Genomic DNA, 72,089 nt, shown 5'->3' on the forward strand with positions numbered 1-72,089 from the left:
GTCCAAACAGACTCTCAAGGCCAGACTCCATTAGTCAGTATCCTAATTAGGATATTTCACCGATATATATCGAGAGAGGAGAAGAAAACACACAGACACGCTGATATGTTCAAAATGCTCCTCTGAAGGATTTATTACCAAACTCAAACTGTTAAACTGAAATTCAGAAGGGGTGTAGGCTTGAGGTTAACCAATCAGAGACAATGTAACAATATTTGTTATTCAGTAAAAAGCATACAATAAAATACATCCCAGATACATCATTATAATTCTTCACACATTAGGTTTTGCAGGTGTCTAATCTCTTTTGGACAGAATGTCCTCGTGGAGATGGGGGAGACCTTCCCTCACGCATACTTGCCACCCTCCCATCTCCCTCCTGTCCAACTTCGCATGGGAACCAAGGTCAAAGATAAAACATACGAAATCAACATTACTTGTATTAAAGGAACAATGACTTTTCTATTCACTACAATAAAACCAAGATGGGAACTCCAGACAAGATGGCTACTGCACGAAACTAAATCATTTAAACATTATCATCACTTTCACATAATACATATCTTAGTAATTCGGCATCCTGCTTGATAATTCACAATGTAATTTCATACAGAGAATATAAGCAAATAAATCATCCTTCACAAACCCCCCTTTTTCTCATATTAAATTACAGAAATTATATATTATGATTATGAAACTCAAGCAATATCTCAATAGGGCCACAACTAATATGATGCCATCACCAATGTCCGGTTAGGGTATGGGGTCCCACCAGTGTATTGACAAGTCATGTACATCATCGTCCTCTTCTTCTCCTGTCTTCTGATTAAAACACTTGATACTGCTGACGGATTCCCTCAGGTCTTTACTTTGAACTTTGCTGATGTCATCAGGACTTGGTTTGGTCCTTCTCATCTTTCAGACCCCGTCTCTTTTAGTTTACATCACCGGGCTGTACACAACACCTCATGCTGGGGTGAGATCCCACGTAGGCGGATTAGTGGAGTGTTATTATGACCACCACAAACCCTCCGCTCATCTGTCTTCTTCCTCCGGTAAGTTACTTGTCTGGGCGGCTGCTTGGAATTGTGACACTGCCGTCAGTTCATGACAAACGCGTTGTACTGGCTCTGGCTGCGCCTGCCGCACCTCAGTGATGGAGTTCATCATATTAAAAATCTTTTAGTTCATGTTTACTGGCCCTTGCTGGGGACCCCCAACCCTTGTCAATTGTTAAAATAAATACTAGACTTCCGGTTCCGGCGCTGGGGATGCAGGACGCGAGTGACTGAGCTCCCGCTCCCGTCCAGCCTGTAAGCTCGCAATAGTCGCTACGGCGACGATAATCAACGGGGAAGTCACCAGCCTTGCACACGGCAACATCATCGGTGGTGCCTGTATGGACAGGTACCTCCTCAGAAGCGCGCAGAAGCCAGCCATGGAGGAATCAGCCGCGGCCGTGGTAAAGGGAGGTAAGATGGCGGCGCTTCCCGCCACTGCGACCCTGCTATACACACAGGAAGATGAGCTGCAGCACCATCAGTCCCAGCTTTCAAGCCCGGCAGAGCATGTACTGTCCGCTCTTCCAGTAGCCATTGACTATGTAACCCTGGCCCGTGAAGTAGCCAAACAGATAGCGCCAGACCTGCAAAAGGCGCTGGAAAAAACGGTGCAAGATTCTCTAAACCGCGTGCATGCGGAGCTGGCACAAGTCACTATCAGAGCTGATGAGTTAGAACAGCGTATGACGCTGCTGGAGGATGAAAATGAACGCCTGCAATCCAAACTCAAAGGGGTGCTGTCTGTTACTGCGCAGTTGGGGGACAAGGTGGAGGATTTGGAAAACCGCTCCAGGAGGAGCGACTGGTGGGGCTGAAAGAAGCGGTGATATCTGCTGATTTGCAGCGAGTGTGTGAGAGGACATTGCCGGAAGCCTTAGGTCTCCCCCGTCCCTGCCGGGTGGAGAGGGCGCATAGAGTGGGGCCGGACCCCAGAAACCTCCCAGCAACAGCTGACCACAATTCACATCGTCCCAGACAAGTGATCTTTAAACTGTTGGATTACAATGACAAGGTGGCACTCATGAAAGCTTTCCGCAGCAGATCGCGTCCTTTGGAAATAATGGGCATGAAAGTGCTACTATTTGAGGATTTCTCGGCGGAGGTTGCAAAACGAAGGCGGGCTTTCAGCAAGATCTGCACCGCGCTGTTCCAAGCGAGAATACGCTTTAGCCTGCAGTACCCAGCCACCCTGCGGGTGTTTCAAGAGAACGGGCGGAACAAGGTTCTGGCATAACAGAAAAAAGTGAAGTCACATACACCAGTGGGTATTAAGGGACTGCTAACCCTTGCCGCAGGTGATTTTATGATTTTGTTAGGTAAGGGATGGTTGGCCTTGTTGGTTCTGGCTTACAAGCCAGGGTTTGGTTATGATGTTAATGATAATGTTAATGTTTGTACATGGCTCTTGGGAAAAGACGGATCTGACTCCCTGGACTCCACACGACTTTTAGGCACTTTAGCTCATCTTAAATACGGTCCAATAACATGAAAATAGTTTCTTGGAACGTTAAAGGGCTGAGATCCCCACAGAAACGGACCAAACTTTTAAGGCACATGAAACTATTGCATCCTGATGTGGCCCTATTGCAGGAAACTCACCTAACCGAGCCGGAGTTTAAGTATTTGCAAAAGTTCTGGGTGGGTCAGGTTTTTGGCTCGTCGGCAAGGGAGGGTAAGGCGGGAGTTATAATTCTGGTACATAAAAACTTTGCGTTTACGCTGGTGTCCCAGGAGCGGGATGACGAGGGCCGTTGGATCCATCTAGTGATGGAGCATGCAGGGGAAACCATCAGTATTCATAATGTGTATGGCCCAAATACGGTTAACACTGTTTTTTTTGGTCACTTGGAAACCCAACTCCAGCAGGATCGCACTAGGTTTTTGATTTTAGGGGGAGACCTTAACACTGTAAGGTCTTCAAAGGAGGATAGGAGCGCAGGGACTAGTTCGCAGAGAAATAGAGATAAGATCTTGCCCGACTTTTTAAGACACACGGCCCTAATAGATGCGTGGAGGAGTCTACACCCAGATGCGCGGGAATATACACATTTCTCTCCTGTTCTTCAGTCATGGTCGCGTATTGATTATTTGTTAGTTAGTGACGCAATGGCGCGACGTTTACGTGAAGCGGCAATTGAAGATTTAGTTATTTCGGACCATGCTCCGGTTACCATTACATTGGCTGACACAGTAGCTAGAGGAACGGATTTTATCTGGAGGTTTCCCGCTTTTCTGGCAAAGGATGAGGGCTTTACACAGAAGCTTAAGGGGTGGTGGATGGAATTCGATGGGGATAATGTAGCGCATCGCTCGGAACCGTCATTGTATTGGCGTACAGCCAAGGCGGTAATAAGAGGGAAAATCATGCAGTATATGTCTAATCTTAAATGTAAGACCACCGAAGGATACAAGGCAGCGAGCGACAGATTACGGCGTGCGTACACAGCATTCCTACATTCGCCATCACTGCTATTGGGGGAGGAATGGAAGGAAGCCAAGCGACAGTTTGATCAATGGTTAGACAAAAGAGAGAGTATTTACCGGTCCCAATTTGATGCTGATTTAATGCGTTTCGGCAATAAGGCGGGCAAATTATTAGCGCGGTTAGCAAAGGGGAGGTATGCACCGGCACATATTTCAACACTTAAAGAATCAAACGGAACTCCTACCTCGGACCCAAAAAAAATCAATACCATATTAAGTAAATATTACCAAGCCCTTTACGCAGAAACACCCATAGATCTCCAAAAAGGGAGGGAATTTTTGGAGAAGGTGAAGTTGCCAGGGCTTACCCAGGAGCAGAATGGCCATTTGAGCGCGGAGATTACACTAGAGGAAGTTTGGAGCGCCATTAAAACATTATCTAACGGAAAGGCCCCGGGTCCGGATGGATTCACAGGGGAGTTTTTCAAATCTCTGAGAGAAGAAATCAGCCCTACCTTGGTGGCATATTATAATACTTTACTAGGAACGGGAGCTTTACCAGTAGAGGCCAAGGTAGCGCATATAAAGGTGTTACCCAAGAAGGGGAAGAATCCTCTTGACCCGGGGTCGTACCGCCCCATCTCGCTGATAGATCAAGATCAGAAATTGCTCACAAAAATTTTGGCCAATCGACTGGCTATGTATCTACCCATACTGGTGGGAAAATCTCAGGTAGGCTTTGTAAAGGGCAGGGCTGCAGTGACAAATTTACGCAAGGTATTGACGGTGCTAGAAACAGTCAGGCACGATCCCCAGCCAGGTACCAGGCCGGCACTTTTAGCGTTAGACGCAGAGAAAGCCTTTGATAACATACAATGGGAATGGCTGGGGATGGTGCTAGACAAAATGAACATTCAGGGAGATTTCCGGGTCTTCCTGAAGGGAGTCTACACTAGCCCGCAAGCACGCGTTCACTCCTCGGGGTTCCTATAAGATCCCTTCCAATTACATAAAGGAACACGACAGGGTTGCCCCTTGTCGCCCCTGCTATTCAATCTAGCACTGGAACCTATGGCCAGATTCTTGGAGGAATCGGATATGTTCAGAGGCATTCAAGTGGGATCTTGTGCAGTGAAATTAGCCCTGTTCGCTGATGATGTCATACTTTTTATGTCAAACCCTCAGGAGCATTTAGGGAAGGTTTTTCAATTTTTGCAGGAATTTGGGCAATGCTCGGGATACAAAGTCAATATAGCTAAGAGCGAACTGCTGGAGTTGGGTAGGCCATTGCTAAAGACCTTTTGCCAATCCTTGGGTTGCGGGATATCACCGGTGGAACACTGCATTACCTATCTGGGTATCAAAATAGGGAGGGTACCAGACACTCTGTATGGCTTAAATTATCCCCCGTTAATTAAAAAAATACAAGCGGAACTCACTAGATGGGGCCAATTGCCGTTGTCCCTCTTGGGAAGATGTCATCTGATCAAGATGGTTAGTTTTCCTAGATTGCTATACCCCTTTCAAACGCTACCTCTCTTATTGAAGCATGTGGATGTCTCGAAATTGACGGCTTCATTCACTAAATTTATATGGGCAGGAAAAAGGCCGCGCATAGCACTCACCAAGTTCATGATGGGCAAACAAGAAGGGGGTGTGAACTTTCCGAATGTCAGGGGTTATAACGTGGTCTGTCTTATGCCTCATGTAGTAGATTGGCTTCATGAAACAAGTAATTATTCCAATTTAGATCTGGAAGGGGAGTATGCCTCACCTTGGAACCTGAAAGCTTTGTTACATTGTAGAATCGCTTCTCTTCCGTGCCGTCTCAAAACCTCCATTGTATTGAGAGATACAGTTCTAGCTTGGAAAGTGGTACGTAAGCAGTTTGGGTTACCCCACCTGTTATCGAAGTATATGCCGTTGAGCGGTCATCCGGAGTTTTTACCGGGAATGGACAAAGGGGACGGAATTGCCTCATGGGGGAGGGTAGGCATTGGTAGCGCAGGGGATCTTATGCATACAGAGGAAAAGAGGTGGTTAACTGGGGAGGAAATCACCGCTAAACTCAGACCCATAGTAGATAGAGTCAATTTTTTGCAAGTACTTCAGGTACGAACATTTTGTACCTCCAGGCTCAGGGATTTGAGTAAGGAAGCTACTACGCACACTCTGGATGAGGTCATAGGTCCAACAACTGGGCGGGCGACCATTTCAGGAATGTATAGAGCATTGAGAGAGGGTTTTGTTCGTCCGCAATTAAGGATTAGTTTTAAAAGCTGGGAACGGTGGACTCAGGATCCAGATATAGGAGAGACCATACTGGGAGGTTGGGAGACGGTACGGAAGAGTGTGATAAATGAGAGCTGGAGGGAAACCTATTTCAAGCTGATGCATACAGCTATATATGGCTTTAATATCTTGCCCTCACAATCTTTCCCTGATCGCATTACAAGTTGTCCCAAGTGCAATACACCACTGACGAATTTGTGGCATGGAGTGTGGGGGTGTGTACATACGAAACGATTTTGGGGGATGGTACAGAAATATATTAAGGACCATTGGAAAACGAATCTCCCAATGACGCCTCAAGCGCTACTATTCCATCAAGCGCGGCCGCCAGAGGAAGAGGGTGCTCGAGGAGTAAGATCACCTCCCGTGTTGGTGCACACGATTCTACTGGTAGCTTTGAGATGCCTCCTGAGTCACTGGCTAGAGGCAGACATGCCGGGGTTATTATTGATTGTGTCACGGCTGAAACAGTTATTGGTTCTTGAGAGGGTGGAGGTGGAAAGGCGGAAGGAAACGGGAACCAAGAAGCTATTTGATAAGTGGCAAGTATTTATAGAAACGCAATGTACAACAGCCGAAATAGCGGAAATTGTTAGGCCTTTCCAGTACACAAAGTGGTACTGCACGCAGCTCTTGGCAGGCGTTTTAGGGAGGATGCAACTGTGAGCCAGCTGGGGGAGAAAGGATGAGTGGAAACTCATTGATGATCTAGGTGGTGTTGGAGTTGGGGGAGTCATGTTTGTTTGGTCCATCTGAAGATCGACAATTATGCCATGTTTCTATGTTGGTGTGTTTATATGTTATGTTGAATTTAATTTAAAAGTTAATCCCATGACAGTAGAGTGCTGCGCACTCATGATGTAACTCTTACGTGAAATGTTTGTAAGAAAATGTGAAAACTGACAATAAAAAGGATATTTAAAAAAAAAATAATAAATACTAATCTGGTGATAACATCTACGTACTATAAAAGTTGTTCTAAGTACATACAATAACAATGTCAGGCCCTTAAACTAAATCAAACAAACACCTTTTATATAAGAAAAACTTCTCTGTTCCAATGGACATGGCACCTAGAAGATGTGTAATTATTGGGTACATTTCATTTGCACTTGGTGTCACGCTTTCCAGCAGGATTTGTACCTTGATCTGAGCGGATTGCCTGGAACATCTCCAGCTCACCAAAATATATACAGATTCCACATGTTTATCTGACAAATGTCGCAAACCAATTTTTCTTACTCTAATTTGTATTGCATGGGAAGGCCTCTCAAGGTCTGTTCTCTTCGTGGGAGGCGGGTATGATAAGGTTGGCACCGGTCTGCCAGGACTGTTCTGTAGGCAAATCAAACAGCTCTAACAGAATTTAGCAGCAACAGCTGTAAAGCCTGGGATATACCAATTAGATCTTACCAAATCGATCCTTGCAGTCTTGGGGCATATGTGAGGTCATACACCATCAATGCAAGTGCCATCAAGAGTGCCTTGGGTGTTACCGGTTCACCTTCCCTTATCAGTCCACATTCTGTTAGAATCTGGTTCTCACGCCTTCCGCTCCCAGTTGGACTCTTCCTGTGGAGAACAAGCTTTTTCATTGTATAAACATTAATTGATCTTAATCAAATAATTAATTTGAAGAAAAGCATTAACAAATAACATCTTTACATCAAACGTTCACATTGAGCAATAACTAGAAGTGATACATGCAAACTAATTTTTCTTCTTTATATATATATATATATATATATATATATATATATACACACACACACAAACACTGCACAGAATTTTCCTTTCACAATAACAACGACAAAAAACAAATAACTAAAAATGTTTTCAAATGGGAATATTCCACTTCTGTACCTTTTATCTGACGCATGACTCTAATAGTCCAATGCTAAGGCTGGTCCAGAACTTTACATGAAACTTAACTTCAGTATTTAATATTCCCACAACACTTCTTAAATACAATTATTAAACAAACTAACTTTGGAATAACATCTGGAGAACTGCTGATATCTTATTGTACAAACATCAGGTCAATACTTGGGATAACATTGTTCCCCTGTCACTTACACACAACGTCTGCAGTGAGGAAAATACAGGCCGGGCTTCAGGCCCCCCTGAGAACAGGTCTACACACACGAGCACATTGTCATAACTTCTACCTCGGGTAGTTGTATGTTCTGCAGTCGCTGGGACTGTTAATCTGGCCGGGCTGCACTTTTCACAGGTACCTTTGCTGTTTTACCTATGTCACGCCGTGCGTACATCATGCCGGCTGCTACAAACCTAGTGGTGGCATTATTGTATCCAGGGACAAGCCAATTTACTGATACCTGGCTGCACATACCCTTATTGTCAGGTCTGTTTTCTCTTGCTCTCTCAATTGGCTTACCCGATGATCCAATAAAGTTCCTACTACCAATGGGCCCATAATTGTGGGCGATGCCAAAAGCGTACCTAGAGTCAGTGTAAATGTCGGCCGTCTTACCTTCTGCCGGGTTACAGCCTCAGCGAGCACCTCCAGCTCCGCTCCTTGAGATGAACAAGAAGGTGAGAGTGGTTTCTGGGTAATTTACCTTGTGCCTCGTATCCTGTTCTACACATACTGTATATAATAAAGTATGTCTACATTACAAATTTACATTGTAAACCCATGTCACATATAGATAGAACATTTCAAAAGGGTGGAGTTTTATTGTTCCACATTCATCTGATGATCCAGAACACTTGTAAATCCCACCCACCAGGTCCTGTAAATACCTGATTAATACAAAAACAAACAAAATATGTTACTGAAATCTGGCATAAAAGAAACAATATTCAAACAATTTTTTTTGTTTTGCCTTCTCCACATCTAAATCTGTAAAGACTCATCTGTGAGTGACGTCACCTCTGCCTCCTGTGTAAATTTGCTGGAGGGGGATGGTCTTTTACACAATACCTCATATTGGGTGGAGACTACAGCACAGCATATCCAGTGCCATATTTACTGTTCTGGAAGGATCTGGAACCATCTACACAGAAAAACCTCAAAATGTAGGTTACTGTCATACACATTTAATCTGGGTTACTCCTTGAAGCTCATACACATTTTGTAGATCTCCTAGAACCAAATTCATTAATTCAAAACAAAATGAAACACAAAACAAAACTACCTGATCAGTCCCTTCAACATTCCCTCCTATTTGGACTCTGCGAAACTACATATCAACATAATAAAATTAGGCACTCTATCGGGGGGGGGGGGGGCACTAGTTTAACCCCCTGTAATACACAACAGCCTGGAACAAAAAAGACTTTCTCCTGACAAAAATACATTTTATCTTTAAAATGACCTGCAACCATTTACCTGTAAAACATCTCACATTTTCAAAAATAACATTTAGGCAGCACCATAGCACGTGCCTCATGTGTGAAAACAAAAAAAACAAGACAGATGTAATTAGTTATTCAATAACACAGAAAATAATATATCTGGTAATATTAATTACTGCAAACCAATAAACTATACATAAAAATAAGGAACAGAGGGGGCACATACATTTTCAAGACCCCGTGTCTCACAATATCTGTAATTTAATACATTTGAATTAACATTAAAACATTCCAACATTAAATCTTATCACATTATAACACATTAATCTGCAGTATAGCTTTTATCTTTTTACAAACAGATCCAGCCGGCTGTAATATTTTTCTCGCTTGGTGCAGTTACAGACGACTGCGCGTGCGCGAAGATAAGACACGTTACATAAAAAAATGAAAAAAAGTGGAACTGATTTTAACCCCATACACAAAACACTAACATTTTTAGACATTACTGCTGTTAAAAATAGGAAACATACAATATAGTTCTGCTTTTATTGTGGCCATTAGTTTCAAACTTCAGACATGTTACATTACACACATCACACAGATGTCTCATCACATCACACATGTTACATTGCACACATCACACAGATGGCTCATCACATCACACATGTATCACACAGATGTCTCATCACACCTGTTCACATTACACTCCCCCCCCCCCCCCCCGTTCTGACCCACGTTAGTCCCTGCAATGTACCCGGCTGCTCCGTTTTCTTCACTCTTCCAATGAAAATTGACACCTGTATTTAAATTGTTCTTTCTCACATCATCTTACTTGTAACCACCTGTAATCACCTGCTTTGTCCTTTTAACTTATGCCTTGTCCTGGCCACTCCACTCCCTTTCTCAACTTTCCACAAACCATTGTCTTTATCACATGCAAACATCCTTCTTACGGCTGCCAGCCTCTTCAACAATTTTTTACAGTGTGTTATTTTGCCTTCACATACTTTACAATTAAAGCCCCAGCTCCTTTTGCTCATTCTAATGTTGGCCGGGACCAGTGCCCCAAAGCATCTTTGTCCAACTTCCTTCTGACCCCATGGTCGGAGAGCAGTAGGGTGATTTCCGGTAAATCCCCGACCTCCAGGCAAACAGGCCACGCCACGTTTGCCGACAGATATCTCAGACCAGTCTACCTCCTAGACTGTCTTACCAATACGATATCAAAAGTCGTTCCTCCAGACATTCTAGCAGTAGGATCCTCTGATCCCTCACTGGATTGAACATCAAGAACAGACAAAATGCTGCCAATCAACAATTACAAGAGCAAATTCTTCAACACAATCGACATTCATGAACCTCCATTGATTCAAGCAGGAGTTGGTAACACTTCACTTATGCAGAACACTTGCTGCCGGGGGATGTCTTTCGGTTCATACAGCCTGTGATGTAGCATATATCCCAAACTCTTTCCTCTAGCACTTTGCAATGGTTTCACATGCAAATTATATTTGGTAACATATATATTATCCTCCCTGCTCAGTCGTTGACTTTGTGGGTTGTAGTTTAGGGGGCTGTTATGTATGTTGGTGATAATTTCTTTACGGGCTATGGGTCTGAGCCAATACCAATGTCCTTCACTGTAATTACTACTACGACACAGGTGGCACCTGGGATAAGTGTCAGGGTCATTCAATGAATACAGGATGTTATATTACAACGGTATTCAATCCAGCGGTCTGATGTTATACTACTACAGACTTAATTACTTGGATGTTATTTTACATCAAAGTGTATATGCCGGATTATCATGTGCTAGAAATCAGTCTGTACTGATTCCCACCTTATGCCAGTCTGGCAATGCATACAACTGGTTTATGGACCCTTACACACAATATCACTGTCTGGCAATAAGTTAGGAAAATATAAATGATTTTCTAATACAGTATTCAAAGTGTTCCCTGTTGCACTGGGTAATGGTATTGAGTGCAAATTCAATATAGACACAATTGCTTCTCCTTGCACTGGATTCTACATTATCAGGACTTAAAGGGGTTGTCCCAAGTTGATAAATGGAGCTATAAAGCTCCCCCATGTAAAAATAAGAAGAATTCTAATTACCTGTCCGTCGTCCAGCGATGTCGTTTTCTTGATATCGTTGATTGAAGTTGCGGTCGGTCCCTCTTTGTATCCTGCTCGTTGCCTAGGTTCCCGGCCACCGCTATTTACCTTTAGCGGTGGCCGCGCATGCGTAATGACATCCTCTGCGTCCCGAGCCGAGGATGTCATTTACTCATGAACGCGCATCTCGGCGCATGCGCAGGAGATGCAGTGGAAGGCACCCGTCACGGGAAGTCTGCGCTCCGCTAAAGGTAAGTGTGTGTGTGTGTGTCTGTGTATATATGGGTGTGTTTGTGTATATGTGTGAGTGTATATATGGGTGTATTTGTGTGTATATGTTTGTGTATATTTTTGTGTTTGTGTATATATTTGTGTGTGTGTGTGTGTATGTATATATGGGTGTGTTTGTGTGTATATGTTTGTGTGTTTTTGTATATGTGTGGGTTTGTGTATGTGTTTGTGTATATATGGGTGTGTTTGTGTACATATGTTTGTGTATATGTTTGTGTATATGTGTGTGTGTTTTTTGGTGTGTTTATGTGTGTGTGTGTTTGTGTATATATGGGTGTGTTGGTGTATATGTGTGTGTGTTTGTGTATATATGGGTGTGTTTGTGTATATGTTTGTGTTTGTATATGTGTATGTTTGTGTATATATGGGTTTGTTTGTGTACATGTGTTTGTGTATATGTTTGTGTGTATATGTGTGTTTGTGTATATGTTTGTGTGTTTATGTGTGTGTTTGTCTATATGTGGGTGTGTTTGTGCATGTTTGTGTGTATATGTTTGTGTGTTTTTGTATATGTATATGTGTGTGTGTATATGTGTGTGTTTGTGTATATATGGGTGTGTTTGTGCATATGTGTATAGGTTTGTGTTTTTGTATACGTGTGTGTTTGTGTATATGTGTGTGTATATATGTGTGTGTGTTTGTGTATATATGGGTGTGTTTGTGTATATATGGGTGTGTTTGTGTATATGTGTTTGTGTATATATGGGTGTGTTTGTGTACATGTTTGTGTGTATGTTTGTGTGTATGTGTGTTTGTGTATATATGGGTGTGTTTGTGTATATGTTTGTGTGTGTGTATATGTGTATGTTTGTGTATATATGGGTTTGTTTGTGTACATGTGTTTATGTTTGTGTGTGTGTTTGTATATGTTTGTGTATATATGGGTTTGTTTGTGTACATGTGTTTGTGTATATGTTTGTGTGTATGTGTGTGTTTGTGTATATGTTTGTGTGTGTGTTTGTGCATATGTTTGTGTGTATATGTTTGTGTGTTTTTGTATATGTATATGTGTGTATATGTGTGTGTTTGTGTATATATAGGTGTGTTTGTGCATATGTGTATAGGTTTGTGTGTGTTTTTGTATGTGTGTGTTTGTGTATATATGTGTGTGTGTGTTTGTGTATATATGGGTGTGTTTGTGTATATATGGGTGTGTTTGTGTATGTGTGTTTGTGTATATATGGGTGTGTTTGTGTACATATGTTTGTGTGTATATGTGTGTGTTTGTGTATATATGGGTGTGTTTGTGCATGTTTGTGTGTATATGTTTGTGTGTTTTTGTATATGTGTGTGTATATGTGTGTTTGTGTATATATTGGTGTGTTTGTGCATATGTGTATAGGTTTGTGTGTATATGTTTGTGTGTGTTTTTGTATACGTGTGTGTTTGTGTATATGTGTGTGTGTGTGTTTGTGTATATATGTGTGTGTGTTTGTGTATATATGGGTGTGTTTGTGTATATATGGGTGTGTTTGTGTATATATGGGTGTGTTTGTGTGTATATGTTTGTGTGTATGTTTGTGTATGTGTTTGTGTATATATGGGTGTTTGTGTACATGTGTTTGTGTATATGTTTGTGTGTATATGTGTGTGTTTGTGTGTGTTTGTTTATATGTTTGTTTGTGTAATATATGGGTGTGTGTTTATATGTGTTTGTGTATATGTTTGTGTGTGTGTGTAGGTGAGTATAAGTATCGGTATTGTTCACATTGATAACTTTTTTTTTATGTTGTTGCAGATTTTGATGTACCAATTGGACTACGTCTTCGATTCGTTGGACTACTGCGTAGATCTACGTTTTTTGAAAATTTTAATAAAATGGTTAACGAGGGTTTTGTTGGGGATTTCTTATTTCAATAAAAAAGAATTGTCTTTGTGTTTTTTTTTCAAACTTTATTAGTGCCTAGATAATGGTAGTTGGCTGATTGACAGCGTCCATTATTAAGGCGGTACTTAGTGTTAGCCGGTGCAGAGGCTAGCACTAACCACCCATTATTACCCCGGTACCCACCACCACCAGGGGTGCCGGGAAGAGCTTGGTACGATCCAGTACCCGACCATCTGTTGTGATGGTCGGGTACTGGGGCGGCCGTAGGCTGGTATTATGAGGCTGGAAAGGGCCAAAAACAGTGGACCTTCTCACCCTTGTAATGCTAGGCTGCTGCTGCTGCTGTGTTGTATCGGGCTGGTTATAAAAATGTGGGGGACCCCCACGTCGTTTTTTTTTTAAATTTAACAATAGACGTTGGATCCCCCACATTTTTAATAACCAGCCATATACAAGGCCGCAGCAGTCTGGCATTACATGGGTGGTAGGGGCCACTGGTTTAGTACATTCCCAGGCTAATAACACTGTGTTGTTTGTGGCTGGTTATGATAAATTGGGTGGAACCCCATGTCTTTTTAATAAAAATAATTTAAAAAAATGACGTGGGGTCCCCCCCATTTTTATAACCAGCCAGATACAACACAGCAGCAGCAGCCTAGCATTACAAGGGTGGGAAGGTCCACTGTTTTTGGCCCTTCCCAGCCTCATAATACCAGCCTGCGGCCGCCCCAGAACCCGACCGTCACTACAGATGGTCGGGTACTGGATCGTACCCAGCTCTTCCCGGCACCCCTGGTGTTGGTGGGTACCGGGGTAATAATGGTGTTTAGTGTTAGCCTCTGTACCGGCTAACACTAAGCCTCCCCTTAGTAATGGACCTTGTCACTCAGACAGCGGCCATTACTAAAGTGATAGTAATAAAACTTGAAAAGAAAAGATATAGATAAAATATTTTATTGAAATAAAGCACCCCCAACACAACCCTCATTAACCATTTTATTGATGAAAAAAAAAGCGTCATCTAAGTAGTCCTCGAAACCGACGTAGTCCAAACACCGTATCATACATGGCCATACAGACATTTATACATACATACATACATGCAAACATACATGCACATATACACATACAAACATGACAACATACATACAAGCAAACATACATACAAGCAAACATACATACAAGCAAACATACATACATACAAGCAAACATACATACAAGCAAACATACATACAAGCAAACATACATACAAGCAAGCAAACATACATACAAGAAAACATACAAGCAAACATACATACAAGCAAACATACATACAAGCAAACATACATACATACATACAAGCAAACATACATACATACATACATACAAGCAAACATACATACATACAAGCAAACATACATACATACAAGCAAACATACATACAAGCAAACATACATACAAGCAAACATACATACATGCAAACATACATACATGCAAACATACATGAACATATACACATACATGCACATATACACATACAAACATAACATACATACAAGAAAACATACATACATGCAAACATACATACATGCAAACATACATGCACATATACACATACATGCACATATACACATACAAACATACAAGCAAACATACATACAAGCAAACATACATACATGCAAACATACATACATATATACACATACATGCACATATACACATACAAACATACAAGCAAACATACATACAAGCAAACATACATACATGCAAACATACATACAAGCAAACATACATGCACATATACACATACATGCACATATACACATACAAACAAACATACATACAAGCAAACATACATACATGCAAACATACATACATGCAAACATACATACATGCAAACATACATACATGCAAACATACATGCACATATACACATACATGCACATATACACATACAAACATGAACACATACATACAAGCAAACATACATACAAGCAAACATACATACAAGCAAACAAACATACATGCATGCAAACATACATACATGCAAACATACATAAATGCAAACATACATGCATACATACATGCAAACATACATACATGCAAACATACATGCACATATACACATACATGCATATACACATACAAACATGACAACATACATACATGAAAACATACATACAAACATACATACATGCAAACATACCTACATGAAAACACATACACACATACAAACATGACAACATACATACAAGAAAACATACATACATGCAAACATACATACATGAAAACATACATACATGCAAACATACATGCACATATACACATACAAACATGACAACATACATACATGAAAACACATACATGAAAACATACAAACATGACAACATACATACAAGAAAACATACATACATGTAAACATACATACATGAAAACATACATACATGCAAACATACATGCACACATACAAACATGACAACATACATACATGAAAACATACATACAAGCAAACATACATACATACAAGCAAACATACATACATGCAAACATACATGAAAACATACATGCACATATACACATACAAACATGACAACATACATACATACAAACATACATACATACATGCATGACAACATACATACAAAAATAAACTCACCTAAGACGTTCCCACGAAGAGCTGAACGGTCCCGTCACTTTTCTTCTCCCATTCACAATAACAGAGCGGTGGGCGCAGGTGACGTAATCACGTGGGCCTGATATGATTACGTCATCTGCGCCACAACGCATTGTTACTATGAATGCGAGCGGCGCCAAGAAGAAGGAAGATGGCAAGTGACGGGATCGTTCAGAGCTCCGTAGGAACGTCTTAGGTGAGTTTATTTTTTTTATATATATTTTTACTTGTTCGCCGGGTGCTGATGCAGCACCGATGCGGCGGATACAAAAATGTAGTGACAGGGAGGGGGTGAGGGAAAAGTGGCTTGCCGAAACGGGGTGAATGTAGTGTAGTGTAATGTACAGTACATTCATACAAGCAAACATACATACATGCAAACATACATACATGCAAACATACATGAACATATACACATACATGCACATATACACATACAAACATAACATACATACAAGAAAACATACATACAAGAAAACATACATACAAGAAAACATACATACATGCAAACATACATGCACATATACATACATGCACATATACACATACAAACATACAAGCAAACATACATACAAGCAAACATACATACATGCAAACATACATACATGCAAACATACATACATACATACATGAAAACATACATACATGCAAACATACATACATACATGCAAACATACATGCACATATACACATACATGCACATATACACATACAAACATGAACACATACATACAAGCAAACATACATACAAGCAAACATACATACAAGCAAACAAACATACATACATGCAAACATACATACATGCAAACATACATGCAAACATACATACATGCAAACATACTTGCATACATACATGCAAACATACATACATGAAAACATACATACATACATGCAAACATACATGCACATATACACATACAAACATGACAACATACATACATGAAAACATACATACAAACATACATACATACCTACATGAAAACACATACACACATACAAACATGACAACATACATACAAGAAAACATACATACATGCAAACATACATACATGAAAACATACATACATGCAAACATACATGCACATATACACATACAAACATGACAACATACATACATGAAAACACATACATGAAAACATACACACATACAAACATGACAACATACATACAAGAAAACATACATACATGGAAACATACATACATGAAAACATACATACATGCAAACATACATGCACACATACAAACATGACAACATATATACATGAAAACATACATACAAGCAAACATACATACAAGCAAACATACATGCAAACATACATACATGCAAACATACATGCACATATACACATACAAACATGACAACATACATACAAACATACATACATACATGCATGATAACATACATACAAAAATAAACTCACCTAAGACGTTCCCACGAAGAGCTGAACGGTCCCGTCACTTTTCTTCTCCCATTCACAATAACAGAGCGGTGGGCGCAGGTGACGTAATCACGTGGGCCTGATATGATTACGTCATCTGCGCCACAACGCATTGTTACTATGAATGCGAGCGGCGCCAAGAAGAAGGAAGATGGCAAGTGACGGGATCGTTAAGAGCTCCGTAGGAACGTCTTAGGTGAGTTTATTTTTTTTAATATATTTTTACTTGTTCGCCGGGTGCTGATGCAGCACCGATGCGGCGGGTACAAAAATGTAGTGACAGGGAGGGGGTGAGGGAAAAGTGGCTTGCCGAAACGGGGTGAATGTAGTGTAGTGTAGTGTAATGTACAGTACATTCACGGTAAGTTCGTCTCAATCGGGCTTACCATGCCCGCTTGAGATGAACATTCTCCCGATGTTGCTAGAACTACAGTATCTAGCAACATCGGGAGCACGCACACTATAGAGCGGAGCGGCTTGATTAACATCGAGCCGCTCACGCCCCTTTTTAGAAAAGATAACCAGCACTTGCTGAGTTATCAAGTGTAAAAAAAAAGGCACTTAGGAAATGAATTTTTAAATTTTTTTAACAGCAAATGTTTTAAAATTCATTTCCTGCTTAGAATGTCTAAAAAAAAAAATTTGAGTCAACTTGGGACAACCCCTTTAACCATTGAAGCCCCTGTGGTACTACAGGATATTACTCACAACTATCCAACTGTCCTCTCACCTACAAACAGTCAATACCTCCCAACGATAATCCCAGACAAACGGGTAACAGATCAACTATTAATCCTCAACAATTTTACACAACTAAGTAACAAATGACACTACAACAAAGCAGCAAGCAGAAGTTTTGTTTTTTCCTCACAGTCCAGACTACAATCTTTTCATTTCAAATACTTCACATGTGAGTTACGACTTCTCTCTGCCATGCGCTACGTCACTGCATTCCAAAGGTAGAAGTCTTACACTTCTCACAATTATCCTGGTTAACAATGTAATTGCTGGCAAAAATTCTCTCATGTCTTTCATATCAACAGTTTAGGATCACGTACACACCTGCAATCCTTCATCACACAAAAAGCTTCAACATACCTTTTTGGATCCATCTTTCAACCCACTTCTGACTAAGGAGCCTTGTCCATAAAGAAGTGACGTCTGACAGCTAGATTCCAAGGCTTACGCAATACATGTGTGAATGGTGTAAGAATAAGCTCCTTACCTACCGCGGTTTTTTGTAATTCACAGATGCAAAGCCAGACCTCTCCAGTGACAGCTTATCAGACGTGCAATCTTCCTGGGTTTTATCGGCACCATTACTGTCGTGGAAATCCATCGCTCAAAATATATTAGACTGAAATTTATACGAGTCCAAACAGACTCTCAAGGCCAGACTCCATTAGTCAGTATCCTAATTAGGATATTTCACCGATATATATCGAGAGAGGAGAAGAAAACACACAGACACGCTGATATGTTCAAAATGCTCCTCTGAAGGATTTATTACCAAACTCAAACTGTTAAACTGAAATTCAGAAGGGGTGTAGGCTTGAGGTTAACCAATCAGAGACAATGTAACAATATTTGTTATTCAGTAAAAAGCATACAATAAAATACATCCCAGATTTATCATTATAATTCTTCACACATTAGGTTTTGCAGGTGTCTAATCTCTTTTGGACAGAATGTCCTCGTGGAGATGGGGGAGACCTTCCCTCACGCATACTTGCCACCCTCCCATCTCCCTCCCTGTCCAACTTCGCATGGGAACCAAGGTCAAAGATAAAACATACGAAATCAACATTACTTGTATTAAAGGAACAATGACTTTTCTATTCACTACAATAAAACCAAGATGGGAACTCCAGACAAGATGGGAACTCCAGACAAGATGGCTGCTGCACGAAACTAAATCATTTAAACATTATCATCACTTTCACATAATACATATCTTAGTAATTCGGCATCCTGCTTGATAATTCACAATGTAATTACATACAGAGAATATAAGCAAATAAATCATCCTTCACAACACGTAGAATCAAAAACGTCTCAAAATACGGATCAGTTTTTCGCGGCGATTTTACCTCCGTTTTTGGAGCTGTTTTCATTGGAGTCTATGAGAAAACGGCTCCAAAAACATCAAAAGTGTCCTGCACTTCTTTGACAAGGCAGTCATTTTATGCGTAAATGACAGGTCGTCTGCACAGTACGTCGGCAAACCCATTCAAATGAATGGGCAGATGTTTGCCGACGTATTGGAGCCGTATTTTCAGGCGTAAATCGAGGCATAATACGCCTCGTCTACGCCTGAAAATAGGTTGTGTGAACCCAGCCTAAGGGCTTATTCAGACTAATGGGATATACGTCCGTGCAACGCACGTGTTTTTCACGCATGTCGCACGGACCTATAATAGTCTATGGGGCCGTGCAGACAGTTGCGTGATTTTCACGCAGCGTGAGTCCGCTGCGAAAAACTCACGACATGTCCGTTCTTTGTGCGTATTTCGCACATCACGCACCCATTGAAGTCAATGGGTGCGTGAAAATCACGTATGCCACACGGAAGCACTTCCGTGGGACGCGCGTGATTCTCGCAACAGCTCTAAAACTATGAATGAAAACAGAAAACCACCACGTGCTTTTCTGTTTACAAACATCCAAACGGAGTGTCATAATGATGGCGGCTGCGCGAAAATCACGCAGCCACGAATCATACGCTGCTGACACACGGAGCTGTTAAGTGCCTTTTGCGCACGCAAAACGTCGCGTTTTTTGCGTGCGCAAAACGCACACGCTCGTGTGAATCCGGCCTAAGAGTGGATTCACATGCGACAGTTTCCGTTTCAGAAATTTCTGCCACTGAAAATTAATTCCATTCAGGCCCCATGAACACGAACGTACAAACGCCCGTAATCACGGGACCATAGACTTCTATTGGCCACGGCTACCTCCCCGTATGCTTAGGCCCCATGCCCACTTCAGTTTTTTTCTTCAGGGTGCTAGACGTTTTTCTGACGGCTAACACAGTGACCCATTCATTTCAATGGGGCCATGCACACTTCAGTTTTTTTGACGGTCCCGTTGCTCCGTTCCGATCCAAAGTAGAGCATGTCCTACTTTGGTCCGAGATTCCGTGACCGTGAGGCCCATGCAAGTCAATGGGGCCGTCAAAAAAACTGTAGGCACACAGAAGGCATCCGTGTGTGACGGAGCCGTTGCCTAGCAACGGCCGGGCGGGCAGAAAAACATTACAGAAATATTACACTAATCGGCAGCCACTTGTCTCTATCAATCACTGATAGAGAGAAGAGGCTGCTGATTAAAAATAAAATAAAAAGCAGTTCATATGTACCCAGTCGTTGTCTTGGTGACGAGTCCCTCTTCTTCCTCCAGTCCGACCTTCCTTTCTGACGCGGCAGCCTGTGATTGGCTGCAGAGGCTGCTGCAGCCTGTGATTGGCTGCAGAGGCGGTCACGTGGGATGAAGCGTCATCCCTTGAAGCCGGCCTTCTGACGTCATCCTGACGTGCGTGACCGCCAATACAGCCTGTGATTGGCTGCAGCGGCGACATGGATGAAATGTCACCGCTGGAGGCCGGACAGGAGGAATGTAAGTATGAACTTATTTTTTAATTTTTTATTATTACATTAAAATTTTATTTTCCGCGCGCCGAGCATGGTACTGTCCAGGGTGCTGAAAGAGTTACCGCCGATCAGTGCAGCCCACGGAAACGGAAACACGGAGTGCACACGGCCGCTAAAACGGGCACACGGATCCGTCAGAAACGGCCGTGAAAACTGTGTCGGAAGTGTGCACGAGGCCTTACGGGAAGGTGCCCGGGCCGTTGAAAAATATAGAATATGTCCTATTTTAGGCCGTAATTACGGCACGGGCAGGCCCATAGAAGTATATGGGGCTCCCGTAATTACGGGTGACTACGTGTGTGCACCCGTAATTACGGGAGCGTTGATAGGCGACTTCAGTGGATAGTCACTGTCCAGGGTGCTGAAAGCGTTAACTGATCGGCAGTAACTCTTTCAGCACCAGGGACAGTGACTACCGATCACAATATAAATCAACGTGTTAAAAAAAATAGAAGTTCATACTTACCCAGAACTCCCTGCTTCTTCCTCCAGTCCGGCCTCCCGGGATGACGTTTCAGCCCATATGACCGCTGCAGCCAATCACATGGACTGCCGCGTCATCCAGGGAGGTCGGGCTGGAAGTCGAAAAAGGGACGCGTCACCAAGACAATGGCCGGGTAAGTACGAATTTCTTTTACCTCGGAAAGGGCTGCCCCTTCTCTCTATCCTGCACTGATAGAGAGAAGGGGCTGCCGATTAGTGCAGTGCAATTTTGCAGCGAAAACGTGCCCGTAAATACGGGTGGAATACGGTTGACACCGGACCCGTATTTACCGGCACCGGTCCATAAATACTGGTGCAATTCGGGTCGAATACGTGTGACCAAGGACCCGTATTTTCGACAGTATTTACGGGAGGGAAGAAATACGTTTGTGTGCATGAGGCCTCACCTGAATGAAACTCACAGAAATCCATGCACCTGCTGCAGAAGCAACAACATTCAGATGACTGCAAATGATTTTCAGTCTGCCTGCACCCTTAGGGTATGTTCACACGGCAGCGTCCGTAACGGCCGAAATTACGGGGATGTTTTCAGGAGAAAACATCCCCGTAATTTCAGCCGTAACGGCACGTGCAGGCGCTTGAACGCCGCGTCCATTACGGACGTAATTGGCGCTGCTTTTCATTGGAGTCAATGAAAAACGGCTCCAATTACGCCCCAAGAAGTGACAGGTCACTTCTTTGACGCGGGCGTCTATTTACGCGCCGTCATTTGACAGCGGCGTGTAAATATACGCCTCGTGTGAACAGACAAACATCAGCCCATTGCTTTCAATGGGCAGATGTTTGTCAACGCTTTTAAGCCGCATTTTTCGGACGTAATTCGGGACAAAAACGCCCGAATTACGTCCGTATTTAGTGTGTGTGAACATACTCTTAGGCCGGGTTCCGATGTAGAGTAAACACTGCGGAAATTCCGCAGCATTTACAGCAGCAGTAAAGTGGATGAGATTTAGAAAATCTCATGTCCACACTGCATCAAAACAAACGCAGTGTAAGGCCTCATTTACACGAACGTAATATACGCGCGTGCGACGTGCGTGCTTTGCACGCATGTCGTACGCACCTATATTAGTCAATGGGGCAGTTTAGACGATGCGTGAATTGCGCTCAGCGCGTGTGCGCAGAAAACAACTCACGACATGTTCTATAATCGTGCGTTTTTCGCGCACTCACGCACCCATTGAAGTCAATGGGTGCGTGAAAACCACGCATGCCGCACGGAAGCACTTCCGTGCGAACTGCGTGATTCGCGCAAGAGCTGTCAAACTCCTGAATGTAAACAGAAAAGCACCACGTGCTTTTCTGTTTACAAATATCCAAACGGAGTGTCAAATTCGAGATGAGCGCACCGAACTTCACCGGGTTCGGCCAAACTCGTTTTGACCGAAACCGGTAAAAAATGTTCGGGTACGCGACGTCAGGAGACAGTCACTGTCCACGGTGCTGAAAGCGTTAAACTGGTTCAGCACCATGGACAGTGACTTCCGCTCCGAAAATCCATGAACCTGTAAAAAAAAAAAGACGTTCTGACTTACCGATAACTCCGGTCCGACCTCCCGGGATGACAGTTCAGTCCAAGTGACAGCTGCAGCCAATCACAGGCCAAGCACAGGCTGCAGCCAATCACAGGCTGCAGCGGTCTCATGGACTGCGGCGTCATCCTGGGAGGTGGGGCCGGATGACAAGAGAGGGACGCGTCACCAAGGCAACGGCCGGGAGCCCGGACTGGGGGAAGCAGGAAGTTCTTGGTAAGTATGAAAGTCTTTTTTTATTCACAGGTTGGTGTATATTGTGTTCGGCATTCACTGTCGAGGGTGCTGAAAGAGTTACTGCCGATCAGTTAGCTCTTTCAGCACCTTGGACAGTGACGGGCGTCGACTAGCCTCATCTCTATGATGGCGGCTGCGCGAAAATCACGCAGCCGCGCATCATACACGGATGACACATGGAGCTGCCAAGTGCCTTTTGCGTGCGCAAAACGCAGCGTTTTTTGCGAGCGCAAAACGCACACGCTCGTGTAAATGAGGCCTAAGGGTATGTGCACACGATGAGAGGCTTTTACGTCTGAAATGACAGACTGTTTTCAGGAGAAAACAGCTGCCTCGTTTCAGACGTAAATGCTCCTCCTCGCATTTTGCGAGGCTTCTCTGACAGCCATAAATTTTGAGCTGTGCTTCATTGAGTTCAATGAAGAACGGCTCAAATTACGTCTGAAAGAAGTGTCCTGCACTTCTTTTGACGAGGCTGTATTTTTACGCGTCGTCGTTTGACAGCTGTCAAACGACGACGCGTAAATGACAGGTCGTCTGCACAGTACGTCGGCAAACCCATTCAAATGAATGGGCAGATGTTTGCCGACGTATTGTAGCCCTATTTTCAGACGTAAAACGAGGCATAATACGCCTCGTTTACGTCTGAAAATAGGTCGTGTGAACCCAGCCTCAACGTTCCTAAATCTGTAGCACGTCAATTTATGCTGCGTTTTCATTTATTTTCTGTTCTGGGTTTTTCCCATTGAATTCAACGGGGTTGCAAAACCCGCAACAGAAAGCCAAGTGTTGCGAAATTTGCGGCGAAATCATAGCGATTCCGCCGCAAAAATCGCAGTTCGGGGGAAAAAAATCATACTTACCCAGAATGTCCTCCTTCTTCCCGCAGTCCGGCCTCCTGGGATGGTTTCCTCCCATATGACCACACACGGCCTGCAACGTCATCTTGGGAGGCCGGACTACGCACAGATAAGTATGGTAGTTCTTTTTTATTTAACCCAGCGCTGCATTCCGCTGCGGAAATTCCGTTTGTAAAACCGCACCACAAAGTAGTGCGGTTTTTTGGACAGAAAGTGTTGCGGGTTCTAGGTCGGATACGCTTCATTTTTTACACAGCGTATCCGACCCCTGGGAACCTGACTTTAGGCACCCAGAAAACTAGACTAATTTTCTGCGAACTGTGCAACAAATTCAACCCAGATACCACAAGGGAAAAAAAGTCTGCACCAAGTTGTACCAGATGAGGGAAAAAAAAATACAAAATAAAGTCAATACTTAACTCACCCTTGTCTCTCATAGCAAAGCGTCACTCCACCCTGGGCTAGTATCAGTGCTGCCAGTCTTACATTTTTTCCCCATGTGACTGTTAGGGTATGTTCACACGACAGAGTCCGTAACGGCTGAAATTACGGGGATGTTTTCAGGAGAAAACATCCCTGTAATTTCAGCCGTAACGGCATGTGCAGGCGCTTGAACGCAGCGTCCATTACGGACGTAATTGGCGCTGCTTTTCATTGGAGTCAATGAATAACGGCTCCAATTACGCCCCAAGAAGTGACAGGTCACTTCTTTGACGCGGGCGTCTATTTACGTGCCGTCATTTGACAGCGGCGCGTAAATATACGCCTCGTGTGAACAGACAAACGTCAGCCCATTGCTTTCAATGGGCAGATATTTGTCAACGCTTTCAAGCCGCATTTTTCGGACGTAATTCGGGGCAAAAACTCCCGAATTATGTCCGTAATTTGTGTGTGTGAACATACCCTTACAGACTACAGCGGTAACATGGGATGAAACATCATCCCAGGAGGGCAGCAGTACTGAGACCAGACGGGGAGGAATGAGGAGTCGCTATGGAACACCAGAAACAGGGCGTATAATAAATTTTAATTATTATTATTTTAACCCTTCATTACCGAGCCTATTTTGGCAGAATTTTTTCATCACAGCATTCAGAGGGCCATAGCTTTTTTAATTTTTTATCGACGTAGCAGTATAGGGCTTGTTTTTTGTGTTTGCTTTGCTGTTTTTTTTCAATTGCACTAATTTGGGGTACATGTAGCGTCTTGATTAACTTTTTTTTTGGGGGGGGGGGACAGAAAAAAAATGAAATTTTGCCATTTTAACAGTTAACTGTGTGGCATTAATAACATGCTGCCTTCTATTCTATGGGGTGGTACGATTACGGCGATACCAAATATGTAAATGTTTTTTTATGTTTTCCCACTTTTGCACAATAATACCAAGTTTTGTATAATCAAAATAGTTTTTTTGGCCGCCGAATTCCAAGAGCCAAAACTTTTTTATTATTCCATCGATGTAGCCGTACGTGGGCTTGCTTATTGCAGGACGAGTCATTTTTTAATAGAACCATTTTCAGGTACGTATAAATTACTGATTAACTTTTATTATTTTCTTTTGGAGGAAATGGAAAAAAAAACTATTTCGTCACTGCTATTTGTGGTTTTATTTTTACATCGTTTCAAGTGCAGTTCAAATAATGCGTTTAGTTTATTATACAGGTTATTACGATTGCGGTGATACCATATATGTGTAATTTTGTTTTTTAAATACATTTTATTAAACTCTAAATATTTTTTTTGCCCCACTAGGGGACTTTATAACGCGATCTACTGATCGCTTTTATAACGCTGTGGTATACTCAGTATATTATAGCATTATTGCCAGTCAGTGATTGAGTTAATCTATCAGGCTTTGCTTAATAGACATATAGCTATGGCAGGCCTGGGGGCCTTTGTTGCTGCCTTTACAACCCACGGCCACCCCACGATCGTGGAGTGCCGATGGGGAGACATAGGGAGCCTCCTCCCTCTGTTTAACCCCCTAGATGCCAGGGCCCCTATAATCAACTCCAGGGTCTCTAATGTGACTGCTGCTGTATAATAACAACGTAGTCACAGGGCTCTGCAGCGCCAATTGACATTCATTGTTGACTGCCTACTACTGAAACTTATTTAGCCGTTCAGCGGTAGGCAAGTGGTCTGGTGATATCTGCGGAGCTTTTGTAATTTTTTCGCAGCAAAAATTGCAAGATTTTCTATTAATTGCGGAATTTTACTTCACTATTTAACTCAATGGAGAAAATCCGCAACAAACGTGCAACCATTCAACACCATTAATTGACATGCTGCGCTTTATAAAATTCGCACCGCCGGTCAATTTCTGCATGGAGATTTTCTGCACGTGAATGAGATTTTTAAAATCTCATCCACTTTGCTGCTACTGTAATACACAGCGAAATTTCAATCCACAAATTCGGCCGGATAAATTGCAGCAATTGCTCTACGTGCATGGGAGGGGGGGGGGGGCTTGAACTGGTATTTGGTAACAGAGGAATTGGTATTGTGGCTTCTGTTTTTAACAAGACCCACAAAACTCTGTCAAGTGATGGAAACCAACAGTGCCCGACTTCAATGTGGTTCGCTGGGGTCTTGACGTTTCCATCACTGACAGGAAGAAAAGATATGCATACAGCACTACGCCTCCTGTCATACCTGATGGACTTTTCAACGAAGGCTCCGTTCCGCCACAAATATGAACAGAACCTAAACTCCTAATAAATGTATTACTGTATTTAACCTTTTCTACTGGCGCACATGCACAATAACCGCATGGTCTATCTATTACATTGCGATTTGCACCTTTTATACAGAAGGCTCAACTTTTAATACATTTTGCGCAATGAAAATTACACGTACATACTTGCGTAAAATAAGCGCTGCTAAATATTAACTTCTGGACACAATGTGAAAGTCTCTGTCTGACGAGAGACGATCACTATACAAAGCCAAAGGATTAAAAATATTCTTTCAATCACTTCTACATGCCGACCCCATAACTCCATCTAAACAGCCCAGTGATATAACTTCAGTATAGACATGACAATGCGTAGCGACGACGTCACTCCCATCCGGCCTTCCAAACTTTTGGTGTCACATGACAGGATGAAATTACGAACCTGTCACATAGTGATGACGTCATCAACAGACCTCTCGCTTATTGGGTTGAACAGGCGGGAAACCGTGTACTTCCGGGGTTTACGTGACGTATCAGCTTGCGTCTAGTGTCCGCCTTTTCCGGCGCTCTGCCTGCGTCACTGCGTGTGATTGGTTGCTTTCTTTGTTTCCGGTTCCTTACAGGCGGCTGATTTGTGGTGAAGATGGCGTACCGGGGACAGGGGCCGAAAGTGCAAAAAGTGATGGTTCAGCCCATCGTATCCTTTTCTATTCAATGAGAAGTTCTGCTGGGAGTCGGGAAGCAGCTCTCCTGCTGTAGAGGATGTCATTGAATAACATGTATTCCGCCTTGAACGAGCGCACGTGTTGGCTGCCATTTGTGTTGGTGGTGTGTGCTAAGGCTGAGCTGGCGTCTCGTCGTGAGCTGCATAGATTTCAGCAGCCGTTCCAGTGATGACCTGTGCGGCCAGTACTAGTGGCAATAAGCCATAATTGTCAGCTCAAGTCACACAATGCGTTCTTTATGTATGTGATGGTTGTTACTAGTTTTTCATTGGACGATAAATGTCATGTGACTGTCCTGGTACTACGGTAAAAGGGGGAGTAATAGCAAAGTAGAGCTGTAATAGGAACTACACAGCAGAGTTGAATTGGTCACCACGTCACAGGCTTATACTGTAGTGTTTTTCACAATTAACCTTTGTTGATTTCCTTAACCCATTGTTAACAGAATCTGATCTTCAGGTATCTTCAAAATGTAAGTATAAATAAAATATGACTTTATTCACACTCATAAGGCTGTCTTCACTCTGCGATTAGGAGATCTGCCCCGTTAGGTCTTTTTCATCAGACAAGGGAAGAATTTTCTATGGGAATGTTTTGTGGTAGGATTCGTTCCCGCTTCTGATAAGTCAATCAGGGGAGTAGACCTTCTGAATGTAATGTGAATGCAGCCGAATACATATGTAATATAACTTGTATACAATGATTTTCTACTGCTAATGTTGTTCATTGTTCATCTTACAGAGATCTCGGATCCAAGTGTGGCTGTATGAGCAGGTGAACATGCGTATTGAAGGCTGCATCATTGTAAGTCTAATGTCTGAACACTTCCCTCATTGTATTATCGATCACATATGAGTCTGAGACACTACTTGTAGCTTTGATTTATGGCGTCGGCTGAGTGTGCTTTTCTGCTCTTTAGAATTTATTTGTGGCCACATCTGTATCCTGCTGTTTTCTACTTGAACCGAACAGGAATTGGCCGGGTGGCAGCGGAGCAGAGTAAGCTAGAACGGGTCTTAGGGGGCCCCGTTCTAGAACTAGGTGGGACTCGCATCTATCAGACTTTTATGGCATATCCTGTAGATCTGCCATAAATGTCCAAGATGGGAAAACGCGGACAAAATCAGAGTAGGACCATTTACAATTCACGAATTTCTCTGGCTGGGGTGCTGCAGTGCAGGGAAAACACTGAAGGAGTCGCCTTATTTCTCAGGATTGGTAGGGATCTCCCAGGCTGGATCCCGACCGATCATAAAGTGATGGCTATCACTTTGCAAGATGGATATAGCCCTCGGACATGCCTCTTTGGCCTAGTTTATTGGGCATTTCAATAGTGTAGTCAGTGGCCTATTTAAAGGGGTCTTCCGACGACTAACATTAATAGCATATCAGAACTGCAACAAAGCCTTGCAACACACAAAGCAGTGCTGACAGATACCATCCAAAGGGACCACAGCCTTTTCATTATAGACATCTGGAGGGGGTCCCAGCCATCAGACCCTCGCTGATCTGCCCTTCATGGTATATCTTACTGATAATCCATCAATAATCGTTATTGTATAAAATAAGAGGAGGCAATAGCTGCAATCTGAACCAATGTTCTACTCATATGTTTGTGACTACAGTTGCCTTGTTTAGCCTAGGTGTTGGTGTAGTTTTATTTTAATTTGATGTTTTCCATGTAATTTATAGGGATTTGATGAGTATATGAATCTGGTTTTGGATGATGCTGAAGAAATCCACCTGAAAACAAAGTCACGGAAACAGCTTGGTGAGTTATTCATTTGACAACGTACATGTAAATTAGGATAAAATGGTCTTTTGTTGTAAAAGTCATATTTATATTCTATTCTGTAAACCATAATATCAGTATACACAGATGACAGGCAACCTTGCAGTGTATATTGATTTACTCATTTAGTTTTCTTTCAAGATATTCCTATGGCGGTAAATGCTTGCAGCTTCTGAAGTGTCTGCATTCTAAAAATGCCGAATATCAAGTGGGCAGTGACATGTAGTATCTTAAAGCGTACCTAAACTTTCAGAATATGTTATGTGTGTGTACATGACGAATAGCGCTATTTCTGGCCATTATGACTTGTATCTTACAGTTGTTCTCTCTGCAGACTCTTTCTAATTCTTGTTTTCTCTGAGCCAGTGGGTGGAGCTTAACGGCTATCGTGTGTTCTCTACACTGCACACCTAGAGAAGAGAACTCCATGCTCTCCTATTTCTATCACATGTATATGGAAGCAGATCATACAGCAGTAATGAGCAGTGTAGGTGTGAATCCAGCACTGGGGTAACCTAGAAATCTTACTAGAAGCTGCAGTAGCCTCTGTGTATCTCTGCTTCTCTCTCACTTTTCTCCCTCTCAAGATTTAAACAGCTGTAACCTGGTCCTTCAATAAGCTGATAGTCTGTCTAGAGGAGAAGAATAGGCAGTCAATTCAGGTAGTGAACATTTAGGCCCTTTACACATTGAGTTTTTTACAGGCGGAAAAATCTGCTTTTGAGCCCGATTTTGACCTGCCTGCACTCTTTGCCTCGTTTTTTGCAGTATTTTTCAGCCACGGCCATTGAGTGCTGCGGGTAAACGCAGCGAGAACGGCTTTCTCTGCCTCCCATTGAGGTTAATGGGAGGTCGGAGACGTAAATGCCTGAAAACAGGGAATGACTTCTTTTTCTCGCGAGTGTTTTTTCTTCTGCTTGTGGAAAAAATAAACTCCGCCTCCCATTGAATGCTATGGGAGGCGATTTCGGCCGTTTTTTGACATGGTTTCAGTGTCAAAAAACATTAAAAACCACGCCCAAAAACTCAGTATGAACAGGGCCTTAGGAGGGGGAGGAAAGAGCCTGATCGAGAAATGAATTTTTCTCGAATAATAGAAATTAGTATAAGCTTTTTATATTCTCTTGTACTATTGATTTATAAAAAGTTAAAGTCCATTTAAGGTGGCAACATTTATCCTGTGGCCTTAGACATATATTCTTTGTCTGCTGTTTGATTCAGGGACATAGAAGGAAAAAGGGTTGCTGAAAGCCCTGCACCTTAAAGAGGCTCTGTCACCAGATTTTGCAGCCCCTATCTGCTATTGCAGCAGATAGGCGCTGCAATGTAGATTACAGTAACGTTTTTATTTTTAAAAAACGAGCATTTTTGGCCAAGTTATGACCATTTTTGTAGTTATGCAAATGAGGCTTGCAAAAGTCCAAGTGGGTGTGTTTAAAAGTAAAAGTCCAAGTGGGCGTGTATTATGTGTGTACATCGGGGCGTTTTTAATACTTTTACTAGCTGGGCGCTCTGATGAGAAGTATCATCCACTTCTCTTCAGAACGCCCAGCTTCTGGCAGTGCAGATCTGTGACGTCACTCACAGGTCCTGCATCGTGTCGGACACATCGGCACCAGAGGCTTCAGTTGATTCTGCAGCAGCATCGGCGTTAGCAGGTAAGTCGATGTAGCTACTTACCTGCAAGCGCCGATGCTGCTGCAGAATCATCTGTAGCCTCTGGTGCCGATGTGTCCCCGCTCGTCTGACACGATGCAGGACCTGTGAGTGACGACACAGCGTGATCTCTCGAGAACACGCTGTGTCTGCACTGCCAGAAGCTGGGTGTTCTGAAGAGAAGTGGATGATACTTCTCATCCGTATTAAAAACGCCCCGATGTACGCACATAATACACGCCCACTTGGACTTTTGCAAGCCTCATTTGCATAAATACAAAAATGGTCATAACTTGGCCAAAAATGCTCGTTTTTTAAAAATAAAAACGTTACTGTAATCTACATTGCAGCGCCTATCTGCTGCAATAGCAGATAGGGGTTGCAAAATCTGGTGACAGAGCCTCTTTAATAAAATGTAGACAGCTGTTTTATAGTTTGGGCACTGGATTATGAGTGATGACCAGCAAAATCTAGCTTGGTAAATGCCTTCATGGCACCACTTTTAAATGATTCCAGATCCTGCAACTAATTTAGAGGGTATTGAAAAATGAGTTGTTAATCCACATCGTGTTTGGGTATTTCCATGTTGACTTGGGGTAAGCAACTCTAAAGATGTGTCTTGTCAAATGATGTTGCTGGATCTGTACATGGAAGGTGTATTTATTGAAGACTACACTTTTTTTTAACTCCTTAACGCCGAAGGACGGATATATCCGTCCTCAGCAGCTGCTAGTTCGCGCAGGAGGACGGATATATCAGTCCTGTGATGGCGCGGGTACTGCCAGTGTACCCACGCGATCAGCGGCAGGAGCACGGCTGTTATACACAGCCTGGCTCCTGCTGCAACTGCCGGAATCGAAGCGCGCGCCGATTCCGGCAGTTTAACCCATTAAATGCCGCTGTCAATAGTGACAGCGGCATCTAATGTGTTTGACAGAGGGAGGGAAAGAAATCGTGGGTCGCCGTCGGGTTTCCATGGCAGCGGGGGTCTAACAAAGACCCCCAGGTCTGTCTTCAGCATCTGCCTGTTAGGCGATGCCGGAGGCATGACCTAATAGGTTGCCTGTCAGTTTTACACTGACAGGCAATAATGCTTTGGTATACGAAGTATACCAAAGCATTATATATGCGATCAGCACATCGCATAGTGAAGTCCCCTGGTGGGACTTAAAAAAAAAAAAAAAAAAAAAATTAGTCAAAATCAAATAAAACTACTGTTTTTGCCCAAAAAGTGGTTTTATTCAGTAAAAGTGTCAAAACAAATCACACATACACATATATGGTATCCCAGCGATCCTAACAACTTGACCAATAAAATGAACACATTAATTAAACCGCCGGATGAACGGCGTCCAAAAAAAAACGCAAAAAAACACGGCAAAATTCTCTTTTCTCCCATTCCCCCCATAAAAAATAAGTTAATCTATATGTCCTATGTACCCCAAAATAATACTAATGAAAATTACACATTGGCCCGCAAAAATCAAGGCCACATACGGCCATACAGACGGAAAAATAAAAAAATGACGGCTCTTGGAACGCGGCGATGGAAAAACAAGTAATTTTTTTCTGAAAGGGTTTTTATTGTGCAAACGTAGGAAAACATAAAACCTCTACATATTTGGTATCCCCGTAATCGTGCCGCCCCATAGAATAAAGTTAACATGTTATTTACGCTGCATAGTAAACGCCGTAAATTTAGAACATGAAAATCAATGCTGGAATAGCTGCTTATTTTCAATTCTCTCCTAAAATAAAGTTAATAAAAGTTAATCGATATGTTATAAGCATCTAAAAATGGTACAATTACAAAATACAACTCGTCCCGCAAAAAACAAGCCCTTATATGGCTGTCGACGGAATAAAAAAAAAGTTACGACTCTTGGAATGCGACCGTGAAAAAACAAAAAATAATCCTTGGTCATTAACGTGCAAAATGGCCTGGCCATTAAGGGGTTAAAGTGAAATATTTTAATTTTTATGTGATCAATGTTTTATCTGATTTTTAAATAACTTTCAAAAGGATTTTTATTGAAGATTTTAAAAATGTTTTAATTTTCAAGATACAGCTTTTATGTATCCTGTGTACATAGAAGCTGTAACCGTCCATCAAAGACTACTTCGCCAGGTCAGCTGTACTGACTACTCGGCTAAAAGCTTCTCCTGCGTGTCTGATCCAGCTAATAACGATTACATCTAAGTTGATAAACCCTAATGCAACCGGGACTATATGCTGCAGCTTATGGCGCGAGCACAGCGTATCTCTGCCGCTGTGAGAGAAGTAAATCCCGCAGCATGTACCCAAATCCGCAGTGGAAAAATATGCAACCTGGAAATGGGGTTTTGTTCAGTCACTTTCACAAAATTTCAGTGTAGAATCCGCATTTAAAATCTGAAAATACCCTAAATCCTTGTTCACACAGTGCAGATTTGCTGCGGATTTTGCATGCATTTTTTTAAGCCTGTTCTTATCCCGGTTTTCCTGGCAAGGTGAAAGCGTTCAGTGGTATACTTGCATCGTATTTCATTAAAGTGACTGTTTATTACCATGGAAACCTGGCCTGGTGGTTTCAGATTTAGTCTGGGTTCACATTGTGCGTTTTGAAGTTCTTCCAAAAAGACGTACCTGCACCTCTTAGGGTATGTTCACACAAGTACCGGACCGAACACACTGCAGGGAGCCGGGCTCCTAGCATCATACTTATGTATGACGCTAGGAATCCCTGCCTCGCTGCGGGTCAACTGTCTCGTACTGAAAACATGAATACAGTACGGGACAGTTGTCCGGCAGCGAGGCAGGGACTCCTAGCATCGTATATAACTATGATGCTAGGAGCCCGGCTCCCTGCACTGTGTTCGGTCCGGGACTTGCGGCCGAAATACGTCCGTCAATGACGGACGTAATGACCTCGTGTGAACATACCCTTAGCGACATGCCACGTAAATGTACGTGGTAGCCATTAAGGGTAAGTATGGAGCGGGCTAAGCTTGCTCCATACTTAGCAGGTGATGGTTGTGTACTACACTGCAATGGGCTTAATCAAAGTTCACGCTGAGCTACGCTGTTTCCGTAACTCATAGGAGTGAATGGGAGTTACGGAAACTGTGTAGCACCGCGAGCTGCGCTGTTTCCGGGACTCGGTAGCTACGAAAACAGCATACATGGTCGAGTTACGGAAATAGCGAGACTCACTGAACTGAATAGTAGTTACGGAAACAGCGTAGTTTGCATGCTACGGAGCTTCTGTAACTTTCATTCACTACTATGGGCATTACGGAAACGGCGTTGCTCAGCTAGTTACTGTAACTAATCCATGTATTGTACCAGCGATCTAGCGATCGCTGGTTCAAGTCCCCTAGGGAAACTAATAAAATATGTAAAAAAAATTAATAAAAATGTTAGATACATTTTCAGTAATGTAAAAAAAATAAAAGAAAAACCCTTTACCCATTTTTCCCCAAGCACAATGTAAAAAAAATACAAAAAATTGATATTGATGCGTCCGTAAAAGTCCGATCTATTACAATAGAGCTTTATTTGACTCGCACAGTGAACAGCGTAAAAAAAAAAAACAATCGTTGTTTTTTTGGTCATCTTCGCACTAAAACAAATGAAATAAAAAGTGATAAATTGTATGTACCAAAAAATGGTGCCAATAAAAACTACATCTCATCCCGCAAAAAATAAGCCCGCACACCGCTCAAACTATGGAAAAATATAAAAGTTATGGTTCTCAGAATGTGGTGAAACAGAACAATTTATTTTTTTTTTAAGTAGTAAAATATGACATTTTTTCCTATTTTCTGTTCTCTAAAATCTGGTTGCGTCTTCTAGTCCGAAATATATGGTAGTTGTATTTTAAAAAAAAATAAAAGTAGTAAAACCTAGAAATAAAATATAAATTTGGTATAGTCATCATATCAACCCGTAGAATTAGATGAACATGTTGTTTTTACCGCCTAATAGACGCCGTAAAAACAAAGCCCTCCCCCACCCTAAAAACAGCGTAATCGCTGTTTTTTTGCCCACATCACCCCACAAATATATATTTTTTCACCTTCAACGGTTCTATGACGGCACCAGGGAAGTAAATATAGAATTTTTTTAATTTAAATTTGATCAAGAAGTGTTGTTTTTTCCAGACTTGCGATTTTTGCCGCAGAGTTGCAGCTTTTCCGCCGCAAAATCGTAACATTTGGTATTTGTCATCTTTTACCTCCCATTGAACTCAATGAGGAATAGTCGCAACAAAAGTGCAACGATTCCTTCGCGTAAATGAACTTGCTGTGGAATAAAAAATATGCACCGCAGGTCAATTTATGCACATTTTTTCCATAGTTGTGAATGAGGCTTGTTAATATCTCATCCACTTTGTCACTGTAAGGGCTTGTCCACACGTAGCGGAATTGCTGCGCATTTTCCGTCAGGAATTGCGGGCAGAAAATACGCAGCAGAATACCGTAGCAGCAAAGTGGGTGAGATTTAACAATTGTCATCCACACGCGGAATAAAAATTCTGAGCAGAAATTGACCTGCGGTGCATATTTTTCGGACCGCAGCATGTTCATTCCAGCTGCGGAAAGTGGACTGAATTGCTGCGTTTTTCAGACGAGATATCACCATCTCCCAGCATTGCGAAATACGTACCGTTTTCTGCAGGAAATGGTGCGTTTTTCCCCAGCGGAAAGTCTGCTACTTTCAACAGGATTGCTGCAGAAACTTTCTGCAGCAATTCAGTTACGTGTGGACAAGCCCTAATATGCTCGGTATTTTACACAATGAATTCCATTGCAGAGATTACTCAGCTAATACCCCCTATGTGAATTATACCCTTAAAAACATGTGTGTTTCAGCAATAATCTGGCTTTCAGTTTAGGGGTATTCTCATCACGGACCTGGGGATATATTTGATGTGCTTGGACGCAAAATAACTGGAAATCTGAAACGCTAGAATGTCCTTGCAGACCCGTGTCAAACATTCGGCATATTACAATGTTACCCGTGGTTGATTGCTATTTATCAAAGCTCAGGAATATAAGAACACTTCTGAAATTGCCATCACTGCATAGCCAGAATAGAAAGCATGAGACATTGTACTGTGTTCTGTGACCATGGCATGGATGTAGTTACATTTCTAAAATCTTTGGTTATATTGATGATTCTTTTCTTTTCCTCTCATAGGTCGTATTATGCTTAAAGGAGACAACATTACCTTGCTACAAAGTGTCGTAATTTAACATCAAGTTTCAAGTTTTTTTTTGGGGACGTACTTTTTTTTTTTTTTTTTTTTTCAATTACACCAAGTGAAGCTCCTGAAGAACCTGATACAAATTTTACATGTGAACTGTTCCACTTTGTTATTTTTCTGGAAACTAGCAACGGCTGTGTACACTTAGCTTTGTTTTTGATAAATAATTTCTAATTATAATCTGTGTTACCATAGTATTTATTAGTAATCCATTATTTTTACATTACCTCTGGACTGCACCTAGAATGCACTTGATAACGTGTGCCTGTCCCTTCAGGGGCTCTTCATGTTATTTCACCATCACACATTTTGGAATGAATCTTAACCTGACCAAGAAGTCAGCAATGACTCACACTAAAGACACCATAGGGCCAGAAATATTTAATAATAACCTCAAACATTAATTTAATTTAATTTTTTTTGCAAAAATTTGGTTCAGATTCATAAAGGAAATCTGTTGGATCCAATCTGAATTTTGGAAAAAAGAAAAATGCATCCTACAAATGTACTGGGATGTGTGCTCATTTCTAATTCTTATCTGTATGTTGTCTGAGCTTCAGGGGAACCGCTACTCTAAGGGTATGTTCACACGGCCTATTTACGGACGTAATTCGGGCGTTTTTGCCCCGAATTACGTCCGAAAATAGCGCCTCAATAGCGCTGACAAACATCTGCCCATTGAAAGCAATGGGCAGACGTTTGTCTGTTCACACGAGGCGTAATTTACGCGCCGCTGTCAAAAGACGGCGCGTAAATAGACGCCCGCGTCAAAGAAGTGACCTGTCACTTCTTTGGCCGTAATTGGAGCCGTTATTCATTGACTCCAATGAATAGCAGCGCTAATTACGCCCGTAATGGACGCGGCGTTCAAGCGCCTGCACATGCCGTTACGGCTGAAATTACGGGGATGTTTTCAGGCTGAAACATCCCCGTAATTTCAGCTGTAACGGACGCCCTCGTGTGAACATACCCTAAATCCTAACAGATCCAAAATGAATGAGCTCTGGCAAGTTTTATGTGCAAAATATCACCCAAAATGTGCCGATTTTTATGTTCGTGCAGGAGTTTATTTATTTTTCCCCCTATGTTGCAAAGTTTCATTTAAAATCTGTGCTTTTCTCAATCCGGTTGAAGCTGAATTGTCACAACTTAGGTGGAATTCACACGACAGGGTTTCCCGGCCGGGTGCCGGCCGTTCATAAATCGGCCGTCACCCGGCTGCATTAGGAACAATAGACCCCTAATGGGGCTATTCACATGACTGATTGATTTTTTTTTTTTTTTAACGTGCAGGGAAAACCGTCCGTCAAAAAAATGGGGCTGGGTAATACACGGCCATCACCGGAATGTGTCCCGAGTGATGGCCGGGTCTACCGTCGCTCGCGCACTCTCTCGCCTCCTCCTCACAGTGCAGAGTGCATGTGAGGAGGAGGAGGGTCTTTTTTTGCTCCCTGTAGGAGTCGGAATCCCCGATTCCGTTACAGGAGAAGTGCGTGACTACACTGTCCATATATGGACACAGCGATGTCACTCACTTCTGCAGCGGAATCCCCGACGCTATGGCCGGGGATTCCGCTACAGGAGAAGTGAGTGACTACACTGTCCATATATGGACACAGTGACGTCACTCACTTCTGAAGCGGAATTCCCGACCTGTGGCAGGGAATTCCTCTCCAGGAGAAGTCAGTGACTACACTGTCCATATATGGACATTGAAGTCAGTGACTTCTCCTGGAATGTGGGGGGGGGGGATGGGTGCAACCTACAGGGGGCTGTGTGGCATCACCTACAGGGGACTTGATAGCAACACCTGCAGGGGGCTGGGTGGCATCACCTGCAGGGGGCTGGGTGTGGCAACAAATTTAAATGAAATTCATCCGATTTTAAAACGGACAGGGAAAAAAACGGATGCTTATCGGCCAGTAAAAACGGCAACACGGAACGGATGCAAACCGGCCGGGAAAAACAGCCGATTTTCCCGGCCGGTTTGCATCCGTGTTGCCGATTTTGACCCGTTTTGCATCCGTTTTTTTTCCCTGCATCCGTTTTTTTTTTTTAAAATCGGATGAATTTCATTTAAATTTGTTGCCACACACAGCTCTCTGTAGATAATGCCACCCAGCCCCCTGCTGGTTGCACCCGTCCCCCCCGCCTTCCAGGAGAAGTCACTGACTTCAATGTCCATATATGGACAGTTTAGTCACTGACTTCTCCTGGAGAGGAATCCCCGGCCACAGGGTCGGGGATTCCGCTTCTGAAGTGAGTGACGTCACTGTGTCCATATATGGACAGTGTAGTCACACACTTCTCCTGTAGCAGAATCCCTAATCCCCGCCGGGGATTGGGGATTCCCACTCCTACAGGGAGCAAAAAAAGACCCTCCTCCTCCACATGCACTCTTCACTGTGAGGAGGAGAGAGAGCGCCCGAGCAGCGGAATACATGGCCGTCACTCGGGACACATTCCGGTGATGGCTGTGTATTACTCGGCCCCATAGACTTCTATGGGAGCCGGGCGGCCAGGTAAACGGCCGAAAATAGGGTGTGTCCCATTTTTTGACGGCCAGGTTTCCCGTCAAAAAATCGGTCGTGTGAATAGCCCCATTAGGGGTCTATTGTTCCTAATGCAGCCGGGTGACGGCCGATTTATGAACGCCCGTCACCCGGCCGGTAAACCCTGTCGTGTGAATAAGGGCTTAGAGTGGGTTCCCACGTAGCGTAAATGCTGTGGAATTTTCGCAATAGAACTCTTTGCGGAACTTATGCATCATTTACAGTAGCCGCAAAGTGAATGAGACTTAGAAAATCTCATTCCCACGCTGCGGGAAAAAAAAACACTCAAAATAGTGCGGAAAGTGTTTTGTGGTTCGTTTTTCAATTCTGCAGGATGTCCATTTATGCTGCGTGTTCTGTGCGAAGATGCTTCGTGTTTGGCCCATGGACTTGAAATTCTGCAACAAATTTATGTTGCCGTTTTTACAGTGTTTACGCAGCAGAAACGCAGTAAAAAAACGCTGGTAATCTGCAGGTGCACATATATTTTGTTATAACCAATGTTTAACACTAAATCTGCAGGTAAAACTGCTGCGTTTCCGCAGCAATATGAGCCGTAAAAACTCACTCTTTGGTGCAGATTTCTGTGAGATTTACCAGCGTTTTTCTAGAGCTTGTGCTGCAGATTTTCTGTTGCACAAAATCTGCAGCGTATCTTGTGTGAGGGAACGTACCCTCAAGGGGTTTTCCCACAAGGATATGTCATAAATGTCAGATACGGGTCCGCACCGATCTCTAGAACGGCCTCCCTAAACCCCGGTTTAGCTTTTTCTGCTTACTCTGCCTCCCGGCCACTTACTGATTACATTGTCGGGAGTTACGGAAACCGTGTAACTCGCTGAGCTACGCTGTTTCTGCAACTCCCATATTAGTGAATGGCAGTTACGGAATCAGCATAAAATGCAAGCTACGCTATTTTCTTAACGATCATTCAGTTCTATGGGACTTGTGGAAATGGCGTAGCTCAGCAAGTTATGCTGTTTCCGTAACTCTCGACCATGTAATCAGTAAGTGGCCAGGAGGCAACGTGAGCACAAAAAGCTAAAACGGTATAGGGGACCTCGTTCTAGAGCTAGATACGGGTCCTACATCTGGGATCGACACCTGACATTTGACGTATATCCTGTGGATATGTCATAAATGTTCTTCATGGGAAAACCCTTAACTTTTTTTTTTTTGAAGTGCGGACAGATTTTTCTTTGTTTTTTTGAAGATTGACTGGTAGGACTGAATGGTTGAGGTCCTTATGGCTTGCACCATTTAAACAGTGCTACTTTTTACTTTATTCTACTAGGTGATATACGGACCGCATGTCGTCCGCATTTCCCGGACCGAACACAGTTACATAGTTACATAGTTTGTACGGTTGAAAAAAGACACATGTCCATCAAGTTCAACCAAGGGATGGGAAAGGGGAAGTGGGATGGGAAAGGGGAAGTAAAAAATTTCTACACATAGCAGTTAATATTTTTTTGTTCTAGGAAATTATCTAACTCTTTTTTAAAGCCATCTACTGTCCCTGCTGTGACCAGCTCCTGCGGTAGACTATTCCATAGCTTCACAGTTCTCACTGTAAAGAAGGCTTGTCGCCTCTGCAGGTTGAACCTTTTTTTCTCCAGACGGAGGGAGTGCCCCCTTGTTTTTTGAGGGGGTTTTACATGGAACAGGATTTCACCATATTTTTTGTATGCGCCATTCATATATTTATATAAGTTAATCATGTCCCCCCTTAGTCGTCTTTTCTCAAGGCTAAATACGTTTAGTTCTTTTAATCTTTCCTCATAACTTAGATTCTTCATGCCCCTTATTAGTTCAGGGGGCTGGGCTCCTAGCATCATAGTTATGTACGATGCTGTGAGTCACTGCCTCCCCGTGGGACTACTGTCCCGTACTGAAAACCTGTACCTGTGAAAAACTCCTCCTGCGGGGAGGCAAGGACACCAAGTGTCATACGGACCCTGGCTCCCTGAACTGTGTTCGGTCTGGAAAATGCAGCTGACATACGGTCCGCAAACTGGGTAGTGTGAATGAGGCCTTACTTTGAGCTATTCACAAATACTGAGCCAGCACTTTTGACATCCGGGGATACTATATGCAAGTCAAGGTGACGTGTTTTGATATTGTCAAGCAAAAAGAAAATAAAAAATAAATATATATATATTATTATATTTTTTTTTTCTCCTACTGGTAGCTGATAAAATATGCTTGTGTAAATGGCCCAAAAAGCACAGTCACCGATGTACCGGAGCTGCCAAATAGTATGTCATCCATGAGGACTCTTAGGCTGGGTTCACATGACCTATTTTCAGACGTAAACGAGGCGTATTATGCCTCGTTTTACGTCTGAAAATAGGGCTACAATACGTCGGCAAACTTCTGCCCATTCATTTGAATGGGTTTGCCGACGTACTGTGCAGACAACCTGTCATTTACGCGTCGTCGTTTGACACCTGTCAAACGACGACGCGTAAAAATACAGCCTCGTCAAAAGAAGTGCAGGACACTTCTTTCAGACGTAATTTGAGCCGTTCTTCATTGAACTCAATGAAGCACAGCTCAAAATTTACGGCTGTCAGAGAAGCCTCGCAAAATGCGAGGAGGAGCTTTTACGACTGAAACGAGGCAGCTGTTTTCTCCTGAAAACAGTCTGTCTTTTCAGACGTAAATGCCTGCTATCGTGTGCACATACCCTTAGCGTGAACCATCTTTATTTTACATGCCTTTTTGAAAGTTTGCAGATTCCCAAATCCACTTTACAAAGAAAGTAACTGCATCAAAAACAACAATTTCAATGTTTGACCATTTCCATCTCCTCATTTATTCTCTGTGTAGTAACGATGTTAGAATCAACGCTCATGCGGAAGGTCTCCTTTTATTTGTATAGGGATCAGTCACTGCTCTGTCACATGTTTCAAGATCTCCTATTTAATACTGTGGTCACCCATTGGTAATAATAATAATAATGATCTTTATATAGCGCCAATGTGTTACGCTGCACTTTACAATTCAGGGGGTACATTGTACAAACAAGATCTGACAACACTCATTTACAATTCAAACGAGGACCCTGCTCGCAAGAGCTGACAATCTGAGGAAACAGACACAAAATGTTAAAGGAACAGTGGTTTTTTTTAAAAATTTGCGGTTTTATTTATCCCCTTAATGACCAGCTAAATATTTCTGTTTTTGCCTCGCTCTGCTTTTCAGCAGCCATAACTTTTTTTTTTTTCATTGACGTGGCTGTATGCGGCCTTGTTTTATGCGAGAGAAATAGTATTTTTTTTCCCCACAGTTTGGGGGGTAAAAAAAATCTTTTTTTTTACGGTGTGAATATAGGAAAAAGCGATTCTCGACATTGGTTTTTCTTGTTTTGTTTTTTATCCTGTTCACGTTTCACGCTAAATAACCCATTAGATTAATTCTTCCAGTTATTACGGTCGTGTAGATACCTTTAGTGTAGGGGCAATACAATGTATTTTAATACAAAATTAAGACTTTTTTGGGACTTTTTTTTTTATTTCTTTACTTTTTTTTTTTTAAATCCCATCAAGGGATAAAATTATATATAATCACTTTATTTTTTACTTGTAATGTATTAGTATACTCCTGTATGCTAATACATTACACTGTCACTATGACACAGGCTGCAGATCGGGCAGTACATAGTTTGCCCGAATGTTTTCCAACCCCAGCTGTGTTCAGGAGGCTGCTCTAAGATCAGGAGCTTTTAGTTGCTCATACGAGCGCTCATCAGCCTCATCTGCAGCGACACCAAAAGACGTCTCTGTAGACTAAGCACCTGCACCGCCTGACGTCAAGACAGTGGGCGGTCGGGAAGGAGTTAGTGCACTTATAATCTGGGGACAGAGCCTCTATCTCCTACATAATCTAATCGGCACTGTAATCTAGATAACTGGTTTTTATTTTGAAGCAAGTTATGAGCAGTTTTAGATTCGTTTCTTAAAGACCAACATGGGCGTGTTTTTACTTTGGTCAGCCTCATACACTTCTTTACAACACCCACTTGGTCAAAAGTGAAAACACGCCCAGTTGGTCTTTAAGAAATTAATCAAAATAAAAACCACTTATCTACATTACAATCACACTATGTAGGAGATAGGGCACTTATATTCTGGTGACAGAGCCTCTTTAACCCCTTCCCGACATCCGCCGTATATATACGGCGCTGTCGGGAGGTGCTTCCCGCAAAGCGCCGTATATGTACGGCGCAGTGATGGTGCGGGCTCAGGAGCAGAGCCGGCACCATCACCGCGGGGTGACAGCTGTATTATACAGCTGGCACCCTCCTGTAACTGCCAGGACCGGAGCTATTCTCCGATCCGGCAGATTAACCCCTCAGATGCTGCGCTCATTAGATCGGCAACCCAGTGACGCAATCGCTGGGTTGCTATGGCAATCGGACGCCAGAAAATGGCGTCCGAGTCTGCCTTGTACGGGAGTGAATAACTGACAGCGCTAATACACTGCACTACGTATGTAGTGCAGTGTATTAGAGTAGCGATCGGGGCATCAGGTCCTCATGTCTCCTAGTGGGACAAGTCAAAAAAGTTAAAAAAAGATAATAAAAATGTGGTAAAACAATAAAAACACACACATTTCAAATGAAAATAAAGCTAAACTGACTTTTTTCCCATAGTAAGTCTTTTATGATGGGAAAAACCGTAAAAATAAAAAAAACTATACATAATTAGTATCGCCGCGTCCGTAACGACCCAAACTACAAAACTATTATGTAATTTATCCCGCACGGTGAACGCGGTAAAAAAAACACATGAAAAACAGCGCCAGAATCTTTGTTTTTAGGTCACATCTCCTTCCAAAAAATGCTATAAAAAGTGATCAAAAAGTCACATTTACTCCAAAATAGTACTAATAAAAACGTCAATCTGTCCTGCAAAAAATAATCCCTGACACCGTTTCGTGCACGTAAAAATAATAAAGTTATGGGTCTTAGAATGTCGACACCGAAAACAAATGATTTTATTAAAAAAGTGATTTTATTGTGCAAAAGCTGCAATACATAAAAAAAAAACTATATAAATTTGGTATCGCCGTAATCGTATCGACCCGCAGAATAAAGCTAACATGTAATTTAGGGCGCACTATGGATGCCGATAAAAAAAAACAATAAAAAACTATTCCAGAATTGCTTGTTTTTGGTAATTTCCTTTACCAAAAAATAAAATAAAAAGTGATCAAAAAGTCGTATGTGTTCCAAAATGGTACCAATAAAATCTACAGCCCGTCTCGCAAAAAACAAGCCCGCACACTGCTCAATCAACTGAAAAACAAAAAAGTTACGGCACTAGTAATGCGGTGATGAAAAAACATCTCAATGCGCAGGCCGGAGGGGAACATTCCTTCAGTTTCAGGGCCCTAGTATTGAGGAACTAGGAAAGGGAATGGACATAGCACATCTGCTGGAAGCGAGGGCGCACGTATTATACCAGCGCAAAACTTTCCCAGCAATATTTCCTAAACTACGAAGGAGAAAAAGTCCCCAAAAGGTGCAGAGCGTTACAGAAGGGGGATAAGAAAGAAAACCGTTTATCAGTGTGACACCGGCCTGTGCATAACGGATCGCTTCACAGCGTAACACACATCTATGGAGAATTGTATTATTTACCCCATTATTATACCCTCTTATTATGCCCTGATGTGCTCCGCACAGATTACATATACCCTGATGTACTCCGCACAGATTACATATACCCCTGATGTACTCCGCACAGATTACATATACCCTGATGTACTCCGCACAGATTACATATACCCTGATGTACTCCTCACAGATTACATATACCCCTGATATACTCCGCACAGATTACATATACCCTGATGTACTCCGCACAGATTACATATGCCACCACATTATAAACTGAATACCAGCAAAACTCAAACAAAACTACCAAGCAAAATCCATGCTCAAAATGGCGGTCTATTCCTTCTTAGCCCTACAGCGTGCCCAAACAGCAATTTATGGCCACAAGTAAGGCATTACCATACCCGGGAGAACCCGCTTAACAATTTATGGGGTAAGATTCTCTAGGGGCACAACATCTTGTGCGGTGAATGGGCAGATCAGTGGAGAAATTGCAATTTTCACTTTGCACAATCCACTGCGTATTCATTTCTGAAAAACACCTGTGGAGTCTAAATTCTCACTACACCCCTTGATAAATGCCTTTAGGGGTGTAGTTTCTAAAACGGGGTCACTTTTGTTTGGTACATCAGGGGTTTTGCAAATGCAACATGGCGTCCGCAAACCATTCCAGCAAAATCTACGCTCCAAAAGATAAATACCGCTCCTTTTCTTCTGAATGCTCCCATATATGTAAACAGCCTATTATAACCACATATGGGGTGTTACCGTACTCGGGAGAAATTTCTTTACAAATGTTGGGGTGTTTTTTCTTCTCTATTCCTTGTAAAAATGAAAAATGTGTATCTAAAACGACATCTTGTTGGAAAAAAAAATTATTTTTCATTTTCATGGCTTAATTCTAATTAATTCAGCAAAAAACCTTTGGGATCAAAATTTTCACTATACCCCTAGATGATTCCTCAGGGGGTGCAGTTTCCCAAATGGAGTCACTTTTGGGGTGTTTCCACTGTACTAGTACTACAGGGGCTCAGCAAATATGACATGACACCCAGAAACCATTCCAAAATCCAAATGGTGCTCCTTCCATTCTGAGCCCTACGGTTTGTCCAAACAGATGTTTGTGACCACATGTGGGGTATTGTTTTACTCGGGAGAAGTTGCTTTATAAATGTTGCGGTGCTTTTTCTCCTATAGTCCTTGTGGAAATGAAAAAAAATTAGCTAAACCTACATTTTATTTGAAAAAACGTAGATTTTCATTTTCACAGCCCACTTGCAAAAATTTCTGCAAAAAACCTGTGGGGTCAAAATGCTCACTATACCCCTAGATAATTTCATCAAGGGGCATAGTTTCCAAAATGGGGTCACTTGTTGGGTGTTTCCACTGTTTTGTCACCTCAGGGGCTTTGCAAATGCGACATGGCCTCCGCAAACCATTCCTGCTAAATTTGAGCTCCAAGAGCCAAATGGCGCACTTTCCATTCTAAGCCCTGCCGTGTGTCCAAACAACCGTTTATTACCACATGGGGGGTATTGTTTTACTCGGGAGAAATCTACAAATGTTGTGGTGCTTTTTGTACTTTAGTTCTTTCGGAAATGAAAAAAAATTAGCTAAACCTACATTTTATTTGAAAAAAATGTAGATTTTCATTTTCATGGCCTAGTTCCAAAAATTTTTGCAAAAAAACTGGCCGGTCAAAATGCTTGCTACACCCCTAGATAAATTCCTCGAGGGGTGTAGTTTCCCAAATGGGGTCACTTTTGGGGGGTTTCCACTGTTTTAGTTCCACAAGACCTGTTCAAAGCTGACATGGTGCCTAAAATATATTCAAATAAAAAGGAGGCCCAAAATCCACTAGGTGTTCCTTTGCTTCTGAGGCCGATGCTTCAGTCCAGTAGCACGCTATGGCCACATGTGGGATATTTCCTAAAACTGCAGAAACTGGGCAACAAATATTGAGTTGCATTTCCCTGGAAAACCTTCTGTGTTATAAAAAAAATTGTACAAAAATTTATTTCTGCAAAAAAATATGACATTTGTAAATTTCACCTCTACTTTGCTTTAATTCCTGTGACATGTGTAAAGGGTTAAGACATTTTCTAAATGCTGTTTTGAATACTTTGAGGGGTGAAGTTTTTAAAATGGGGTGACTTTTTTGGGGTTTCTAATATTCTGCCCTGGGTGATTTTAATCAGTTCAATGCTGGTTCCTACCATCCCCAGGTATATATGTAGGCTTAGTCCCAGTTCTGGGTGTATGTGCAGCGTAGGTTCCCACCTTACAGAGGTCGCCTTGTCGTGGCAGGTGGGCTAACACTTTTTGATCAAAATGTGCACTAAGAACCTCCCTATTTGTAAGTAGATTTAGCTTTAGTGCATATTTATTTATATTTAGTGGTTTAGGTGGCATTAGTGTCGCAGGGTGCTGTCACCATTCTATGTTTTCTGTATATCTGCAGTCATGGGTGTTCTTGCACCTGCATACATTTTGTATCATTTAGTTGGAATGTGCTGTTCAAATTTTTGTTGTGTTTCTAATATATAAGGCCCTCAAAGCCACTTCGCAACTGAACTGGCCCCTGTAAAAGTGGCCTTTTGAAATTTTCTTGAAAATGTGAGAAATTGCTGCTAAAGTTCTAAGCCTTGTGATGTCATAGAAAAATAAAAGGATGTTCAAAAAACGATGCCAATCTAAAGTAGACATATGGGGGATGTTAGTTAGCAACATTTTTGTGTGGTATAACTGCCTGTCTTACAAGCAGATACATTTAAATTGAGAAAAATGCTAATTTTTGCAATTTTTCGCTACATTTTGGTGTTTTTCACAATTAAATACTGAATGTATCGGGCAAATTTTGCCAGTAACATAAAGTCCAGTGTGTCACGAGAAAACAATCTCAGAATCGCTTGGATAGGTAAAAGCATTCCGGAGTTATTACCACATAAAGTGAAACATGTCAGATTTGAAAAATGAGGCTGTCAGGAAGGTCAAAAGCGGCCAAAGAGGGAAGGGGTTAATAAAATATTATATTGACTTTATTTATTCACACACAATGTTTGTTTGTTTTTTTTTTTTAAGGCTGGGTTCACACGACCTATTTTCAGGCGTAAACGAGGCGGTTTACGCCTCGAATTACGCTTGAAAACACGGCTCAAATACGTCGGCAAACATCTGCCCATTCATTTCGATGGGTTTACCGACGTACTGTGCCGACGACCTGTAATTTTACGCTTCAAAAGACGGCGTGTAAAATAACAGCCTCGTCAAAGAAGTGCAGGACACTTCTTGGGACGTAATTGGAGCCGTTTTTCATTGACTTCAATGAAGAACAGCTCCAAATTACGGCCGTAATTGACTCCTCGCAAAACGCGAGTACGAGCAATTACGTCTGAAATGCAGGAGCTGTTTTCGCCTGAAAACAGCTCCGTAATTTCAGCCGTAATTGACGTTATCGCGTGCACATACCCTAACACTTTCTTACTGTAGTGGGGGCTGCCATGTTTTATTGCATCTGTGTATGTGTCTCTTAATGACACATACACAGATGGAATACAGTGCATAGGACATAATGAATGGCTCCCGTCCATTGCATCTGGCTCTGTACTGTGCGAGACTCAGCAGAGAAGCTGGTTTGCAGGGAGATAGTAGGCACCATTATGAAGACCGGCCACACTGCAGGTAAGGTGTTTGTGTCTGTGTCACAGCCCCCCTCTTGCAACCCCGCACACCTGCTGTAACTGTGTGTAGCAGCGCTGTGTGGGTGTGCGCAGCAGAGTATGCATGAGTGCCGCTGATCCTTGATAGCTGCTTATCAGCGGTTTTGAAGGATCAGCGATGAGCACACCCCCCCCCCCTAATATGCAACTGCGCCACGCAGCCCCACCCCACTGTTCCTTTTTTACACAACACGTTTTTTAAAACGCTTAGGTAAAAAAAATGAATGGCTCGCTTTCCCATTGATGTAAATGGGAAGCTTAATCAAACATTTTTTTTTCGCCTGTTTTTTTATGCATTTTGTGTGTGCTTTTTTATGCATAATTAGGACTCCCATTGACTATAGGAACATTTGGCACATTTTACGTGCAAAGGAATTGACTCAACACTATATTTACACAACTTGTTTTTTAAAAACGTGTGCATTAAAAATGCACGTTGTATGTACTAACAACGCACTTTACCAATTATGTAAATGAAAAGCGTAATCAAGCGTTTTTTGTGCGTTTTTTTGCATGTAAAATGCGCCAAAAAAAATGTGTCAAATACATGCCGTGTGAACCTGTCAACTGGGTTGTGCGCTAAGCACAACATCCTTACCCTGGATAGAGTCAGGACCTCTGCTGCGGCCGAAGAGTAGGGTAAGTGTAATATCACTGTCTGATGGATCAGCTGTTTTGAAGGGGGTGCAGCACTCGTACGAGCGCTACATCCCCTTCATTTCGGTCACTTTCTCACACTGAATCGCCGACACAGATGTGTTTTTTTAAAGGTTCGGATGTGGACTACGTTGGATTCGAGGACTACTTTGTTGACGGCTTTTATATTATTATCAATGAAATGGTTAATGAGGGTTGTGTGGTGGTTATTTATTTACATAAACCTTTTTTTTTTTTTTATGTCTTTGTATTTTTTTTTAAACTTTATTACTACCGCCGTAGTAATGGCCGCTGACTGACAGAGTCCATTAATACCCCGGTACCCACCGTCACCAGGGGTGCCGGGAAGAGCCGGGTAGGATCCAGTACCTGACCATCTGTAGTGATGGTTGAGCACTGGGGCGGCCGCAGGCTAGTATTATTACACTGGGAAAGGCCAAACACAGTGGCCGTTCCCACCCTGGTAATGCGAGGCTGCTGCTGCGTTGTAGCTGGCTGGTTATGGAAAATTGGAGGGACCCCGTGTCATTGTTTTAAAAAACAATATAAATAAATAATTGGAAAGAACGATGTTGGGTTCCTCCATTTTTTATAACCAGCCAGATACAACACAGCAGCAGGCTAGCATTACCAGGGTGGTGTGAACAATGGTTTATTTGCTTATATTCTCTGAATTAAATGATATTATGAATTATCAAGCAGGATCCCGAATTACTAAAATATGTATTCTCCAGTATTTTAATAACCTTTCCTCTACATAGTTGCTCGAGTCTCAAAGAAATGTGTTATCTTTATGTGTTCATAATATAGTCCTCATAGATCAATGGGTAGCGGGTTGCCTAGACATAAAATGGACCTATTTGCCGTTATCTCCCTCATGGGAAAGAACAGTTAACAACATCCCATTGTATGTTTGTCTCCAGGTGTTACCTGATGTCAGCATTTTAATGAAGAATTATAATTATGTACTTGAAATATTCTTATGGTCTGCTATTGGCTGAATAAGAAATATTGTCACATTGCCTCTGATTGGTTAACCTCAAGCCTACGCCCCTTTTGAATGAGATCATTGTAATTGAGTTTGGCAATAAACCCCCAGAGGAGTATTTTGAGCATATCAGCAGCGTCTGTGTTTTATCCCTCCTCTCTCGAGATATATATATATATATATATATCGGTATGAAATCTCCTGATTAGGATGCTGGATAAAGTTCCTGGCGTGAGTGTCTGTTGGAACACTCGTCTGAATTTCTGTCTAATATATTTTGAGCCATTGACTTCCACGACAGTAATGGTGCCGAAACCCGGGAGATTGCTCGTCTGATAGCTGTCGCTAGAGAGGTCTAGCTTTACATTTGTGAATTACAAAAAAACGCGGTAGGTAAGGAGCTTATTCTTACACCATTCACACATGTATTGCGTAAGCCTAGGACTTTAGCTGTCATTACGTCACATCTTCTGGACGGAGCACTTAATCCAGTAAGGTATGAAAGATGGATCCAAAAAGGTATGTTGAAACTTTTTGTGTGATGAAAGATTGCAGGTGCGTACATAATCTTGAACTGTTGATATGAGAGAATTTTTGCCGTCAATTACATTGTTAACCAGAAAAAGTTGTGAGAAGTGATGACCTCCCATTTTGGAATGCGGTGAGGATTAATAGTTTTCCTGTTACACATTTGCACTGAGATAATGGCTGGGAGGTTCTAACTGTCTGTAGGTGACAGAAAAGTTGGATATTTGTGAGTAACATCCTGTAGTACCACAAGGGCTTTAATGGTTAAGTCCTGATAACGGAGAATCCAGTGCATTAGGGAAAACTTTGAATGTTGTTTTGAATAATCATTGATACACTTTTAGCACACACTGCCACCTTATAATACTGTGTGTAAGGGTCCTTAACAACCACCAGTTGTATGCATTGTCAGACTGGCATAATGTGGGAATCAGTACAGACTGATTTCTAGCACGCATTTGATAATCCGGCATGGACTTTTGATGTAGTATAACATCCAAAGCCAGTCAGTCTGTAGTAGTATAGCTGGATTAAATACCGTTGTAAAAATAACATCCTGTATTCAGTGAATGACCCTGACACTTACCCCAATTCCCATCTGTGTCATAGTAGTATAGCTAACTACACAAATTATAGTGAAAGACATTGGTATTAGCTCACACCCAGGGCCCCTAAAGAAATTATCACCAAAATACATCACAGGCTGTATGAACCAAAAGCTATACCCCGGCAGTGAGGGGGTTGTAGATGTTTGAAATTAATGTGACCAACTCCTGATTGATTCAATGGAGGTTCACTAATGTCGATTGTGTTGAAGAATTTGCTCTTGCAATTATTGATTGGCAGCATTTTGTCTGTTCTTGATGTTCAAAACAGTGAGGGATCAGAGGAAAGGATACTCTAGTGCTAGAATGTCTGGAGGAACGACTTTTGATATCGTATTGGTAAGACAGTCTAGGAGATAGACTGGTCTGAGATATCTGTTGGCAGACGTGGCCAGTTTGCCTGGAGGTGGGGGACTTACCGGAGATCACCCTACTGCTCTCCGACCATGGGGTCAGGAGAAAGTGAGACAAAAATGCGGGACAGCCTTGGGGCATGGGTCCTGGCCATCATTATAGTAGAATGAGCAAAAGGAGCTGGGGCTTTAATTGTAAAGAATGTAAAAGCGTGATGGGAGTTGGATCTTGTGATGCTGGAAGAATGTGAAGACAAAATAACACACTGTAAAAAATTGTTGAAGAGGCTGGCAGTGGTAAGATGGTTGTTTGCATGTGATAAATAGAATGGTTTGTGGAAAGTTGAAAAAGGGATGTTGGATGGCTAGGCGTTAACCTCTGTTAACTGGGCATAAGTTAAATGACAAAGTAAGTGATTACAGGTGGTTACAAGAAAGTTGATGTGAGAAAGAATAATTTGAATACAGGTGTACATTTTGATAGGAAAAATGAAGAAAACGGAGCAGCCAGGTACTTTGCAGTGACTAATGTGGGTCAAAACGGGGGGAGTGTAATGTGAACGGGTGTGACGTGTGACATCTGTGTGATGTGTGATACATGTGTGTAATGTAATGTGTGAAGTTTGAAACTAGTGGCCACAATATAGCAGATCTATATTGTATGCTCTTATTTTTAACAGCAGTACAGTCTTAAAATTTATTTTTTTTGTGTCTTGTGTATGGGGTTAAAATCAGTTCCTCTCCTCTGTGTAAGTGTCACATTGGGTTTGTGGACCCACTGGGCCGTACCCTCTTGGCGGTAAGGCAGCTGGCCGACACGACGCAGGTCAAAATCTATAGTTCGTATAGGTACCTGTGGCAGCTCGGACAGTAGCAAGGCAGGCTTGCCAGGAACTTGGCAGCAGGTGAACGTCAGGCGTGGAGAAGCAGGACAGGCGTGGTATACAGCACGACACTAGATCAGGATACAAGTATAGGATACAGGAACACTGGGAGCAGGAAACACTTGGAGGCCATATGCAAGACAGACTAGGAATACACAACAAAGCTCAGGCAAAGAACTAGGGGGCTGGACCCCTCTTATAGTCCAGAGTACTCACGCGTCAAGGTTCATGAACGAGGTCCAGTGCACGCGCTGCTCCTTTAAGAGCGGGCACGAGCGTGCGTGCGCGCGCACCCTTCGGGATCCGGCTGTGGTGAGTAGACGCGAGCACTGGCTTCCCCTGAGGAGGAGGCTGTGGCCAATGCTTGCCGACTCGTGGCTGCGACTGTCAGGGGGAGAACGGAGCTGACAGCCCGCAGCCACGGACATTACAGTATCCCCCCTCTGACGCCCCCTCTTCTTAGGACCAGAGCAAGAGAGAAATATTTTCAGAAGAGCAGGAGCATTGAGGTTCTCCTCTGGCTCCCAAGACCTCTCTTTAGGACCAAATCCCCTCCAATCTACCAAATAAAAGGTGTTTCCTCTCACTCTTTTGGAGTCTAGGATCTCTTGAACCTCAAAGGTGTCTGAAGGGTCGCTGGGGACAACCACAGGGCTAGGAGTCTTGGTGTAGCGGTTGAGGACCATTAGCTTCAGGAGGGATACATGGAAGGAGTTGGGGATCCTGAGGGTAGGAGGCAGCCGAAGCTTATAGGCGACAGGGTTGATCTGTTGTAGGATCTCGAATGGTCCGAGGAACTTGGGAGGAAACTTGCATGACGGCACCCTTAGTCGAATGTTCCTGGAGGACAGCCAGACCTTTGTGCCAGGAAGAAACTGAGGCAGTTCTCTTCTCCTTGTGTCCACCCTCCGTTTCATACGGTCAACTGCCAGCAGGATGGGGGATCGAGTCTGCCGCCAAATCTGTAGAAAGTCCCTAAAGGCTGTGTCAACAGCTGATTCCTTGGATGAATCAGGAACCGGGAGAGGTATTCGTGGGTGTTAGCCAAGGACTATGAAGAACGGAGTGTTCCTTGTGGACTCGCTGGTATGATTGTCGTAGGAGAATTGAGCCCACGGCAGCAACTGCACCCAGTCATCATGCTGCCTAGAGACGAAGTGACGCATGTAGTTCTCCATGATTTGATTGATCCTCTCGACCTGTCCATTGGACTGAGAGGATGGTAGGCCGAGGAAAAGTCCAACTTCACAACTAGAAGTCCGCAGAGGGCTCTCCAGAACCTCGACGTGAACTGAACCCCCCGATCAGACACAATATGCTGCGGCAAGCTGTGCCCGTGGAAGATGTGTTGGATAAACAGCTTGGCCAGTTGAGGAGCAGACGGAAGGCCGGTCAGAGGAACGAAGTGCACCATTTTCGAAAATCCATCCACCACCACCCAGACAGTACTGCATCCGGCAGAGAGAGGCAGGTCTGTAACAAAGTCCATAACTATATGCTGCCAGGGAGCATCGGGCACAGGCAATGGCTGGAGCAGACCAGTGGGTCTTGAGTGAGTGACCTTGTTAGCTGCACACACAGAGCAGGAGGAAACAAAGTCCTTAACATCTTTGGGCAGCGTGGGCCACCAGAAATGATGGGCAATCAAATCCCGGGTCTTACGGATCCCCACGTGACCTGCCAGTCTAGAGGCGTGTCCCCAGAGGAGGACTCTCCTTCGGTCAGCCATGCGCACAAAAGTCCTCCCTGCAGGGATGTCCCCAACTTGCAGTGGATTGACTGAGACAATATAGGATGGGTCAATAATGTTCTGGGGCATCTCCATGGTGTCTTCTGTCTCAAAAGAACTGGACAAGGCATCGGCCCTCACATTCTTGTCAGCCGGGCGATAATGGAGCTCAAACTGGAACCTGGCAAAGAACATGACCAACTGGCCTGACGAGGATTCAGCCGTTGGGTTGTCTGGAGGTAGGTGAGGTTCTTGTGGTCCGTAAAAATCAGGATGGGGTGAGCTGCGCCCTCTAGTAGATGTCTCCACTCCTCCAGGGCCAATTTGATGGCCAGAACTCCCGATCCCCAATCGAGTAGTTGCTCTCTGCAGAAGAGAAAAGCTTAGAGAAACATCCACATCCCCTAGACTTGCCCTTGGAACCTCTTTTGAACAGGAGTGCACCAGCACCGACAGTGGAGGCGTCCACCTCCAACGAGAACTGTAGGGAAATGTCTGGATGATGGAGGATAGAGGCTGACGTAAAGGCACTCTTCAGGATATTGAATGCGGATTCTGCCTCAGGAGTCCACACCTTGGCGTTCATGCCCTTCTTGGTGAGGTTAGAGATAGGAGATGTCAGTGAAGAGAAGTTTTGGATGAACTGTCTGTAAAAATTGTCGAATCCCATAAAGCACTGTATGGCCCTCAAGCCTTGAGGACGTGGCCATTGCAGGACGGACTTTACCTTTTCAGGATCCATCTTGAGACCTCTATTCGAGATGATGTAGCCCAAGAAGGGTAGCGCATCTCGCTCAAACACGCACTTCTCCAATTTGGTGTACAGATGATTCTCCCTTAACCACAGCAAGACTTGACGGACATGTCTCTGATGAGTCATAGGATCTAGAGAAAAAATCAAGATGTCATCAAGATAGACTACTACACAAACATAGAGGAGGTCACGGAAAATGTCATTAATAAACTCCTGGAAGACCCCGGGGGCATTACACAAGCCGAAAGGCATTACTAGATATTCTTATTGTCCGTCCCGGGTGTTAAATGCCGTCTTCCATTCGTCACCCTGGCGAATCCGGATTAGGTTGTAAGCCCCCCGCAGGTCTAACTTGGAAAAAATCTTGGCACCACGTATACAGTCAAATAATTCTGAGATCAATGGCAATGGATACTTATTTTTCACCGTGATCTGGTTGAGACCCCGGTAGTCTATACAGGGACGAAGAGAACCATCCTTCGTTTTTAACGAAGAAGAACCTGACTCCTGCCGGGGAGGAAGACTTGCGTATGAAGCCCCGCTCCAAGTTCTCTCTAACATAGGCGGACATGGACAGAGTCTCTGGCAGAGAGAGAGGATATACCCTACCACGGGGAAGGGAAGCAGCAGGAACCAGCTCGATAGGACAGTCATACGCCCAATGTGGGGGCAGTGTCTCCGCCTCTTTCTTGCTGAAGATGTCCGCAAATGTAGCAAAATGACTAGGCAATCCTGCCAGTGACTGAGGCAGAGGAGGCTGAGCCGAACAAATCTGTCCCAGGCAACGATTGTGACACTCGGGACCCCACTGGAGAACCTCTCCAGAGTTCCAGTCCAGGACTGGGGCATGCAATCGGAGCCAAGGCAGGCCCAGCAACACAGTGTCAATGGCTCTGGGTAGGACATAGAACGACAGCAGTTCGGAGTGGAGAGCCCCTACTTGGAGCCTCAGTGGTTTGGTCACAGCAATAACTGGGTCTGGCAGGGGTAGACCATCCACAAAAGCAATTGTCAACGGGCTCTCCATAGGGGTGGTAGGCAATTGAAGAAGGTCCACCAGGTCTCTACGGATTAAATTAGCAGCGGATCCAGAGTCCAGATACGCAGAGACCTGATGCGTTCTCTCGCCGGACACTACGGTCACGGGTAAGGACAATTTGGACAGAAGTCCTTTTTTACCCAGGGTTGTCACTCCTAGCAACCCTGGACTTTGGGGCTTTTGGGGGCACAGGCGTACAAGATGGCCACCGGGGCCGCAATATAGACAAAGTTCCGAAGTGCATCTGCGTTGTCTCTCCTGGGTGGATAGCTTACCCCGGTCCATCATCACAGACTCCTTAGGTGGATCAACATCTGAGGACAGATGGGGTTGCTGCAAAGTAGGTACCAGACTAGGAGGATCTCCCTCCTGACGAACCTCTTGGAGGCGTTCTCGGATCCGCATATCAATCCGGGCGGACAGAAGCATGATGTCATCCAGGGTAGATAGCAGGTCTCGAGCGGCAAGTTCGTCCTTAATTTTAGGAGATAGTCCATCCCAGAATGCAGCTACCAGGGCCTCATTGTTCCATAACAGTTCTCCCCCCAGTGTGCGGAAGTGGATGGCGTACTCACTGACATTGTTATAGTATGAACTTAGAACAATTTTTATATTATGTAAAAGTTAGCATCAGATTAGCATTTATTTTAACAATTGACAAGGGTTGGGTCCCCAGCAAGTGCCAGTAAACATGAGCTAAAAGACTTTAACATGATGAACTCCATCACTGAGATGCGGCAGGCGCAGCCTGAGCCAATACAACACATTTGTCATGAACTGATGGCAGTGTCACAATTCTAAGCAGCCGTGCAGACAAGTAACTTGCAAGAGGAAATGGACAGATGTGGAGGGTTTGTGGTAGTCACAATAAAACTCCACTAATCCGTCTATGTGGGAACTCACCACAGGCTCACAGTACAGCCCGTTGATGTATACTAAATGAGACGGTGTCCGACAGATGAGAAGGACCAAGCCAAGTCCTGATGACATCAGCAAAGGTCAAAGTAAAGCAAACACCAAAAACCTGAGTGAACCTGTTATCAGCATCCAAGTGTTTTAATAAGTAAGTGACCAGGAGGAGGGTAATAATAAATCCCCCACTGGACACCACTGTACAGTCTGACACCATAATTGTGTGGGTTACCCTTAGGGGCGACAGTCAGTGAAGAGCAGAAGACAAAAGAGACAGCAGATAGACAATCACTGGTGTTTTGAGTTACATCAGGGGTGATGTTATGGGAAGAGGAATATAATTGGGTGTCATCAGCGTAGAGATGATACTGGAAGCCAAATCTGCTGATGGTTTGTCCAATAGTGGCTGTGTGGAGAGAAAAGAGGAGCGGACCTAGGACCGATCCCTGGGGAACCCCGATAGCAAGAGGAAGAGGAGAAGTAGAATCAGCAATTGACACAATGAACAACCAGTCAGAGAGATAGGAAGAAAACCAAGAGAGAGCCGTGTCTTTAAGGCCAATAGAGTGGGGAATGTTAAGTAGGAGTTTGTGGTCCACAATGTCAAAGGCTGCAGAGAGATCCAGAAGAATCAGTAGAGAGTATTTACTGTTAGATTTAGCCGCTAAGGGTATGTGCACACACATAATCAAAAACGTCTAATTTTCAGACGTTTTTTAAGCCACACATGTTTTTCGCTGCGTTTTTTATGGCCGTTTTTGGAGCTGTTTTTCTATAGAGCCAATGAAAAATAGCTCCAAAAAGGGTTTCAAGAAGTGACATGCACTTCTTTTTCACGGGGTATTTTTACGCACCGTTTTTTGAAAATGAGGCGTAAAAAGAAAACGCCCCGTTGGAACAGAACACCGTATTTCCCATTAAAATCAATGGGAAGATGTTTGTAGGCGTTGTACTTCCGTTTTTTTCCGCCGCTTTTCTAGGCGTAAACGCCCCGAAATACGCCTGAAAACACTAGGTGTGCACATATCCTAAGGCCTCGTGCACACTTCCGACACCGTTTTCACAGCCGTTTGTGACGGATCCGTGTGCCCGTTTTAGCGGCCGTGTGCACTCCGTGTTTCCGTTTCCAAGCGCCGAGCATGGTACTGTCCTGGGTGCTGAAAGAGTTAATGGGCTGCACTGATCGGCGGTAACTTTTTCAGCACCCTGGACAGTACCATGCTCGGCGCTCGGAAAATAAAATTTTAATGAAATAAAAAAATAAGTTCATACTTACTGTCCTCCTGTCCGGCATCCAGCGATGACGTTTCATCCATGTCACTGCTGCAGCCACCCACAGGCTGTAGTGGCGGTCACGCACGTCAGGATGACGTCAGAAGGCTGGCCTCCAGGGATCACGCTTCATCCCACGTGACCTCCTCTGCAGCCAATCACAGGCTGCAGCAGCCTCTGCAGCCAATCACAGGCTGCCGCGTCAGAAAAGAAGGTCGGACTGGAGGAAGAAGAGGGACTCGTCACCAAGACAACGACCAGGTACGTATGAACTGCTTTTTATTTTATTTTTAATCAGCAGCCTCTTTTCTCTATCAGTGATTGATAGAGACAAGTGGCTGCCGATTAGTGTAATATTTTTGTAATGTATTTCTGCCTGCCCGGCCATTGCTAGGCAACGGCTCCGTCACACACAGTTTTTTTGACGGCCCCATTGACTTACATGGGCCTCACAGTCACGTAATCTCGGACCAAAGTAGGACATGCTCTACTTTGGAACGGAGCAACAGGACCGTCAAAAAAACTGGTGTGCATGGCCCCATTGAAATCAATGGGTCAGGGTGCTAGCCGTCAGAAAAACGGCTAGCACCCTGAAGAAAAACACTGAAGTGTGCATGAGGCCTTAGAGATCGTTTGAGACTTTAGTAAGGGCAGATTGTAAGGGGCCAAGAATTGAGTTAGCAGAGAGATAGCAGATAAGGCGAGAGTTTGGCTTTTATTCTCAACTGTACTCCTTTCCTTAATAGACAGCTTTTCAGAATATTTTAATCTCGATCATTTAACCCCATAGGTGCCGTTTGTTGTATGCCTCTGTCAGCCCCGGTATCATGATCGCTGTAGTCCATGGTCTTCTACTGACATTCTAGGTGGCTGTCCTGAGATAATGCCTGTTAGGGCATCCCTTAGATCTGCACTTAAAGAAGCCTGTGCTTATTATTTGCTGCCGCAGCCTTTTTTTGTCTTTTCATTTTCCTTTTTTCAAGCATTCCAAATGCCATAACTAGACAGACGTATGAGCGCTTGTTTTTTGTGTGACTAGTTGTAGGTTTTTAATGGCGTATGTTGCCGTTTTTTTAGCGTGTGTACCTACTAGAACACTGGGGCATGTTTGCTAATACTGTTTCACTTCCGAGTGGCAGTATTTTCTTTTAAAGAAGTCACACTGCATGATACTATAAAGCTACGTCCTCTTTGTTTTCCTGACATTTGAAATATATTTTCACTGCAATGAGGCCAAAAAACTGGGGCAATTGCATACTGTAGATAAAAATGCCTCAATTGTCATACTGCAGTGTCTTGACTGGATTCCTTCACCCTTCTGATCTCATGGCCATACATATGATGGCTAAAGGTCTGATGATAATGTAATGTGGTATTATTAATTGCGGATGATATAATTGAACAGTGGATTAGGGAGTGTACGGGTAATGGAGTACCAATGCGTTTAATGACCTGTCATGTCCTATACAGGTAATGAAACAATGATAGTGTAATGACGGGGTAGGGAGACAGACAGGTGAGCCCTAATCTACCCGCCACTCAGTCCCTGCCTACTTGCATGGCTCGTCCTAGGCGACGGCGTACAACTGGGCGACGGTCCCTACGCTCAATATGTGCACGACAGACAAACAGACAAGGGTATACAGAAGCTAAGGGAAATGGGGCAGTTGCCCACGGAAACACCGTGAGCAACAAGAGTAGTGAACAAGCCGAGTCAAACCAGGAGTGTACGAGGTACCAAACGCAGAGCAGGAGAGTAGTCAGTAAAGCCAGGGTCAATATGAAGCAGAGGCCAATAGTACAAGCAGCAGCAGAGCCAGGAAACAGGCAGAATCACAGGCAAAGGAGGAGCAGGAAATGAAGGTATAAATAGACATAGGGCGGGAGCTAGCTCCGTCTGGCAAGGCTGTGATAGGCTCTCCCACTTCTCAGCCTCCCAGCCCGAGTGGTAGATGACCGAGTCACTCTATCAGACTTAGGAGCAGATGCAGACTGATTAAACACGGGCGTCGACACAGAAGCTGTGTCTGGCAGATCCTTTACAGATAGTATGTCATGACTATTAGGCTGGGTTCACACGAGCATGTTCGGTTCGTAATGGACGGAACATATTTCGGCCGCAAGTCCCGGACCGAACACACTGCAGGGAGCCGGGCTCCTAGCATCATAGTTATGTATGACGCTAGGAGTCCCTGCCTCTCTGTGGAACTACTGTCCCATACTGAAAACATGATTACAGTACGGGACAGTTGTCCTGCAGCGAGGCAGAGACTCCTAGCGTCGTACATAACTATGATGCTAGGAGCCCGGCTCCCTGCAGTGTGTTCGGTCCAAGACTTGCGGCCGAAATACGTTCCGTCCATTACGGACATAACATGCTCGTGTGAACCCAGCCTGTGAACTGTCAGCAATGTTCTGAGGGCAGCATAAAGTAGTGAGTCACACTGATTTCAGCGGTCTGTTATTTGTGTGAATTTAAAGTGATTATTGTTAACTAAGGCTGGGTTCACGTTTTGTTAGCACGCTTTTTTAGTTTTAGTAGATGAGAGCATCAATGAAAACAAAAAAAATGCTGTTAAAAACCTAGCCTTACAGTTTAAAAGTTGCTGCGCTCGCATTTCGCTGGTAGGATCGAGTGCGGAGTATTCATGAGCTACCGCTCCCCATTCCCAGCCATCACGATTTGATAGCTTTTTCTTAGGTTATGTTCAGACCGTATTAAGTTGAGGCTGAAAAATTAGTTGCTGAATCTGCCTCCAAAAGCATACTCAGTTTTGGAAGCTGAATTAAAATTCATGCTGTTTTTGTTGCTTTTCAGCGCACAAAACTGAGCTGAAAGCAGTGGGCGCTGTTTTTTTTTAGATTTGTATTGATTTTAATGAGAAGTTTCAGCCAAGTCCTGTCCACTAGATAGGTCAGGATGTTTTTGGTTTTTCAGCGCCATTGATTCTTATTGAAAACAATGGGAGGCAAAATAGGGCAGTTTTCCATGGCATATCTGAAGCTGAGCAAAGCGAGAATGCAATCAATCAGCGGCGGGTGAAGCGGCAACTCGTGAATCCAGCGCATTGCAACCACTGCAACATTTGAAGGGCCTATATATTGTAAACACCCCATAAATCACCCAATTTTAAAAACTACAGTATTTAGAAACTGAGAAATGCAGTTCAATCTTTTAGGCCAGTATCACAGTTTTTGGTGCAGTTTTTAGTTAGCGCCAAGCACAGAAGTGGAAACAAAAGAAAGGAGATGCATCAGTCTTTTCTTTATATCGTTCCTGTCTTTTGGATTCATTTCTGGCTTTAGTTAAAAAAAAAAAAAAGCCGAAAATTGCACCAAAAATACTGAACCAACTTTACTGAAACACAGGACTCAAAAGAAGGAGCACCTTGTGGATTTCAGGGCCCCCTTTTTTTTTCTCATTATTTTTTCCAGGCACCATAATAGGTTTGCAGAAGCCTTGAGATGAGAAAACATAAGAACATCCCCATGAAGACCCCACTTTGGATACTTGGCCCCTCAGGAATTCAACTAGGGGTGTAGTGAGCATTTTGACCCCTCGGGTGTTCCATAGATTTTATTACAATTGGGCTGTTAAAATAGAAAATTCAATTTTTTCCAATAATAAGTAGTTTCCGTTCAAAATGTTAGGTTTTACAAGGGATAATAGAAGAAAAATCTGTTACGCAATTAATCTGAAGTCTGGAAATACCCCATATGAGGTTGTAAGCTGCTGGGCAGTGATCAGACGGGAAGGAGCGTAATTTGGGTTTTGGAGCGCAGATTTTACTGGATTGGTGTTTCGGCATCATGTTGCGTTAAGGTACCTGTACAGTTGAAACCCCCAAGAAGTAACCCAATTTCGGAAACTACACCCTTAAACACCCATTTATTAAGGGGTGTAGGGGATGTTTTGACCCCACAGGTGTTTCCCAGAAATTAAAAGGGTATTCCCAAAATCGACAGGATAGGTAATAATTGTCTGATTGCTGGGACTCCCACCGATTGCGAGAACGGGTGTCCCGAACCCCCTGTGCCTCCTCACCACTTGACCACAGTGAAGAAGACCTTGAATGGAGCGGCGGTCGAGCATGCGTGCTGCCACTGCATTATAATTCCCAAATATTAGGGCCTTGATAACCACCTCCATGAAGCTAAAGGAATGTTCCTTCTGGCCTGCACATCAGGATGTATTTACATTCTCGCCTTACAAGAGCCATAACGTTTTTTTATTTTTCCATCAACAAAATCGTATGAGGGTTTTTTTTTGTGCGACAAGCTGTCGTTTATTATTGGTACCATTTTGGGGTACATCCAACTTTTTGATGACTTTTTTACCCTTGTAAATAATATATATATTATTTATTTTTTTTAAACGACTTTTACCGGGCGGTATGAATGACATGTTATCTTTATTCTACGAGTCAGTACAATTAGGCTGGGTTCACTACCTATTTTCAGGCGTATTATGCCTCAATTTACGCCTGAAAATATGGCTACAATACGTCGGCAAACATCTGCCCATTCATTTGAATGGGTTTGCTGACGTACTGTGCCGACGACCTGTAATTTACGCGTCGTCGTTTGACAGCTGTCAAACGACGACGACGCGTAAAATGACTGCCTCGTCAAAGAAGTGCAGGACACTTCTTTGGACGTAATTTGAGCAGTTTTTCACTGAATTCAATGAAGAACAGCTCAACTATACGGCCGTCAAAGACGCCTCGCATAATGCGAGGAGGAGCAATTACGTCTGAAACGACAGAGCTGTTTTCTCCTGAAAACAGTCTGTAATTTCAGACGTAAAAGGCAGCTATCGTGTGCACATACCCTTATAGTAATACCAACTTTGTGTAGTTTTTTTTAATTTAAACCTTTGAGTTTTTATTTTTGTACATTTTTTTGTAACTTTTTTTTTTGTCCCACTAAGGGACCTGAAGATACCGGATTGCTGTTATATTACTACTTATGTAGTGCAATGAATTATAACAGTCACTTTCAGACCTTTAGGTCATTGTAGCCATAGGAACTATCAGCATCCTGGCGATCGTGCCGATGGAATTCTAACAACTTTGGTGTCGCTATTGACAGTGGCATCTAAGGGGTTAAACAGCGACTGTTACAGCAGTGTCAGTTGTAGTATACAGCTGAAACTCGCTGGTGATGGCGCGGGCTTAGCTTCTAAACCAGCACCAAAACCGTGACGTAACAGTACGGAACCTCTTGCTTACAGCGTGGTGTATCTATATACAGCGGCTGTCGGTAAGGGGTTAAGGAAGCACTCCAAGCAAAAGTGACACTGGCCTACATTTTCTAAACCTGTCATCATTTTAGCCTAATTTAAAGCTTGCCTAATTTATTGATACGTTACGACAAATGTATGACCGCATGTGCCCTATTTAATAAATCTGTCTCAAAACATGGTGTGTGTAGAGGTGCAACTTTTAAAAAAAAACAAAACGCTTCAATTCATAATTTTGTCCAAGAAGTAAGCCACGACAACTTTTTTACTCCACTTTTAGGAGCTAACGTGCATGGTGCAAATGGTTATTAAATATGTCTCACAGCCAGGGGCGTAACTAGGAAAGACTGGGCCCCATAGCAAACTTTTGACTGGGGCCCCCCCTTCCCTGGGTGTCACACAACCCCCCCTTGTAGATAGTGCCTTTTTTACAGCCCCCATGTAGATAACGCCATACAGCCCCCTGTAGATAACGCCATACAGCCCCCTCTGTAGATAGCGCCATAATCCCTCTGTAGATAACGCCGTACAGCCCCCCCCTGTAGATAACGCCATACATCCCCCTGTAGATAACGCCATACAGCCCCCCCCTGTAGATAACGCCATACAGCCCCCTGTAGATAACGCCATACAGCCCCCCCCTGTAGATAACGCCATACAGCCCCCTTTGTAGATATCTACAGAGGGGGCTGTATGGCGTTATCTACAAAGGGGGCTGTATGGCGTTATCTACAGGGGGGACTCTGTATGGCGTTCTCTACAGAGGGGGTTGTATAGCGTTCCCTACAGGGGGGGCTGTATGGCGTTCTCTACAGTGGGGGCTGTATGGCGTTTTCTACAGAGGGGGCTGTATGGCGTTATCTACAGGGGGGCTGTATGGCGTTCTCTACAGGGGGGGCTGTATGACGTTATCTACAAAGGGGGCTGTATGGCGCTAACGCCATACAGCCCCCCCTGTAGCGAACTCCATACAGCCCCCCCTGTAGGGAACGCCATACAGCCCCCACTGTAGGGAACGCCAAGTGCCGCACCTGCCATGAGGCCAGGTGAGCCGACTGCCTCAGGCGGCACCACCTACTCAAACGGGGGGGGGGGGCGGGATTTTCAGCCCGGGACGGACTGGACCGGGGGGAGGGGCCATGCAGACGCACATAGATAGCAGACATGCCGAACGTCTGAAACACTCCTCCTCCTCTCTGACGCTGTATGCAGCCAGAGAGGAGCAAGTCTGCAGGAGGAGCGACGAGCAGCACGAGGTAAGTTCCTGTCTTGCTGGGACCGGGACCCGTGAGTATACTGCAAGGGGGGGAGTCTGGGCATTTTACCGACAGTAGAGGGCTCTATGGGGCTGGAATAATCCACCCCATAGAGCCCTCACATCACTATAATGGAAGGATTAGTGTGGGTGGGGGAGGGTCTGAGCGTCTGACTTACTGCAAAAAGCCCTATAGGGGGGGATTCTGCCCCCCCTTTAGAGCAGTCAGTCAGATGCTCAGACCCCCCTAACCTTTCAGTATAGTAACTAGTCAGGGCTCTATGGTGGGGGGATAATCCGCCCCCCCCCTATAGAGCCCTCTGCTGTCAGTAAAACGCCCAGCGTTGGATTTCCGTTCTGGGGTTCCGTCGGAGGTAACCCCGCAACGGAAAGTCAAACTGAAACCACAGCTTCCGTTTCCGTCACCATTAGCGCAGTCGACTGCGCTATTGATTCCGTCACAAAAACTGAAACCTGCCGGAATGGTGGCGAACGGAAACCATTAGCAATGTTTCCGTCACCATTGATTTCAATGGTGACTGAAACGGAAGCTGTGGTTTCAGTTTGACTTTCCGTTGCGGGGTTCACCCGACGGAAACCTCCCACGGAACCCCGGAACGGAAAGCCAACGCTGATGTGAACAAGCCCTAATCCTTCCCCATAAACCTGCCCCCGCTAATTAAAATAAATATATTATATAATGTATATAGCGCTGTATCCGTCAGGTCAGCGTGACTGACTGATTCAGTGTCAGCGAGTCCTGCAGGATCGAGCTGTTACCGATCACATCTAAGTTCATAACTTAGATGTGGTCGGTAATGGGCGACCTAATGGATTCAGGTCTCAGCGCTATATACAGCTGCTCTGTATACAGGATACAAAGCAGCTGTATCTCAAAAAGTGCAAATAATTTCCGATAAAAAGTAATTAAAACTTGCACCAATTGCATTAATAGATACAGTGAAGGAAATAAGTATTTGATCCCTTGCTGATTTTGTAAGCTTGCCCACTGTCAAAGACATGAACAGTCTAGAATTTTTAGGCTAGGTTAATTTTACCAGTGAGAGATAGATTATATAAAAAAAATAAAAATAAATCACATTGTCAAAATTATATATATTTATTTGCATTGTGCACAGAGAAATAAGTATTTGATCCCTTTGGCAAACAAGACTTAATACTTGGTGGCAAAACCCTTGTTGGCAAGCACAGCAGTCAGACATTTTTAGTAGTTGATGATGAGGTTTGCACATATGTTAGATGGAATTTTGGCCCACTCCTCTTTGTAGATCATCTGTAAATCATTAAGATTTCGAGGCTGTCGCCTGGCAACTCGGATCTTCAGCTCCCTCCATAAGTTTTCGATGGGATTAAGGTCTGGAGACTGGCTAGGCCACTCCATGACCTTAATGTGCTTCTTTTTGAGCCACTCCTTTGTTGCCTTGGCTGTATGTTTCGGGAAATTGTCGTGCTGGAAGACCCAGCCACGAGCCATTTTTAATGTCCTGGTGGAGGGAAGAAGGTTGTCACTCAGGATTTGACGGTACATGGCTCCATCCATTCCCCCATTGATGCGGTGAAGTAGTCCTGTGCCCTTAGCAGAGAAACACCCCCAAAACATAATGTTTCCACTTCCATGCTTGACAGTGGGGATGGTGTTCTTTGGGTCATAGGCAGCATTTCTCTTCCTCCAAAAATGGCGAGTTGAGTTAATGCCAAAGAGCTCAATTTTAGTCTCATCTGACCACAGCACCTTCTCCCAATCACTCTCAGAATCATCCAGATGTTCATTTGCAAACTTCAGACGGGCCTGTACATGTACCTTCTTGAGCAGGGGGACCTTGATGGCACTGCAGGATTTTAATCCATTACGGCGTAATGTGTTACCAATGGTTTTCTTGGTGACTGTGGTCCCAGCTGCCTTGAGATCATTAACAAGTTCCCCCGTGTAGTTTTCGGCTGAGCTCTCACCTTCCTCAGGATCAAGGATACCCCACGAGGTGAGATTTTGCATGGAGCCCCAGATCGATGTCGATTGACAGTCATTTTGTATGTCTTCCATTTTCTTACTATTGCACCAACAGTTGTCTCCTTCTCACCCAGCGTCTTACTTATGGTTTTGTAGCCCATTCCAGCCTTGTGCAGGTCTATGATCTTGTCCCTGACATCCTTAGAAAGCTCTTTGGTCTTGCCCATGTTGTAGAGGTTAGAGTCAGACTGATTAATTGAGTCTGTGGACAGGAGTCTTTTATACAGGTGACCATTTAAGACCGCTGTCTTTAATGCAGGCACCAAGTTGATTTGGAGCGTGTAACTGGTCTGGAGGAGGCTGAACTCTTAATGGTTGGTAGGGGATCAAATACTTATTTCTCTGTGCACAATGCAAATAAATATATATAATTTTGACAATGTGATTTTCTTTTTTTTTATATATATAATCTATCTCTCACTGGTAAAATTAACCTAGCCTAAAAATTCTAGAATGTACATGACTTTGACAGTGGGCAAACTTACAAAATCAGCAAGGGATCAAATACTTATTTCCTCCACTGTATCTTTATATATCATAGTGACATGTCCGAAGTTTTCATCGGTGGGGGACTGAGCACTGAGGCCCCCACCGATCGCTAAAACGAAGCAGCAGAAGTGCTCGGGTGAGCGATGTGCCGCTTCATTTATGATCCTAGACTTTCTATTGAGCCCGTCCACTGCTCCAAGGAAAGCCAAACAGAATTGAAGCGGCACACCGCTCACCCGAGCACTTCTGCTGCTTCGTTTTAGCGACTAGTGGGGGGTCTCAGTGTTAGGACACCACTGATCAAAACTTCTGACATGTCAAAATTTTAAAAAAAAGTTGTTAAACTTTAAAGAGAATCTTTCACCTGCCCACAGATTTGCATTTGAGTGCAGCATGTAATGGGGAGGGCTGCACAAACTCTGGGGCACTTTACATTTTTTTCCCCTACCCTCTTTCCTTACTTAGATATCGGTGCTGTAATATTTGGCGCCCGATATTTAAATAACCCCATGAACTGCCAATTTGGCAGTAATTGGCAAGGGGACATGTAACATCGCTGTGACACTGCCCAATCCGCTACGGACAATTTCAACAGCAAGAGCTGGAGAGAGGAGATCATGTGCGGGTGCACACGCTCTCACTCTTTAGCTCTCGGCAGGCAAGTACAAGACTGTGATCTCAGGTGAGAGATCAGTCTTGTCGTCCTTGTCTGCCGAGAGCTAAAGAGTGAGAGCGTGCGTGCGCGCACAGCTCTGATGCCATGGAACAGAAGAAGAAGAATTCACACTCTTCTTCTCCTCTTGTGTTCCTTAGTGGTGGCGGAGCTGCGCGCACGCGCTCTCTCCAGCTCTTGCTGAAATGCTGACCGTAGCTGATTGGACAGTGTCACAGCGATGTTACACGCCCCCTTGCCAATTACCTCCCCATTGACAGTTCATGGGGTTATTTAAATATCGGGCGCCAAATATTACAGCACCGATATCTAAAGTGTCCCAGAGTTTGTGCAGCCCTCCCCATTACATGCTGCACTCAGCTGCACATGTATGGGGAGGTGAAAGGTTCTCTTTAAAAGAAAGGTGTTATAATTTTTTTTTTTTTATTTGATATGTTTTATTTTATTGGCCTAATTTTTCTAATTATTTTAATATGTTTCCGAAGGTAGCTATTTATTCATATGTTTGTACGTCTGTGGGGGCAGCCAGCTTTATTTTTATTTTTCATACTGCTAATTTTTGTTTTGCAGGTTCCGCTGGACCATTTGGACTACGTCGTAGATTCGTTGGACTACTTCGCTGATTTAAGCTTTATTTCTTTTTTTTAATAAAATGGTTAAAGTGGATTGTGTGGAAGAGTTGTCATTTCAATAAAATAAATTTCTTTATGTCTCTGTTTTTTAATACTTCATTACCGCCTTAGTAATGGCAGCTGTCTGATTGAGAGCGTCCATTACTAAGAAGGGGCTTAGTGTTAGCCAGTGATAAGGCTATCACTAACCCCTATTATTACCCCGGTACCCAACGCCGCCAGGAGTACCGGGAAGAGCTGGGTACGATCCAGCACCCGACCGTCTGAAGAGAAGGGCGGGTACTGGGGTGGCCGCAGGCTGGTAATATCAGGCTGGGAATGGTTAAAAACCATGGCCCTTCCCACCCTGGTAATGCTAGGCTGCTGCTGCTTTATTGTATCTGGCTGGTTTATGAAAAGTGGAGGGGATCTCACGTAATTTTTTTTCTATTATTTTTTATTTTTAAAAGACCCCACGTTCCCGCTATTTTTCATAACCAGCCAGATACAATAAAGCAGCTGCAACCTAGCATCACCAGCGTGGGAAGGGCCACGTTTTTTATCCCTTCCCAGCCTGGTAAAACCAGCCTGTGGCCGCCCTGCTGCCTTACCGTCGCTTCAGATGGTCGGCTACTGGATCGTACTCCCCTCGCAGCAGTGAGAACTGGGGTAATAATAGGGGTTAGTGATAGCCTTTTTACTGGCTAACACTAAGCCCCTTCTTAGTAATGGACGCTCTCAATCAGACAGCAGCCATTACTAAGGCCATAATAAAGTATTAAAAAAACCAGACATAAGAAAAACTTTTTTATTGAAATCTAAACTCCCCCATGCTACCCTCTTTCACCATTTAAAAAAAAAAAAAAAGTAGATCATCGAAGTAGTCCAATGAATCTACGACGTAGTCCAAACGCTCCAGCTGAACCTACCAAAAAAAAGCAGTATAAAAAGCAGTATAAAAATTTATAAAACTTAAATTTGCCACAATAGAAACTGGAGGTCAAGGAAAAATAATTCCCCTTCATGTAACTCTGCTTCCTGTCAACTGAAAAGTCATACGCCAAAGGGAAAAATGTTTCCCCATGGCGGAGTACAAAATAGTCTAATTTCCAGGTGAGGCTTTCTTGTACTCCGCTATCAAGAAACATTTTTCCTACTGGTGGATGATTTTTCCGTTGACAGGTAGCAGAGTTCTTCCGCAGCCTTGTTAGGAGGGCAAACTCGCCAATTGCCCAGTGCTCCCAGAATGGGCCGCTACTCTTGGGCCAGTGCTGTGTGCTTGCCCCGCAGACTAAAATTTGCCAGCCAACCCCTGGCCATTGGCTCCCTGCTCCGCCGATTGCTCTTGTAGGCCACAGCCTGGTTTAGACCTGAGGCCTACAAGAGATCGGGAGCATGCTGATGACGTCAACTGCCCGGCACAATAACATCACTGCATCATGCCATCCATGCCGGGCCACGGAACTCAGTTAAAATTCATAAGTCTATTAGGTAATAAAAAGGGGGCATCCTTATTGTGGGGGCATAAAGCAGGCATTTGAGTGTGGCAGAAACTGGAGGTCAAGGAAAAATAATTCCCCTTCATGTAACTCTGCTTCCTGTCAACTGAAAAGTCATACGCCAAAGGGAAAAATGTTTCCCCATGGCGGAGTACAAAATAGTCTAATTTCCAGGTGAGGCTTTCTTGTACTCCGCTATCAAGAAACATTTTTCCTACTGGTGGATGATTTTTCCGTTGACAGGTAGCAGAGTTCTTCCGCAGCCTTGTTAGGAGGGCAAACTCGCCAATTGCCCAGTGCTCCCAGAATGGGCCGCTACTCTTGGGCCAGTGCTGTGTGCTTGCCCCGCAGACTAAAATTTGCCAGCCAACCCCTGGCCATTGGCCCCCTGCTCCGCTGTTTGATCTTGTAGGCCACAGCCTGGTTTAGACCTGAGGCCTACAAGAGATCGGGAGCATGCTGATGACGTCAACTGCCCGGCACAATAACTTCACTGCATCATGCCATCCATGCCGGGCCACGGAACTCAGTTAAAATTCATAAGTCTATTAGGTAATAAAAAGGGGGCATCCTTATTGTGGGGGCATAAAGCAGGCATTTGAGTGTGGCAGAAAAAGTGGCATTAGTACTGAATGGGGGCATAAAAGTCCGCATTACTACTGAGTGGAGACATTATTTCTGAGGGGACATAAAGGGGTATTAGTACTGAGTGGGAATTCTATTACTGGGTGAGGGCTCTAAAAGTGGCTCTATCACTGAGTAAGTTATAAAGGGGACACTAACACTGTGTAGGGGAACAAAAGTAGCACTTACTGTGTGGGGCCTTTGGGGGAACAAAAGGGTGTGCGTACTATTACTGTGTGGGGCACCTAGTATAGTATGTATAGGGAGTTTGTGTAGAGGTAGGGAATAGTTAGGGAGTGCGCTAGAAAAGCAAGGAGTCAAAGATATCTGTGTCATATTCTGCAGGGCTTAGGAAATCGTGTCCGGGAGAAATTGTCATTGCGGTCTTGGCTGGATAAAGAAGAAAAGGTGAAAGTGAGCGACTTCAATCTGAGAAGAGGTCACCTGTGAGTCACTTGATATAACTATACTGTAATCACTTATATGGTCTGCAGATATCTTGTGTATAACTAGCATCTACCGCTATAAGGTCACTGTGTGGTGGTAATATTGGTCTATATATAGTGTTTTATTCACTAACAGTATGGTGGGTTTTTTCTGACACTATGTTGTAGTAATATGTGATCATGGTTTGGTAGTTTTATTCAGTAACAGTATAAATGTATTATTCAGTAACAGTATGGGGGTATTATTCAGTAACAGTATGGAGGTATTATTCAGTAACAGTATGGGGGTATTATTCAGTAACAGTATGGAGGTATTATTCAGTAACAGTATGGAGGTATTATTCAGTAACAGTATGGAGGTATTATTCAGTAACAGTATGGAGGTATTATTCAGTAACAGTATGGAGGTATTATTCAGTAACAGTATGGGGGTATTATTCAGTAACAGTATGGGGGTATTATTCAGTAACAGTATGGAGGTATTATTCAGTAACAGTATGGAGGTATTATTCAGTAACAGTATGGGGGTATTATTCAGTAACAGTATGGAGGTATTATTCAGTAACAGTATGGAGGTATTATTCAGTAACAGTATGGGGGTATTATTCAGTAACATTATGGGGGTATTATTCAGTAACAGTATGGGGTATTATTCAGTAACAGTATAAATGTATTATTCAGTAACAGTATGGGGGTATTATTCAGTATCAGTATGGGGGTATTATTCAGTAACTGTATGGGGTATTATTCAGTAACAGTATGGGGTATTATTCACTAACAGTATAAATGTATTATTCAGGGGCGTAACTAGGAAAGACTGGGCCCCATAGCAAACTTTTGACTGGGGTCCCCCCTCCCCTGGGTGTCACACAACCCCCCCTTGTAGATAGTGCCTTTTTTACAGCCCCCCTCTGTAGATAACGCTATACAGCCCCCCCTTGTAGATAGTGCCTTTTTTACAGCCCCCCTCTGTAGATAACGCTATACAGCCCCCCCTCTGTAGATAGCGCCATACATCCCCCTGTAGAGAACGCCATACAGCCCCCCTGTAGATAACACCATACAGCCCCCTGTAGATAACACCATACTGCCCCCCTGCAGAGAACACCATACAGCCCCCCCTGTAGAGAACACCATACAGCCCCCCCCCTGTAGAGAACGCCATACAGCTCCCCCCCTGTAGGGAACGCCATACAGCTCCCCCCCTGTAGGGAACACCATACAGCCACCCCCCCTGTAGGGAACGCCATACAGCCACCCCCCCCTGTAGGGAACGCCATACAGCCACCCCCCC

General features: G+C 43.5%; 1 protein-coding gene across 1 annotated transcript; it reads left to right on the plus strand.

Annotated features, from left to right (window-relative positions):
• The first annotated feature begins 27,428 nt into the window (after nt 1-27,428).
• Nucleotides 27,429-36,492, plus strand: SNRPE (small nuclear ribonucleoprotein polypeptide E). Its single transcript, XM_075850698.1, has 5 exons — nt 27,429-27,587; nt 28,061-28,087; nt 28,357-28,419; nt 29,308-29,386; nt 36,246-36,492. The coding sequence occupies exons 1-5, from the start codon at nt 27,534-27,536 to the stop codon at nt 36,299-36,301; spliced, it is 279 nt and encodes a 92-aa protein (XP_075706813.1). The 5' UTR covers nt 27,429-27,533; the 3' UTR covers nt 36,302-36,492.
• Nucleotides 36,493-72,089: the final 35,597 nt, after the last annotated feature.

This window comes from Rhinoderma darwinii, chromosome 2, assembly GCF_050947455.1.
Source record: "Rhinoderma darwinii isolate aRhiDar2 chromosome 2, aRhiDar2.hap1, whole genome shotgun sequence".
NCBI lineage: Eukaryota > Metazoa > Chordata > Amphibia > Anura > Rhinodermatidae > Rhinoderma > Rhinoderma darwinii.

Bases quoted from the DNA above. Each gene is read 5' to 3' on its own strand.
- SNRPE (XM_075850698.1), top strand. From the start codon at position 27,534: ATGGCGTACCGGGGACAGGGGCCGAAAGTGCAAAAAGTGATGGTTCAG. The intron at 28,088-28,356 runs GTAAGTATAAAT...TTCATCTTACAG, and splicing joins TCTTCAGGTATCTTCAAAAT to AGATCTCGGATCCAAGTGTG. The intron at 28,420-29,307 runs GTAAGTCTAATG...TGTAATTTATAG, and splicing joins GTATTGAAGGCTGCATCATT to GGATTTGATGAGTATATGAA.